We start from the raw sequence: 71461 nt of genomic DNA, 5'->3' as shown, positions 1-71461 counted from the left end.
CATCCCTTAGTAGGCACATCAGATCTCACGCTGGACACAAACCATATGAGTACCAGGAATATGGAGAAAAACCATATAAATGTAAGCAATGTGGGAAAGCCTTCAGTTCTTGTCAGTCTTTTCGAAGACATGAAAGAACTCACACCGGTGAGAAACCCTATGAATGTAAGGAATGTGGAAAAGCCTTCATCTCTATTCCAAGTGTTCGGAGACACATGATTAGGCACACTGGAGAGGGACCTTATAAATGTCAGGAATGTGGGAAAGCCTTTGATCGTCCCAGTTTATTTCAAATACATGAAAGAACTCACACTGGAGAGAAACCTTATGAATGTAAGGAATGTGGGAAAGCCTTTATTTCTCTCCCAAGTTTTCAAAGACACATGATTAGGCACACTGGAGATGGACCTTATAAATGCCAGCAATGTGGGAAGGCCTTCGACCGTCCCAGTTTATTTAGAATACATGAAAGAACTCACACTGGAGAGAAACCCCATGAATGTACGCAATGTGGGAAAGCGTTCATTTCTCTCACAAATTTTCAAAGTCACATGATTAGGCACACTGGAGATGGACCTTATAAATGTAAGGTATGTGGGAGAGCCTTCATTTTTCCCAGTTATGTTCGAAAACATGAAAGAACTCATACTGGGGAGAAACCCTATGAATGTAATAAATGTGGCAAAACCTTCAGTTCTTCCAGTAATGTTCGAACACATGAAAGGACTCACACTGGTGAGAAACCCTATGAATGTAAGGAATGTGGAAAGGCCTTCATTTCTCTCCCAAGTGTCCGAAGACATATGATTAGCCATACTGGAGATGGACCTTATAAGTGTACGATATGTGGTAGAGCCTTTGACTGTCCTAGTTCATTTCAAATACATGAAAGAACTCACACTGGAGAGAAACCCTACGTTTGTAAGGAATGTGGAAAAGCCTTCATTTCTCTCAAAAGGATTCGAAAGCATATGATACTGCACACTGGAGATGGACCTTATAAGTGTACGGTATGTGGTAAAGCCTTTGACTGTCCTAGTTCTGTTCGAACACATGAAAGAACTCATACTGGAGAGAAACCGTATGTGTGTAAAGAATGTGGGAAAGCATTCAATTATGCCAGTTCCATTCGAATACATGAAAGAACTCATACTGGAGAAAAGCCCTATGAATGTAAGAAATGTGGGAAAACATTCAGTTACTCCAGTTCCTTTCAAAGACACGAAAGAGGTCATAGTGAAGATAAACCTTATGTTAGGCATGTGGGAAATCTTTCATTTGTCACACAACCATCAAGTACACATGAGAATACATAGTGAAAGAGAACTACAAGTGTAAAAAATATGGAAAGTTTTCAGTTTACCTTCTGGGTTTCAGTCTTGCTTGGGAGTTCACCCCTTCTTCCTGTCTTGTTCTCCCTTTTGGAATGGGAACATCTATCTTATGCCTGTGTCTCTATTGTACTTTGGAAGTACACAACTAGTTCAGTTTCACAGGTTTGCAGCTGAAGAATTTTGCCTCAGCGTGAATCAGGTCTCGCCCATATCTGATTTATATGATATTCAGATGATCCTTTGGAGTTTAGATGTTAGAATTCCTGCTGGAATTAATTAAGACTTTTGAGGCCTTTGGGATGGGATGAATGTGTTTTAAATGTGAGAAGGACATAAATTTTGGGGGGCCAGAGGTTGAATGTTGGAACTGAGTGTACATGTCTCCCCCAAGTTTATATGCCCCCCATTATGTGATTGTATTCAGAGGAAATGTCTCTGATGGTTGTTAGAACTAGATGAGATCGTAAGGGTGGAGGCCTCATAAATGGGGTTAGTCTCCTGATAGGAATCCCTAGAGAGTTAATTTTGCTCTCCACCATGAGAGGACACGGTGAGAAGATAGCCTTCTTTTGAAATAGGAGACAGGCCTTCACCAGACACCGAATCTGCCAGTGCCTTGATGTTGGACTTCCTGGCCTCTCAAACTGTGAGAAATAAATGTTTGTTACTCAAGCCATCTAGTGTATGGTATTTTGTTTTAGCAGCCCACCTGAAGACTCAACCCAATTTTAAAATGAGGAAAGGACTTATATGGACATTTCTCCAAATATGTACAAATGGCTAATAAGCACATAGCTCAACATTGTTAGTCATTAGGGAAATGAAAATCAAACCCGTGACATATCGCTTTACACCCATTAGGATCAGTACTACCAAGAAACAAGAAATGCTGACAAGGATACGGAATGATTGAAACCCTTGTGCACTGTTAGTGGCAATGTAAAATGGTACAAGCACTGTTGAAAACAGTATGGTAGGCTGTCAGAAAAATTAACGTAGGAATAGCATTAAGTTTTTCTACTTCTGGGAAAATAAGAAGATTGAAAGTGAGGTCTCAAATAGGTATTTGTATACCCATGTCTGTAACAGCATCATTCACAACAGGTAAAATGTGGAAGCTACTCAAGTGTTTTATGAAAGATGAATGAATAAACAAAAGGTTTTTTATTTATCTATACACACATACAATGGAGTATTACTAAGCCCTAAAAAGGAAGGAAATTTTCACATATGCTGGAACATGCATGAACCTTAAGAACATTATGGTAAGTGAAACAGGCCTTTCATATAAAGACATGCTATGTAATTCTACTCAAATCAGGTACCTAGAGTCGTTATATTCAGTAGTGCTATTCAGTGTCATTTGCCAGGGGATAAGGAAATTGGGCAATGGGTAGTTATTTAATGGGTGTAAAATTTCAATTTTGCAAGATGAAAAAGGGTTCTAGAGATCAGTGGTGATGGCTGCACACCTGTATGAATGTTCATAATGTCACATCTTTATACTTAAAATTTGTTAAGCTGGTAAATTTTTTTTTTTTTTGAGACAGAGTCTCACTTTGTTGCCCAGGCTAGAGTGAGTGCCGTGGCGTCAGCCTAGCTCACAGCAACCTCAAACTCCTGGGCTCAAGCGATCCTCCTGCCTCAGCCTCCCGAGTAGCTAGGACCATGTGCCACCATGCCTGGCTAATTTTTTGTATATATATTTTTAGTTGGCCAGATAATTTCTTTCTATTTTTAGTAGAGATGGGGTCTCGCTCAGGCTGGTCTCAAACTCCTGACCTCCTGCGATCCACCCACCTCGGCCTCCCAAGGTTGGTAAATTTTATGTGTATTTTTTACTACAAAGGAAATGGGGGACAAAGGCTACACAATACTGCACAGATCCCATGGGACCCTCAACAGACCAAGATACCGTAGGTCTCTTTCCTACTTGTTCTCAGCATTATTTGTTTTTTTTTTCCCCCTATATCCAAGAAGGATCTGATCTCACAGAGTTCATTTATGTACACATTTACATTTGATTCCCAAGTGTGGCTCAACCTTCCTCAGCAATTCACTACAGACCTGGACCCTATTCCCAGAGCCAGGGCCTTTGCTAACCCCATCCTATTATCTATTGAGAAGGGATAATTTTAATTTCCTCTATATATAATTCATAGAATGCATATCGATAATTTGAGCAAATAGAACATTTTGCTTATGAACAAATCTTTCAGAATATGAGAAGAAATTAAGTAGAATATAGTACCAAAAAATAAGAGAGACCTTAACTATGGAAAGTTCATGCAATGTAATAGGTAATTTGTAATTATCTACCACAATTCTGTATCTGGGCTAAAGGGATAGTTCAAGAAATAAGAGAAAAAGAGGTCCCTCCGTGCACTACAAGAGAAGAAATGCCCGATGTTAATAGTAGTTTCAGTGTTGGTGGTTAAATATGTGATAAAACATGAAAGTTTCCAGGACAGATTTATGAGGGGAAACTTGCCCTCCCATTATTATAGAATGTATGAGAGTCAATTTTTAATTGAAGGTCAGTAAATTCTTTTCACCCAACTTTTATTTGCAAATTAGGATGACTTATTTTCCTTTTGCTTGTTAATGATTGCTCTAGTGTTCATCATTGAAGTCATAACACAATCAGTATAGTATTCTGTCAGATGCAAGCTATAAGGCTACAAGGCCCACTTGGGCATCTCACAGGGCCAACAGTACGTGTCACTTGTCAGTATGATGCAACTTGGCCCAGAGATTTCCAGTAGACAAGGCCACGTCAGCACAGATGCAACTTTCATAAACCTTAAAACAAACCTTACCCTTACAAGAATAGCTTAAACACCCTTTATGAAGGAAATACATGGTGACTGACCCAGACTGAATACAGGTAAGAAAGGGAGAAGACTCCCAGAAACTCAGAATGGTCTTTGGACAGAGATTCTCTCTGTAGTTGGTCATCTGACCCCTGACTGTGTCTTGCCTGTGACATGGATCTGTTCCCACTATCTGTCTTGTAATAGCCCTGCCAGAATGAATGTGAGCCATCAGTGTGTGAGGCTCATCTTTGACATGAATTGCACAGAAGGGGAGAAGTTCCTTCTGTGGAAGGTGTTTAACTAGGACCACATGAAACCCCTGAACATGAGAGTCAGCCTCAGATGTCCAGTGATACATGGCTTATTTCCAGAGATATATGAAAATACTAATTTTCCTGTGATTCCTCTAAATTAGGAGTCAGCTTAGATTCCAGCTGTCCCTTATACTTGGCACACAATTATGTTCATATAGTTCGACCTATCACATCACCCTTGCATTTGGATTGAGTAACATGGCAAATCAAGCAGTACAGGGGCTTTTAGTTTCCTGGGACAGACAGTGGCAGCAGCAGTGGCAGTGCCTTTTTGCAGTGGACAGTTTATTTCCTGTCTCTGTTCGATGGCATGAGTTTCTGTGGCATTCATTGGGCATCTTCCACACTGGTTCTTTCCTTATCTTTGCAGTTCTGAAATGTGATGGTTTGGGCATTTTTTTTTTTTTTAGATGTTTGGCCCTCAAAAATTTTCTGAGTTACCCAATATCCCTATAATAATAGATATGTTTTTTGTGCCTTGTATTCCTCTGTGCATTTCAGCAGCTGAGCAACTCCTAGTCCTAAGTCATTACCTTTTCAAGGCAGCTAGTTTTTAACATAAGATCAAAGATATATCCTACATAGCCACCTCTCAGTGGGGCTTTAGGCAGGCAGTTGGTGTGTACAAGGTCTTGAGTGTTAAAATGGGCTCATTGAATGTACTTTGCCCAGGAGTGGCAGAATGGTAACTGCCTGAGGGATCTGACCTCGTGAGTTCCTGATCTTTTGCCAAGTGAAAGACATGTAATTGGAGGGATGTTCCTATTGCTGTTCACCTGTCTGATTGAAAGTCTCTGCACGTGAGCAAGTGATTCTATAAAAGCACCAAGCAAGATTTTGCTTCTTAGGGGTTTTCTTTTTTGTTTTTTTAAGGGATGAGGGGTTGTGAGGAGGGGTGCTCAGTTTCATTGTTTTTTGTTGTTGAGACAGAGTCTCCCTATGTTGCCCAGGGTAGAGTGCAGTGGCATCATCATAGCCCACTGCAACCTCAAACTCTTGGGCTCAAGTGATCCTCCTACCTCAGGCCCCCCCAAGTAGCTGGGACTACAGGCATACACCACAATGCCTGGCTGATTCTTTTTTTATTTCTTTTTGGTAGAGACAGGGTCTCACTCTTGATCAGGCTAGTCTCAAACTCCTAAGCTCAAGCAATTCTCCCACCTCAGCCTCCCAGAGTGCTAGAATTATAGGCCCGAGCCACTGCGCCCAGCCCAGACTTTTTTGAATCTAGAATCACAGTTCTCACTGCACATCCAGCATGGTGTCTGATCATAAAATCAAGAAGGAAATTTTCTCAACATGTGCATCATGCACAGAAAGTTACCCACATATAGATTGGAAGGTTAATACTATTGGGTTTTTATGTCCCATGGAAAATGTCAACTACCAACTTTTTCCCACTGGTGGGATATCATGCTGTGTGATCCTGATCCACACCTTTATTGTGATTACATTATTTCAACTTTCTGAGGCTTATCAGAGAAAGGATGTCTATATAAATGGTAATCACACTGGCAGGTGAATCAATGACAGGAGAGGAAAGTTTATTCTGAAAATGATTGGAATCACTCCCTGGCAGGCATCCTCTTTGTAAAGTATGCACAGATACCATTTCTGATCACTTCCTCTCTCAATTCCCAGAGGAACTGCTCATCTTTAATATCATGAGACAAATAGCCCCACCTTAATCCACTCAAAATGCAGCAATAACTCCACCACACGCAGGGGCAGAGAAGTATCTCTAGAGCCCATCTGATACAGAGATGGAAACTGAGGGAAGATCCAGTCGAGTGATCTGAGTGGAAAGAGAAAGGGAGGGCCCAATGTGTGACTAATACGGGAAAAAACACTGCTGGCAGTAGCATCCTCAATCAATAATACCCCACACACTATAGGAAGAAAAATTCTCTGGAGGTTCAGCAACAAGAATAAAGAGATGGAGAAAATGTTTACATTTTATTATCTGTGTTTCCTCTTCTGTTTAAGAAGTATCTGCAAAACTATAGTTTAGAGGCAGGTTTACTTGAAAACATTGTGATTTCTTAAAGTCAGTATTGCTTTTCTCTTTGTGCTTTATCTCCTAACTGCTCATCTCTACTCAAATAAAGAAACCAACAGACAAAAAATGTCTGTCCACTGGGGAAGATACATTAAGCCTGGTTGTCCTTTTTCACGCTGTTGAGATACAAGAACATGTTCCTAAGGAAACATTTTTTCCCTTCCATTTCCCATCCTGCTTTCAACTGCCCCTGTAGGTATTTGTTCAGTTTGAGTAGTGCCTGCATCTGGGCAGAAAATGCTGATGTAGTTTCTGCAGTGTTGGCGGTGGAATAGTTCTGCTTCTGCCAGGTGAACTTAGGAACATCTTTGCCCTGTCATGACAGTCTCATCGTGGTGATTTCAGTGTTCTGTGATCACTGTTGTAGGCATTGCAGATGTGAAAGTTTAAGGTTGTGCTGAGTAACATGAGAGAATTTCTGTTGATTTTCTTGAAAGCAGACATACCAGCCATCATGTATTTAGAGTCTTGTTGCATTCACCTGTACCATGAGAATCACATTAAAACTCTGGACTTACCCTGATCCACTGGATAGTCTTCTAAGCCAAACAAAGGGCTCTATTTAAGGAACTCATGGAATTCTTGGTTATTGGAGGGGGGTATACTTTCCCTATAAACATGGAATGTGACCCTAAATGAAAATGAGATAACCAAGGTTCAAGAAGCTCTGCATGGAAATAAAGGAACAAGTGATTCCTCTTGGGGTGGATTTCACAAAGTACCTTTACAGAACAGAACATCAAGGTTTTTTTTTGTTTGTTTTTTTTTATTTTTTTATTTTTCAGACAGTATCACTCTGTTGCCCGGGCTAGAGTGCCATGGCGTCAGCCCAGCTCACAGCAACCTCAAACTCCTGGGCTCAAGGGATCCTCCTGCCTCAGCCTCCCGGGTAGCTGGGACTACAGGCATGTGCCACCATGCCCAGCTAATTTTTTCTATATATATTTTTAGTTGGCCAGATAATTTCTTTCTATTTTTTTTAGTAGAGACGGAGTCTCACTCTTGCTCAGGCTGGTCTCGAACTCCTGACCTTGAGCGATCCACCCAGCCTCCCAGAGTGCTAGGATTACAGGTGTGAGCCACCGCGCCCAGTCTGGCTAATTTCTTTCTATTTTTAGTAGAGGCAGTGTCTCACTCTTGCTCAGGCTGGTCTCAAACTCCTGAGCTCAAGCAATCCTCCCGCCTCAGCTTCCCAGAGGGCTAGGATTACAGGCGTGAGCCACCGTGCCCGGCCAGAACATCAAGTTATATGTTAACATTTTCAAAAATATTTTTCTTCATGTACTAACTGAGATAGTGACATGGTATTGGAGATAGGATTGGAAGGTAGAATAATAAACCAAATTGTTCTAATTAGGAAGGCATGAATCACCTAAAATTTATATGCACAGAATTTACTTACTAAGGATTTCAGAGTATGGAAAAATAAGCAACCATAGAAGAGATCAGTATAGTTGTCGCAGAACTAAATTGCAAGCATTAGTTCTCAGTAGCTTTTCAGGCTAGTTTTGCTTTTACTGTCAAGGAACAATTACATCTGCAGTGCAAATTGTTGTGGATAACATTGAGAAGTTTTGCTTTCTATTTCTTCATGAAGATGACAATGACAATACAGCAATATGGACACTAAAAATAAAAACACTTGAGGCAGAATTACTACCGCATTTAGCACTTTTTGGCCTGTCTACTGCCCTTGTTTGGCCACAGCCTGAACTGCAGCACCGTCCTGTAGACCCTGGTTCCTTTTTGGTGAACAAACAAATGCTCCTTCCAGTCCCCTTGGCCTGTGTAGGCAGGATGTGGAGGATGACGAAGTGGATCCAGCCAGAGACTGCCCCAGAGAAATGCCTAGAGGGTGAGATGAGTGAGATATTCTGGGATTGAGATTTTTTTTTTTTTTTTTTTTTTGTGAGACAGAGTCTCGCTCTGTCACCCCAGGTAGAGTGCAGTGGCATCATCATAGCTCACTGCAATCTCAAACTCCTGGGCTCAAGCAATCCTCCTTCCTTATCCTCCCAAGTAGCTGGGACTACAGGTGCACGCTATGATGCCTGGCTAATTTTTCCATTTTATTTTATTTTTTTTAGTAGAGACGGGCGGGGGGGCAGGTCTCACTCTTTCTGAGGCTGGTCTCGAACTCCTGATCTCAAGCAATCCTCCCGCCTTGGCCTCCCAGTGTGCTAGGATTACAGGCGTGAGTCACCATGTCCAGCCGAGATGTTTGATACAATCCCATTTGTCTATTTTTGCCTTTTTTTTTTTTTTGAGACAGCGTCTCACTCTGTTGCGGGGCTAGAGTGCTGTGGTGTCAGCCTAGCTCACAGCAACCTCAAACTCCTGGGCTCAAGCAGTGCTACTGCCTCAGCCTCCCAGGTAGCTGGGACTACAGGCATGCACCACCATGCCCTGCTAGTTTTTTCTATATATATATTTTTAGTTGTTCAGCTAATTTCTTTCTATTTTTTTAGTAGAGACAGGGGTCTCGCTCTTGCTCAGGCTGGTCTCGAACTACTGATCTCAAGCAATCCTCCCGCCTTGGCCTCCCAGAGTGCTAGGATTACAGGCGTGAGCCACTGTGCCTGGCCCTATCTATTTTTGCTTTTAAGTGCTTTGAGTTCTTATCCAAAAATCTTTGCTCAGATCAATGATTTTCTCATGTTTTTTTCTAGTAGTTCCATAATTAAGTCATTAATCCATTTTCAGTTAGTTTTTGTGTATGGTGAGAGATAGGGGTCTAGTTTCAATTATTAATATCTACATGTGGATATCCAGTTTTCCCAGCACCATTTATTAAAGAGATTGTCCTCTCCCCTGTGTGTGTTTTTGGGGACTTTGTCAAAAATCAATTGATTTTAAGTTTTTTCTATTTCTGTGAAGAATGTCATTGGTATTTTGATAGGGATTACATTGAATTTATAGATTGCTTTGGGCAGTATGGACATTTTAACAATATTAATTCTTCCAATCCATGAACACAGAACATCTTCCCATTTATTTGTGTCCTCTTCAATTTATTTCACCGATGTTTTATAGTTTTCATTGGAGAGATCTTTCACCTTTTTGGTCAAATTTATTCCTAAGTATTTTATTTTCTTTTTTGGTAGCTATTGTAGATAGAATTGCTTTTTTGATTACTTTTTCAAGATAGTTTGCTATTGGCAAATAGAAACACTACTGATTTTTGTATGTTGATTTTGTATCCTGCAACTTCACTGAATTTGTTTGTTACTTCTAAGAGTTTTTTTGGTGGAGTCTTTCTATATATATGATCATGTTATCTGCAAAAACAGACAACAGATAACTTCTATGCAATTTGGATGCCTTTATCTAGCTATCTATCTTTTTCCCACCTAATAGCTCTGATTAGGACTTCCAGTTCTACATTGAATAAAAGTGAAACTGGGAATTCTTGTCTTGTTCCAGACCTTAGAAAAAAACCTTTAAAATTTTCCCTGTTCAGTATATTTTCTGTGAGTTTGTCATATATGGCTTTTATTGTGTTGAGTTATGCTCCTTTTATACCTAATTTGTTGTGAATTTTTATCGTGAAGTTATATTGAGTTTTATCAAATCTATTTCTCCATCTATTGAAATGATCATAGTTTTTCCTTGATTGTGTTAATGTGATGTATCATGTTTATTGATTTGCATATATTGAACCATCACTGCATCTCTGGGATGAATCTTACCTGGTCAGGGGAATGATCTTTTTAATGTGCTATTGAATTCAATTTGCATGTATTTCGATGAGGATTTTTGCAACTATGTTCATCAGAGATATTGCCCTGTTGTTTCCTTTTTTTTGTTGTGACCTTGTTGGGTTTTGGTATCAGGGTGATGCTGGCCTTGTAGAATGTGTTAAGATGAATTCCGTGCTCTTCAACTTTTTGGAATAGTTTGAAAAGTATTAGTTTTAGTTCTTCTTTAGAATTCAGCAGTGAAGCCATCAAGTTCTGGGCTTTTCTTTGATGGGAAACTTTTTATTAATGATTCAATCTCATTACTTGTTATTAGCCTGTTCAGATTTTCTATTTTTTCATGATTCAATTTTATAGGTTGTATGTGTCTAGGAATTTATCCAGTTCTTCTAGGTTTTCCAGTATGTTGGTGTACAGCTGTTCATAATAGTCTCTTATAATCCTTCATATTTCTGTGGTATCAGTTGTAATGTCTCCTTTTCATCTGTGATTTTATGTATTTGAATCTTCTGTTTCATCTAGTGAGTCTAGCTCAAGGTTTATTGATTGCATTTATCTTTTAAGCATAACTGACTCTTCATTTCATTGATATTTTATTTATTAATATTTACCTCTTTAGAGATACGGTCTTGCTCAGTTGCTCAGGCTGGAGTGCAGTGATATGATCATAGATCACTGCAGCCCTAAACTCCTGGGTTCAAGTGATCCTTCTGCCTCCACCTCCCAAAGTGTGGGGATTATAGGCATGAGCCACCATGTCCAGCTACATTGGTCTTTTGTATTGTTTTAGTTTCTATTTCATTTATTACAGCAAATAGTACTGCCTCACCATTGTGGTTGCCCAGACTGTTTCAGATATTAATAAGCTATAACAGCTGAAAGATATCTTGTGCTAATCATGAGAGGTATTCTTCTTCCTACTGACTGTACCAATTTTTAATTTTCTGATCTTTAAAATAGATAGCACCCCTTCAATGACTAAGACGGACACAAGATGGAAATAAAGATTTTATTACTTACAAGTCCTGAGAGGTACACAGCACATGCGGAGGCCACATATATGTAGGTCAGGGATCCCACAGAGAGAGAGCAAGATGAACACATGGGTCAATGCCTTTATTAGTCTCCAGGGTTTTATCCAGGGAGATTTCCCTCAGGCAATTTTAATTGGTGGGTTTAAAGCAAGCAGGCATGAGTTCCAGGAAGTCATGCTGTAACTGAGAGGTGGTCACTGTGTTATTCATTTTTATGGAGTCCAAATTTTATATAGGTATATATATGTATGTATACACATATATATTTATATATATATGCACATATATACACTCTTAGCAGTTTTTGCTTTTTGCTGTCATATGTAAAATCCAAGATTATCAGTATCCCCTCTTTTTCTAAAAGTATTATAGTTTACCTTCTTCCGTTTTCGTCTGTGATCAATTTTGGTAAATTACTGTATTTGGGGCGATGTAAGAGTCCAACTTCATTCTTTTGCGTGTGCCTATCTAGCTGTCTCAACACCAACTTATGAAAAGAATATTCTTTTCCCATTCTTGGCACATTTTTTGAAATAAGCCAGTCCAATAATAACTGTATATTCCACTTATATGAAGTACCTAGAGTAGTCAGATTCATAGAGGCAGAAAGTAGAACGATGGGTGCCAGGGACTGAGGGGAGGAGGTATAGTGGAGTTGTTGTTTAACGGGAAGAGAGTCTTAGTTTTGCAAGATAAAACAGTTCTTGGAGATTAGCTTCACAATGTCAATGTTCTAAACACTACTGAACTATACTTTTTTAATTTAATTTTTTAAAATTTCAGGATATTACAGGGGTACAAATGTTTAGGTTACATATATTTCCTTTGCCCCACCAGAGTCAGAGCTTCAAGTGTGTCCATTCCCCAGATAGTGTGCTGAACTGTACGTTTAAAAATGGTTAAGATGTAAATTTTATGGTATGTATCTATTGACACCATTAGAGTAAAAAGTTTTAAAGCAAGAGAGTGAAAACACAAACCACAGAATGCAAGAAAATTTTGCAAATCATATATCTGATAAAGAACTTGTATTGAGAATACAAGTTATATAAAGAAACTTTATGACTCAATAATAAAAAGATAACCCAATTTAAAAATGGCAAAGGTTATTATATGTAATGTGGTGGGGAAAAAAAGGCAAATGATCTAAATAGATATTTTTTCCAAGAAAGAAAGATGTACAAATGGCAAAAAGCACATGGAAAAATGCTGGACATCATTAGTCATCAAGGAAATGGAAATGAAAACCACAATTTGATACCACTTCACACCCACTAGTGGGGCTAGAATCAAAAAGTGAAATAATAAATGTTGTCAAGGATATGGAGAAATTGGAACTTTCCTGTGCCGCTGGTAGAAATATAAATGGTGCAGCCACCTTGGAAACCAGTCTGGCAGTTCCTCAAATATTAAACAAAGAATTACCATGTGATCCATCAATTCAACTCCTAGGTATGTGCCCAAGAGAAATTAAATCATGTGTCTACAGAAAAACTTCTACACGAATGTTTATAACAACCTTATTAATAAGAGTTAAAAGGTGGAAAAACCCCAAATGTCCATTAATGGATGAATGGATAAACAAAATGTGCTATGTCCATACCGTGAAATATTGTTCTGCTGTAAAAACAAATGAAGTACTGATGCATACTCCAACATGAATGTCCTTGAAGCAATTATGCTAAGTGAATGAAGTTAATCACAACACATATTGTATGATTCCATTCCAGGTCCCGAATGGAAAACCTATATAGCAACAGAAAGTAAATTAGTGTTTGCCTAGGGTTAGCACTTGCAGGAGGAAGATGAGAAGATAGGGGAGCGATAGCTAAGGGGTACAGGGGTTTCTTTTTTGAGGTAATGAAATGTTCTAAAAGTAATTGTGATGATGTTTTCAGGTTTTCTGTGACTATACTGAAAACCATTGAATTCTACAGTTTAAAGGGATGCATGGCATAGTATATGCATATCTCAATAAAGCCATTTAAATAAACAAATGCATTAGGAGGTTTTTATTTATCTATGTATTTGTAGAAACGGGAATCTCACTATGTTGTCTAGGCTGGTCTCTCTCCAACTCCTGACCTCAAGTGATCCTCCCACCTGGGCCTCCCAAAGTGCTGGGATTACAGGTGTGAGCCACTGCGCTTGGGCGCATTAGCAGTTTTGATGCAAATTCTTAAATATATTAAGTTTCCATGAACATTCCAAATTTACATAACCTTTTATTGTTTTTTTGTAAAGTCACTGAAAATAGGAATTAATTGCTTGATGGACAATATAGCTGCTTACATTTCCAAGTTCTCCAGGAACACAGTCAAAAATTGATCCAAAATAAATATCTTTCCAGTGTAAAATGTACACCTCACAGTTTTACTGAACACATCTCATGGCTTGAGGTTGGACTGAGAGCTCCTCTGCTCAGGCTAGGACTATGGGATTCAAACTTCCCACTAGAGGCTGGGCGCTGTGGCTCATGCCTGTAATTGCAGTCCAGGTGGGAGGATGGCTTGAAACCAGGAGTTGGAGACCAGGTTGGGCAATACAGTGAGACTCCGGTCTCTACAAAAAATAAAGAAAATTACCCGAGGGCTACGGATACCCGTAGTCCCAGCTACTTGGAAGGCTGAGGCAGGAGGATCGCTTGAGCCCAGGAGCTCCGGGCTGCAGTGAGCTATGATTTGGCCACTACACTCCAGTCTGGGCGACAGAGCGAGACCCTGCCCCTAAAATAAAACAAAACAAAACAAAAAACAAACAAAAAACCCAACTTCCTACTAGAGCTAAGTGCTAAGGAGTTCTAAGGATTCCTTTTCTAAAGTGCCAGACGTGCTGGGGGTAAAGAAGGGATGGGTGTAAGCCTCAACCCTGTCAACTGTCAAAGATCAAAATGTAGCCAGATTCTTTGTTACAGATGATGAGGTTACTTTTAAGTGTCTGCATTTGTAAACAAGGGCCACAACTCCATGAAGGGCCTCACAGCCTTATGCTAACCTTGGGAAGGCATCTGACCCTGCCGTTCCAGTCTGGCGTGACCTTCCCTCCATCTCCCCCCAGCTCTGGACAAAAGGCCTCGCTTGATCTGGAAACTGAGTCTAGAATATCCTGCGCATGCTTGTGTCTCCGCGCTCAGAAGCGGCTGCGGACAGATACCAGTGTGAGAGCTGGTCTGGAACAAGTTCTGCGTAAATGGAAATATCCTTGGCAGGACAGACGCCTGGCGCCGGGCGAACGCAGGGTGGGCTCAGCTACGCGACTTCCGGCCCGGCTGTCAATCAGGCAAAAGAGACGGGTCCTTGCGCTCTGACTGTTCAATCAGAGGCGCCGCCGGGAAGGCGCGGCGGGAGGTCGGGGGTGGCGACGCTGCGCTCACGGCGAGGACGTAGCCAGCGCCTTGGGCTGCGCTCGGCCTCGGGTCTCCCAGCCCCGGCAGGGCCTCGGGTGGCGCTGGGACCTGTACGGGCCGCGTGGGCCGTGGGGAAGACGCCGGGACCCCCCGGGAGCCGGGAAATGGTGAGTGTGCGGGGCCAGGGGTCCCCCAGACCGCGAGGAGGAGCTGGTTGGAACCAGCTGTGGCGGGACCCGGGCCTCCCCGCGGTCCGCTCCCGAGTCTGCGGACCCGAGTCGCCGCTGGCGCAGCTCGGCCCTCGGTCCCTCCGGCCCGCGGGCTGGGGCTGGGCCGGCAGCCGGGCCCCCGGGCGTCCTGTCGCGTCCGTGCGCGGCGACCTCGGCCCGGCGCCCTCTCTGGGCAGCTCCGCGGCCTCAGCCCCGCGTGTCCCAGATTGTGCGGTGACGACGGGAGGGTCATCGGGGAGGGGGGCCCGATTCCGTGTGTGGGGGTCGTGCGTGGGCGGGGCTGCGGTCTGCAGGGTCCCCAGTCCCTTCTGTCTCCCGGAGGAAGACTTATTTACTCGTGAGTTTTCCAGGTGTACTGGAAGCAAGCTCTCAGATCCGTGCCCGTGCCCCCGAGCCTGGCTCTTTTTAGGGCTGACCATAAATCCCTAAATTTCCAGGTCCCTCCCGAATTCCCAAATGCCAGCTTCTTCTCTCCAGTTCACAACGTCATTATCAACTGTATGTCCTCCGTGTGCATTTCAGCCAGCGCCGTATTTTAATTATCATTTGACACAGAGGAATGAATGGTATTTTTTTCAAAAAAAGATTTAATTGATGTTTTTGGATATTTGCATGAAAACAACGTAGAATATAAGCACCTGGAGCTACATTGTATGAAATACTTATGCTTCTCCACCCGGCATCTCTCCTGGGACCTGACATCCTATGGGAACTCCTTTGGCTTGAGGTTCCTTTGTAGAAATTTTCCTGGGTGATCTAGCCTTTCAGCACAGGTTCCAGGTCAGCACGGCCCCTCACTGGGTTTGTCACTTTGAAAAGATTTATGCACTTATCTGGGTCTCATTTTACTTTTTTTAATTTTTTTTAAATTTTTTGAGACAGAATCTCGCTCTGTTGCCCGGGCTGGAGTGAGTACCGTGGCATCAGCCTAGCTCACAGCAACCTCAAACTCCTGGGCTTAAGCGATCCTACTCCCTCAGCCTCCCCAGTAGCTGGAACTACAGGCACCTGCCACTGTACCTGGCTAATTTTTTCTATTGTTTTCTTTTAGTAGAGATGGGGTCTAGCTCTTGCTTAGGCTGGTTTCGAACTCCTGAGCTCAAGCAATCCTCCTGCCTTGGTGTCCCAGAGTGCTAGGATTACAGGCATGAGCCACCACAAAGGAACAGATACTTGTGTGTTTTCTTGTTTAGCTAGAAAAAGTGTCTTACAACTTTCTTCCCTTTTTTATAGGTATATAATGGGTTTGAGTGATTTTGCTGATTTCTTCAAACACTATTTTTGTTTGATTTAAATGTCAGTACTTAAGGATCGTTTGAGGTCAGGAGTTCAAGACTTACCTGGGCAACATAGCTAGACCCCCATCTCTACAAAAAATTAAAAAGAAAAAAATTAACCGAATATAGCGTCAGACACCTCTGGTCTCAGCTACTCTGGAGGCTGAGGTGTAAGGATGTGAGGATGGTTTAAGCCTAGGAGTGTTTTTTGTTTGTTTGTTTGTTTTTTTGAGACAGACGTCTTGCTGTGTTGACCAGGCTGTCCTCAAGAGATCCTCCCACCTCAGCCTCCCAAAATTCTGGGATTACGTGAGCCATTGTGCCCAGCAGAGCACAGGAGTTTGAAGCTGCTGTGAGTTATGAGTCACACCACTGCACTTCAGTCTGGGTGACAGAGCAAGACCCTGTCTCTAAATAAATGAACAAATGAATGAACGAATGAATGAATGAATGAACATATGTGTATCACTGTTGGTCCAGGCCACTAGACTGGTTAACAGACGCTGAGGCCAGTGACTCTAAGCTAAAGCCACCCTTGAGCCTACAAAGGGAGGTTATTGAAGGCCCGGTTGGGTTTTCTTGGGGAGCCTCCCCCAGCAGGTGTCCCAGCTGCTCACACTCACCATGGAAGGAGCCTTTTGAACTGAGAGAAGCTGCACAGCACAAGTGACAGAAGCTGAAGAACCACATGCACTGTGAGGGGTTGGGTTGGGGGAGGGATGCCCTTTCTGAGGTTGTAATTGTGGTTTCCTTGGGCCTATTTTTAGACATACAGGTTTGAGTTTTGCAACTGTTGTGTAGTTGCACTCAGTGTAGTTTTTCCATATTGAGAAATTTGTAAAGGTCGGGAGTTCTGTCTCCTGGATTCAGTGTTAATGAATCCGGGAGTTCATTTGGGTCAGAAATTTAATCTGAACCCAGCTGAGACTTTCCTTGCTTATGAGACTTGAAGGGACAATTTCCCTGTCACCAGGGGAGAGGAGGGCATGTGGGGCTCCCAGAGTTCATTCCTGTGGCTGCCTAGGTGTCCCTGTCCTCCTTCTCCAGGGACTGACCCTCTCTAGGGGTTATACCCCAACAGGGAGAGTGTGGACCCCAAGCTTGTGTATGTGTTTAACGTTCTAAATGTAGTTTGTCCTTCTGAACTGTGGGGAAGCAGGCTGCTTATCTGAAGCGATCAGAGTATTTGTGGGGTTTTTTCCCTTTTGGATTCCTTTATCCATTGAATATTGTAACACTTTAATTCTAACTTCTGTTAAAACTTTGTAATTTTACTCCCTGTGTGAACGTGTAAGCTTTTTAGCTTCACGGGCTTGAAATGTAAGTTGATTGAAAGACATGATGCAACTAAGGCAAGAAAATTCTGGAGCCAAACAGAGTATTTGTTCCTTTGGGCAAGAGAACTTCAAGATAAGAGATGGGTGTATTTATGTTCTCAGGTACATTTTTCATTTTTAATTCAGTTTTTATATGTGCATGTCCTTGAGTACTTTGAAATTTAAAAGGCTGTACTATTCCTATTGCAAGTGGGTTCCCATTTTTACTGGTAAGAGGAAAATGCAATTGAATTTCATTTTTATTTGGTATAGGAAAACTACTCAAAGCTTATACATATCTTTGAAAACCCTAATATATTTAAGAAATTAGGCCCAAACCCTAATACATTATAACATATTACTCATTCCTGATAATACCTCCCAGAGTGACATGGTGGAAGGATACACTATGTTGCAGCTTGTCATAAGAAAGACATTTGAAAGTTTTCATTTTTATGGTTTGCACTTGGGTAACTGTTAATATTTAAATGATTAAGTCTCAGAATGGTTTTCTATGTAGAAAATTTTAAGTTTAAAAAAGCAAAAGTAAGTTAATGAAAAATAAAGAATATTAAGTAGTAAAATATGATTTATGTAAACTGATCTGTTTATTTTCAAGAATTAATGTATGCAGAGGTTCAAAAAAGTCCACAGTAGTAAAGTCTAATTTGAGAAGACTCAGTGCCAACATATCATGGTCCACTCCAGTGCTCTTGCTCCAGCCATGCCCAAATACCCACTTCTGGCAATTTTTTGAGCATTCTATCAGTGTTTCTTTTTATAAAAACAAGCACTTGCAAATGCATGTTTTTCTTACTCGTGTTAGTTTTCATAATGGGTAATCAGGTCCACATTTTTTGATTTTGGCCATGGACATCATAAGCCTCACACTTCTGCCTTCTTGTGCTGCACACCTGGACAAGCTGTGTCAACATTGGAACCACACCTCTGCTGGTCACCATAGGAATTGGTGCTGTGAGCATATTGTCCAGACCTTGACCACCACTGCGTGGGCCTGTGTTCTCTTGTTCTGACTTGCCAACCTGCTCTGCTGCCAATGGCTGGCATGCAGTTTGAGCTGCTGCTTTGAGCTCTGTTTCTGCATGTTGCATATTGAGCCTTACGAAGTCTAGGTTCTATGTTCAGCTGACTGGAGTCAGCAGTTTTCATAGTTTCTTGGCATTTAGGAACAGGAAGATAGGATTGGGACCCTTCGTACTGTGGACCTGGGTGGTGTGTCTTGGCCTGGACCTATCTGTGTGTTTTAGAGTGAAGCTGTGACTACCTATGTGCTCAGCCCTGGTATACCAGGTACTCACGGGAAGACTACTGCAAGAGCAGTCATTTTTTTAAAAACAGAGAAAGAAACGAGAGAGGGAAAAGCAGCCATTAGATGGTGGGCTGAGTCCACACTCCTAACAACACAGGGCTCATCAGGATGCTTAAGTGCTGCTGCTATTGCTGCCCTGCCTCTATTGCAGCGGGAATGCTGACCCTCAGGATTATAGGGGACAATACCCATGGTTCCCCTGCAGTACTGCAAAGGGTTTATTCAAACCCAACTGAAGCCCAGAGTCCTTAAACCCTATAAAGCAACCATCTTAATGAGGGAAGCCCCTAAGCCTGATAATAGTGATTTGTGGCTCTCTAGAGGGAAAAATTTATAAATATCAGAGTAGAGAGGACACTTTCTCTCCTGAAATATATCCAGAGACAAAACAAACAAACAAACAAAATCCAAGGGAGGAAGGAAGAGAGGAAGGGAACAAAAGAAAAAATGCTGAAACGGAGGTTCACAAATTTGACCCAGTTGGAAATCTGAAATATTCTAAAGGAATTTACATAACAAAAAATATAACAAGGGTTTCTACATCATAGGGTCTGTCTTAATTTTAACATCTTTCATAATGCACTAATTGACAAAGCTTTATATAGGGTAAACCAATACTAGGGCTCAAATTATAGTTGTGCCCAGGAGACCTGCCAAATTTAAGCAACGTATCTCCTGATAATCTTAGGGGAGTTTCTGAATACAAAATAGAGGACAATTAGGTGTGTCTCACCTTAACCATCATCTGTTGTCTTGCCTGAATTCCTCATGGTCATGGCACCCATTATCCTAAATATCTCATAGCAGTTAAGCTCTGAACCAGTGAGTGAGTCATAAATGAAATTTAAAGTAAGTCTTTGCACTTACAAATTGGTTTGACACAATGGGACCCCACAGACCTTACTCCCCAGGTAAGTTAGTTACTATGGGCCAATATCAATTGAACAGTGCCTTGAAACATTGAAACCTATTTAGTGAGGGGGTAATTATTCCCAGTGCTTTTTTTAAAAGCGCAGTTTGGCCTGTTCTCTTTCTTTCTTTCTTTTCTCTTCTTCTTCTTCTTCTTCTTCTTCTTCTTTTTTTTTTGAGACAGTATCTTGCTCTGTTGCTCGGGCCAGAGTGCAGTGGCATCATCATGACTCACTGCAACCTCAGACTCCCAGGTTCAAGTGATCCTCCTGCCTCAGCCTCCCAAGTATCTGGGACTATAGGTGTGCACTACCACGGCTGGCTAATTTTTTTTTTTTTTGTAGAGACAGGGTCTCGCTCTTCTTGTTCAGGCTGGTCTCGAACTCCTGATCTCAAGCAGTCCTTCCACCTTGGCCTCCCAGAGTGCTAGGTTTACCGGCAGACATTTTCTAATTAAACAATGATGTCATAGGCAATTAAGACAGTTATATTTCTTGCTTCCCATTCTATATATCTTTTATTTCCTTTTCTTGTTTTATTGCCTTAATTATACTTTGAGTATAACATTGAATAGGAGTGGTAAGAGGTGACACTTTTGCCTAGTTCATTTTACCAGGATAGCATCTTAGTTTCTTACTATTAAGCATGATGTTGCTGGGTGCCGTGGCTCACCCTGTAATCTCAGTACTTTGAGAGGCTGAGATGGGAGGGTTGCTTGAGGCCAGGAGTTCAAGACCAGCCTGGGCAACACAGCAACACCCCATCTCTACAAAAAAATTTTTTTTTCTTTTTAAAAAGTGTGATGTTAGCTGCAGGTTTCTTATAGATGTTGCTTTTCAAAAGAGAAGGGTCTCTTTATTCCCAGTTTCTGATCATAAATGTATGTTGGATTTTATCTATAGCTTTTTCATTTTTATTTTCCCCACTTTCATTTGTGATTATCAGTAATTTCTGTTCTTTTTTTTAGTTAGCTTGAATATACGTTTATCAAATATATTGATCTTTTCAAAGAACCAACTTTTGGTTTTGCTTAATTTCTCTTTTTATTATTTCTTTTGTTGTGTATACTTTGGGTTTAATTTGCTCTTTAATTTTTCATTGCTCTTGAAATTTTTCCTTTGAGCCATGTGTCATTTAGAAAAATGTTAGTTTAATCTCCAAGCATTTGTTGGGAGGTCTTTCCAACTATCTGTTATTGATATCTAGATTAATGCCATTGTGGTCTGAGGCATATTGTGTATGATTTCTGTTCTCTCTGTTTTGTTGTGTTTTTTTTCCCCACAGTGTAATTGTCTTGCTAAATGTTCCTTGTAAACTTGAGAAGAATATGCTACTATAGTTGGATGAAGTATTCCATGGATTTCAATGAAACCCATTTGTTTGATGGTGCTGTTCAATTCAGCCTTGTCCTTCCTGATTTTCTGCCTACTGGGTCTCTTAATTCCTGATAGAAGGGTGTTGAAGTTTCCAGCTATACTAGTGGATTCATGTAATTCTCTTTGCATGTATTTCTCTATCAATTTTTGCCTTGTGCATTTTGCCACTCTGTTATTATGCACACATACAATAAAGATTGGTACATCTTAGAGAAGTGACCCCTTTATCATTATGTAATGCCCCTTTTTATCTCTGTGAGTTTTTCCTGGTCTGAAGTCTGCCTTGTCTGAATTTAATAAAGCTATGCCAGGATTTTCTTGATTAATGTTAGCATGGTATATCTTTCTCTATCCTTTCAGTTTTAATCTATGCTTTATTTTAAAATTATGTTTCTTAGAGGATACAAATAATGAGGTGTAATTTATAAATTCACTATGACAGTTTTTTCTATTGTTGTATTTAGACCATTGATGTTTAAGTGATTATTGATATAATTAGATTAATATCTGCCATATTTCTTCTTGATTGCTATCTGTTGCCCTTATTCTTTGTTTCTTTTTTGTCCTTGACCTTTTTTCTGACTTCTTTGGCCTTAATTGAGCATTTTACCTGAGTCCATTTTTTTACTCTCTTTGCATATCAAAAATATGTACTTTTTCTTTTTTTCTATTCTTTTCTTTTCTTTTCTTTTCTTTTTTTTCTTTTTTCTTTTTTCTTTTTTTTACCAATTTTAGTGGTTTCCTTTAACAATATACCTGTACAACTAACCCAAGTCCTCTTTCAATTAACACTATGTAAGTTTATTTCCTGTGCAAGTAGTTCACAACAGAGTATTTTGGATTCCTTCCTCTCTGTTCCTTATAATGTTGCTGTCATTCATGTATGTATCCATAAGCTATAATTATTGTATACATTATTGCTATTACTATTTTAAACAAACTCTTATCTGTCAGATTAATTTAAAAATGGCCACGTGGGGTGGCTCACACTTCTAATCCCAGCACGTTGGGAGGCCCTAGGCAGGAGGATTGCTTGAGGCCAGGAATTTGAGACCAGTGTGGAAGACATAGGAAGACCCTGTCTCTGCAAAAAGTTTTTTAAAAAAATTCACTTGGCATGGTGGTGCACACCTGTAGTCCTAGCTACTTAGGAGGCTAAGGTGGGAGGATCTCTTGGGCCCAGGAATTTGAGGCTGCAGTGAGCTATGCTTGTGCTACTGCACTCCAGCCTGGGCAACAGAGTGAGACCTTGTCCCTAAAACAATAACAGCAACAACAACAACAACAAAAACAAAAACAAAAAAGGAAAGAAAAGAAAACCAAGTACCAAATGATTTCATTTTACTTTCATCTTTTCTTTCTCAAACTCTCTATATTTCTTTATCATTTATCTTCTTGTAATGAATTAATTTTAACATTTTTTGCAAAGCAAGTGTACTGGGGACAAATTCCCTCAATTTTTGTTTGTCTAAGAAAATCCTTCTTCCTTATTTTTGAAGGATAATTTGGTTGGTGTAGAATTCTGAAAGGCAGTTTTCTGTCTTTAAATACTTTAAATATTTCACTCTACTCTCTTCCTGTTTCCATGGTTTCTGAAAAGAAGTCTGATTTAAATTTATCTTTGTTCCTTATAACTATGGTTTTTTTTTTTTAATCTACTGGCTTCTTTCAATATTTTCCTTTTGTGTTAGGTTTTCTATATTTTCAAATGATGTGCATAGGTGTACATTTTTTGGTAATTATGCTGCTTAGTGTTCTCTGAGCTTCCTGGATCTGTGATTTGGTGTCTGTCATTAATTTTGGGAAAACCTCAGTCATTGTTTCAATTATTCTGTTTTCTTTCTTTCTCTCTTTTTTCTCCTTTACATAGTCTTGTGTATATGTTACACTTTTGTAATTGTCCCATGGATCTTTGATATTCTGTTCTGTATTTTTTGTTTTTTCTCTTTGCATTTCAGTTTAGGAAGGTTCTATTTACTTTTCTTTTTTCTTTTCTTTTTTTTTTTAAGACAGAGTCTCACTCTGTCGTCTGGGCTAGAGTGCTGTGGCGTCAGCCTAGATCACAGCAACCTCAAACTCCCGGGCTCAAGCGATCCTCCTGCCTCAGCCTCCCAAGTAGCTGGGACTACAGGCCTGTGCCACCATGCCCGGCTAATTTTTTTTCTATATATTTTTAGTTGTCCGGTTAATTTCTTTCTATTTTTTTTAGTAAAGACGGGGTCTCGCTGTTGCTCAGGCTGGTCTCGAACTCCTGATCTTGAGTGATCCTCCCACCTCGGCCTCCCAGAGTGCTAGGATTACAGGCGTGAGCCACCGCGCCCGGCCCTATTTACTTTTCTTTAGGATCCCTGATTTTTTTTTTCCTCAGACATGTCCACTGCATTAATGATTCCTAAAAGGCATTCTTCATTTCTATTGAAGTGTTTTTTTTATTCCTAGCATTCCCTTGTGGTTCTTTTTTAGTGGTTTCATCTTCTGCTTACGTTACCTACCTGCTGTTCCATGTTTTGTCCACTATTTCCATTAGAGCCTTTATTAATCATGGTTGCTAGACATTTCTGTCTGGTAATTCTAACATCTCTGCTGTATCTGAATCTGGTTCTTTTGCTTTCCCTGTCTCTTCAAACTGCGTTTTTAAAGTCTTTTAGTATGCCTTGTAATTTTTTGTTGCAAGATGGACTAGAAAAAAAGGAACTGAGATAAATAAGTCTTTAGTGTGAGGTTTTAGGTTTATCCTTCTAGTATTTAGGTAAATAGTAAATTATGTTTACTATTTACTTTCGGTGTAGGTGTCAAAGGCTAAAATATCCTCTGGTATTTTTGCTTGTCTTCCCTGTTATCTCCAAGGTTCTCTAAAGACTTCTTAAATAAGGTCTTAAATGTGCAGTTCTTTCAGTGTATTCCACTGTTATTTATTTATTTATTTTTTGAGACAGAGTCTCACTTTGTTGCCCGGGCTAGAGTGAGTGCCGTGGCGTCAGCCTAGCTCACAGCAACCACAAACTCCTGGGCTTAAGCGATCCTACTGCCTCAGCCTCCCGAGTAGCTGGGACTACAGGCATGCGCCACCATGCCCTGCTAATTTTTTCTATATATATTTTAGTTGACCAGATAATTTATTTCTATTTTTAGTAGAGACGGGGTCTTGCTCAGGCTGGTCTCGAACTCCTGACCTCGAGCGATCCACCCACCTCGGCCTCCCAGAGGGCTAGGATTACAGGCGTGAGCCACCTCGCCTGGCCTTATTCCACTGTTATTAAGCAGAGATGCCTGAGAGGCCTGCCCAGCCCTCCTCAGAGACCTCGCTTAAGGAACCCACTCATACTTTCTTGGCATGAATGTGGTATCATCATGCTAGACATCTGAACCACACCCTGGGTGCAGGTCAACTAACCTCTGCCAGTGATGATAAGAATTACAGAAAGGTCAGGTGCATATATTATAACAGTGGTCTCTAACCTTTTTGGCGCCAGGGACTGGTTTCATGGAAGACAATTTTTCCACGGGCTGGGGGGCTGGGAGGTGGAGCTTAGGCGGTGATGTGAGCAATGGGCAGCAGCTGTAAATACAGATGAAGCTTCACTTCCTTGCCCGCTGCTCACCTCCTGCTATGGGGCCCAGTTCCTAAGTTTCATGGAAGACAATTTTTCCATGGACCAGGGAGGGCTGGGAGAGTGTGTGGGGGGGTAGGTGGAGCTCAGGTGGTGACATGCAGCCTGGTTCCTAACAGCCTAAGGTCTGGTACTGGGCCACATACCTGGAGTTGGGGACTGCAGTATTATAATACCCTTACTTCGGGCTCAACCAATCCTCCCATCTCAGCTTCCTCAGTACCTAGTACTGTAGGTATGCATCACCATGCCAGCTTATTTTTCCTATTTTTGTAGAGATAAGATCTTGCTATGTTGTCCAGCGTGGTCTCCAATTACTGGCCTCAAGTGATCTCTCTGCTTGGCTTCCAAAAGTCCTGGGATTACAGGCATGAGCCTCTGCACCTGGCCTCTTCTTTAGGCTTAGTTATATTTTTTTCTGGAGGAAAGGAGGGCAAACTACCAGATGTTCTCTTCTAATATAATCATGTGGAATGGGCTCAATTCCCCAAGCAGCAAGTATGACAATATGTTATATATCATCCACCAGGGAAGATCATTATTGACTCAGTGCTCAGAGTGCTTTTTGGGGGCTGATCAAATAGGAAACCTCTGGCATGTAAAAAAATCCGTATTATAAGAAGGAAAACAGGTTTTCAGTACATCCTATATTGTTTATGTAAATAGCTTAAACACCTTAAGCCACTCCTATCACTTAAGTTGGTGATGTCCCTCCTAAATTCTCACTTCCCAGATACCAGTTAAGGACAAACTTTGTGATTGGGCATTACTAAGGGTAAGAAGTCTCAGGCCTACAAATGTTAAACTCTCTTCTGCACACTGGGTAGTAGGACTTTCTTTGAGTAAGTGACACAGATCAGCTGTACAAGGAATAATTAGGGCTAACTGAGAAGCTCATTATACTTCCTGAACCCATCAACAAGAGAAGTGTGGATATTCTGCTTTTACTTTACTGAATAAGTAAATTCTAATATCAGAATTGCTGTTCAGAAGCTTATTCTCTGTCCCCTGTACATGGACATCAGTAGGTTAGTGATCTTCTTTGGAGACCATCATATAGAGGAATTATGCATCTGAAGGATTCCTATACTCAGGTGTTGGGATCTCCTGCTGCTGTGAACCTTGTGGAGTTCAAAATGAGAGACACTGGAAGGACAGCCTCTAGAGTGGCTGGTTGGGAATCACTTCTTTCTGAAACTGGAGAAAGGGGATTTCTTTTGGAGGACAGCACTGCTGAACCCTTTATGTATTTGTGATCATGGACAAAAATCATCATGAAGTCATCATGGACTTCAGTGAACTCCCTTGCAAATTATAACTCTTAACCTGTTCCTCAAGGTCAGCAAGGCTCAGGGTACACTGTTATGGTTCTGAGGGAAAGAGCTGTTCTGGCATCTTATCAGCTCAATCCTTTTTTTATTTTTATTTTTGTTCATTTTTCTTTTTATTTATTTTCTTTTTTATGTTTTTATTTTTGCACATCTATGGTTGTAAAGTTCAATCATATGAGTGCTAAAAATTGTTAAGAATCCGCCTTGAGGTTTGTGAGCATAGGAATTTGTGAAGATCTAAGTTGCCGTGCCTTCTTCCTTCTGCCTATGCTTTTACATTCCAGTAACCTCCTAGCCCCATCAAATGGGACAGGGAGAAAAAGGAAGCACTGAGTCTGTGGTAAATATTACACAAATAAGTTAAAATTAATACTTCTCTAAAAGAATATTTTCATTCTGTCAGTTGCATCTGGCTACTCCTAATGACCCGCAATACTTCAGTACAACGTTGCCAGTTGGATGTTGATACAAACAAGGTGGATTTCCACAGGCCTCCTGGTCTCTCATGGGTAATCATAGGAAATAGAAGAAAAAAATTACAGTTCTTCAGTATGTATTTATTCATTAAAACTTCATACAGATTTGACTGTATTTCATTGGATGCTGAGTAATACGGTGCATTACGAGGCAGGAGATAAAAGCATTTTTCTTACAAGGAATTGCTGGTCTTAAAATGGAAATATTTGTATCATTCATATAGCATTTCTCCAAGGTGCTGTGTATCCTGTCACTGGAGATCAATAAAACTTGAAGTGATCATAGTAAAAATGTAGAAATAATTTCCACATATTCACGGTGTGTTAAATTTATGAGGAAGTGAGTGTGGACAGAGATTCAGAGTACCAACGACCACGATATAGAATAAACGTTTGGACACCACAGAATCGTATGTGAACTTTTTATAAATAGGTTATATATCCCCGGTGCTGTCAGTCTCACCCATTCTCCTGTACACATATGTGGGATGTTTTAGGACTTGGTGGCATTTGAGGATGTGGCTGTGAACTTCACCCAGGAGGAGTGGGCTCTGCTGGATCATTCTCAGAAGAAACTCTACAGAGATGTGATGCAGGAAACCTTCATTAACTTGGCCTCTATAGGTAAGAATGAAATTTTTCCCTCACTTAGTCAGTTAGAGAACAAGTAGTTCTTGCTCATCAACAAGGTTCCAAAATTTGGAATGTGGAAAGGGAATACTTTGGTAAATAAATCAGGCAGAATAGCAGCTCAGCTTGGACCTAGCATTTAATAATTTTTCTGTGATTTCTAATAATTTACAATAATTTTTCTGGGTCTGCATTTTAGGGAAAAAATGGGAGGACCAGAACATTGAGGATCAGTATAAAAACCAGGGGAGAAATCTAAGGTGAGTTGTACTCACAAAAAAAGTACTGTCCCATGAGAGAATTTTAGTGTATCATTAAAATTTAAAAACAAGTAAGCAAACAAATAAGTGCACTTTTATATTTGTTTATTTTTAGAAAATTTTCACCAAGAAAGTTTATTTAAACATGGCATAGATGTTCAACATTTGAATAATAGTTCACCTGAAAACAATATTAAGAAACTCTGCCTGGTCCGAAGGTAGTCAGTTATCTCACTTGATTGTTCACAGTCAGTTACAGATTGAACTTCTGTTCTATTACTTTCCCCACTCCTCACTACTGCACTTGACTAGTCAAAAAAAAATAAAAAAAATAAAAAAAAAACCCAGAAACTCCATATTATGAGTTTCACTGTTTTAGTAATCACTATGGTCCTCTTCCAGAGCATTTGTTACATACACTTTCCCATAAAATAGTAAAAGATATAGTTACTACTTATTAATGATTGTGAAATCTTTAATATTCATTAATTATAAAATCATTAATAAAAATGTAATCATGTGCTTATTTTTTACAGAAGTCATACAGCAGAGAGACTTTGTGAAAGAAAAGAAGATAGTCAGTTTGAAGAAACCTTCAGTCAAACTCCGAATCTTAAACTGAAAAAGAAAACTCTTACTGGAGTAAAACCATATGAATGCAATGTGTGTGGAAAAGTGTATATGTGCCATTCATCTCTTAAGAGGCACATGAGATCTCATACTGAACACAGACCATATGGATATCACAAATATGGAGAGAAGTCATATGAATGTAAGGAATGTGGGAAAAGATTCAACTTTCGAAGCTCATTTCGAATACATGAACGAACTCACACTGGAGAGAAACCCTATAAATGTAAACAATGTGGTAAAGCTTTCAGTTGGCCCAGTTCCTTTCAGATACATGAAAGAACTCATACTGGAGAGAAACCCTATGAATGTAAGGAATGTGGAAAAGCCTTCATTTATCATACAACTTTTCGAGGACACATGAGGATGCACACAGGAGAGAAACCTTATAAATGTAAAGAATGTGGGAAAACCTTCAGTCATCCCAGTTCATTTCGAAACCATGAAAGAACTCACTCTGGAGAGAAACCCTATGAATGTAAACAATGTGGGAAAGCTTTCAGATATTACCAAACTTTTCAAATACATGAAAGGACACACACTGGAGAAAAACCCTATCAATGTAAGCAGTGTGGTAAAGCTCTCAGTTGTCCCACATCCTTTCGAAGTCATGAAAGGATTCACACTGGAGAAAAACCGTATAAATGTAAAAAATGTGGAAAAGCCTTTAGTTTTCCCAGTTCCTTTCGAAAACATGAGAGAATTCATACAGGAGAGAAACCCTATGATTGTAAGGAATGTGGGAAAGCATTCATTTCTCTTCCTAGCTTTCGAAGACACATGATAATGCACACTGGAAACGGACCTTATAAATGTAAGGAATGTGGGAAAGCCTTTGATTGTCCAAGTTCTTTTCAAATTCATGAAAGAACTCACACGGGGGAGAAACCCTATGAATGTAAACAGTGTGGTAAAGCCTTCAGTTGTTCTAGTTCCTTTAGAATGCATGAAAGGACCCACACTGGAGAGAAACCCCATGAATGTAAACAATGTGGTAAAGCCTTCAGTTGTTCCAGTTCTGTTCGAATACATGAAAGGACTCACACTGGGGAGAAGCCCTATGAGTGTAAGCAATGTGGCAAAGCTTTCAGTTGTTCCAGTTCCTTTCGAATGCATGAAAGAATTCACACAGGGGAGAAGCCCTATGAGTGTAAACAGTGTGGTAAGGCTTTCAGTTTTTCCAGTTCTTTTCGAATGCATGAAAGGACTCACACAGGAGAGAAACCCTATGAATGTAAGCAATGTGGTAAGGCCTTCAGTTGTTCTAGTTCCTTTAGAATGCATGAAAGGACTCACACAGGAGAGAAACCCTATGAATGTAAACAATGTGGTAAGGCCTTCAGTTGTTCCAGTTCCATTCGAATACATGAAAGGACTCACACTGGAGAGAAACCTTATGAATGTAAACAATGTGGTAAAGCCTTTAGTTGTTCCAGTTCCGTTCGAATGCATGAAAGGACTCATAGTGGAGAGAAGCCCTATGAATGTAAACAGTGTGATAAAGCCTTCAGTTGCTCCCGCTCCTTTCGAATCCATGAAAGGACTCACACTGGAGAGAAACCCTATGAATGTCAGCAATGCGGGAAAGCCTTTAAGTGTTCCCGTTCCTTTCGGATACACGAAAGAACTCATACTGGAGAGTAACACTACCGGTGTAAACAATGTGGGAAAGCTTTAAATTGTGCCGTTATGTTTTGAAGACATGAAAGGACTCATGCCACAAAGAAACCCTGTGAATATAAAATGTGAGAAACCTTCAACTCTCTAGGTGTAAATACCAGAAAGAACTCACAGTGGACAGAAAACTTACAAATGTAAGCAATAGGGGAGAGCCTTCAGTGGTCACCTAACCTTTCAAGGACCATGAGAAGGCACACTGGAGATAAACCCTATACATGTAAAGAATGTGGAAAAACCTTTAGTCGTCTCAGTTTATTTGGAAATGACGAACAGACTCACACTAGAGAGCAACTTCTTGAATATAGGCAATGTGAGAAAATCTTCGGTTGGTCCACATCCTTACAAAATTGTGAGAATGCACACTGGATGGAAATCCTATAAAAGTGAGAAATAACGGAATGTTCTCAATTTTAACAAATGCTCATAAGATACCCCCTATTGTATGAAACTTCAAACTCGTGAAAACTCCCCCTAGGGAGGGATCCTATAAATGTAGATAATATGGGAAAGCATGATGCAAATTAATTCATGTATGTTCCAGAAAATTCACAATATGAAAAAAATTATAAAACTTATAAAGATATTGTCTTTATCAGTTGCTCATTCTTAAAGGGTATCTCTGGACTATGGATTTCTATTTATTACTTTTAATGATGAACACTGAAGTGAGAGAATTCTTTATGCTTTTGTTAAGCAAGATTACTCAAGTTTAATTGGTAGTGTTTTTTCATTAAATCAGTTACTGAAACTTTGTCTTTCTATTTTGAAGTCTGTTGGATTCATGAGTAAATTGAAGTACATTTTTAGTATGGAAGTAGTTTTAATTTTTTAAATTGTTCTATGAGTAAAGGACCATTGAAAAGTGACAATTTGGAAATTGTTAGGCTTTTCCTACTGGCCTGGTGTGGCAGGTACTAGACATCCCTTACCCATTATATATATTTCATCTTTCTTTCTGACTGAAAGAAGTTTTTAGGGGAGAGGGCCAGGAGCCTTATTCTGACCTCCATGCTAAAAATTGGTTGTAATAACTTTGTGAGTGTGCAAAGCTTGTCATACAATATACTCTCCATTTGACTTATTATTTTCGTTTTTTGCTTTCTGTTATTTGACATTCCTTCTGACTGTGATTTGGATAATAGACTTTACATTAAGAAGAGAGACCTTTGATAGAACAATATAATCTATTGATGGAAATAGCTTTCTTGGATTTTGTTAAGTTAACATGTATATTGTGACCTATATTTTCTACAATCTATCCTTCTGTGGTTCCATGTTATAATTTGCCAATAGCCTATTTATAGGAGAAATGGAAGGCAGAAGTAACGAAGGCATTTGCCAGGTTTTGTATCCACAGATGGATGCATAGGGGCTTCAGGGACACCTGGTTCCTTCCAGTTTTCCTGATGCTTTGCCCTGCCGATCAAGAGTATTCTTAGAACCACCACTAACTGCTTTCTTGCCATGTTTTCAGAGATGTAGTTTTTCACAGATTAGGTTCCACTCAAAGATCCACTGCAGTTTGGATTTTCCTACAAACTCTAATGTGTCTACCAGACAACTAATTTAGATTCTCAAGATTGGGAATATTCTCTGATGCTGTGACCCACCTCATCTCTAGATTGAATTTATCTAAGGTCTTAATTTATGTAGTAAACACATGTTTTTGTAATACTGCCAGTGACTATGTGTTTCTGATTCCAAGATGACAGCTACAGTGTCAAGTCTAAAAGCACTACCTGGGAGCTTGTTTCTGTACTGTGTTGTGCAGTGAATGCACTGACTCAGTCCTACAATGTAAGAATGAGCACCTTCCTCATATCAAGCAGATTGTCAGTGTTTCCTATTACAGTTTAACATAATTTCTCAGTATGTTTTAAGTTCTGTTTCATTGTATGTGATTAAAAATGATGTGCATGTTTTTGTTAAAAGCTTCTGTAGATGTTTCTTAGAAATATTTTATTAACTGCTTTTAAATAATGTGTATATTATCAATTATTGTCTTTTTCCTTTCCTGTGAGGGTATATTAAAATATTATAATTATGGATTTTCAAATTAAGTTTGTAATTTTGTCAGTCATTATTCTGAGTCAGTATTAGCTTGTGCATACAAGATCAAGTATTCTCCCTCCCCCCTCAGGAGAATTTTAAATTTTTATTAATATAGCAATGATTTTTTTCATAAAACCATTTTCTCATGCCCTCATAACACCAAAAATGTAAATCATGATTGTCTCATTGACTTCTTGCTGAAGACCACAGAAACACACTTGTAGTCAAGAGAGGGGTGTTATGAATTGTAGTAATGGAATGACCACAAACCATAAATGACTTGGGAATATCAGTAAGGGGGTACTCAAAAGGATTTATTTTGGGATTTGGGCTTCTGTAAGGTGACTTTATCTGGTGTTTTTACTCAATAAAAGTTAGGGAAAACCTTAATGTTTTCAATTTTAAAATACAATCTCTGTCTTTGGATTGGAGAGCATAATCCATTTACGTTTAATGTAATTACTGGTAAGGAGAGACTTCAGGTCCCCCTCTTTTCCTGCATTATTGTTGTCTTTTGTGTTTAGTTGATTTTTTTTTTTTTTTTTGAGACAGAGTCTCACTTTGTTGTCCGGGCTAGAGTGAGTGCCGTGGCGTCAGCCTAGCTCACAGCAACCTCAAACTCCTGGGCTTAAGCGATCCTACTGCCTCAGCCTCCTGAGTAGCTGGGACTACAGGCATGCGCCACCATGCCCGGCTAATTTTTTCTATACATATTTTTAGTTGGCCAGATAATTTATTTCTATTTTAGTAGAGACGGGGTCTCGCTCAGGCTGGTCTTGAACTCCTGACCTCGAGCGATCCACCCGCCTCGGCCTCCCAGAGGGCTAGGATTACAGGCGTGAGCCACTGCACCTGGCCAGTTGATTTTTTATATTGAAAAGTTTACATACATTTCTCATTTCCTTTTGTGTGTATTCTATAGCTATTTACATTGTGACTACCACGGGGATTATACTTACCATCCTAAAATTATTACAGTAATTGGAATTGATGTCAGCTTAGTTTTCATGACATATAAATACTCTGTTCCTTTATTTGTCTATCCCAATCCAATTAGCTATTATGTCAAAAGTTACATTTTTATACATTGTGGGTCCAAAAACATAAACTAATAATGCATTAGTCTCTAAAATCATAAAACAAAATTAGAGTCTCAAACAAAAGTTACAGTAATACTAGCTTTTAGATAATTGATTTTTAAAAATGTTTTAGTCTTTTAAATCACATAGAAAACAAAGATAGTTTCACTTTGAGTTTCTTTGAGTTCATCCTCATTGGACTTTGTTCAGTTTCTTGAATGTTTATATTCAGGTCTTTGTTTTCAAATTTGGGGAGTTTTCAGACATTATTTCTTCAAATATTCTTCCTCTTTCTCTCTCTCCTCCTGCTGAGAGTTCCAAAATGAATATGTTGGCCTGACTGATGGTATCCACAGGTCCCTTAAGCTCTGTTCACTTTCTTCAATCTTTTTTCCTTCTATTGGTTAGACATAGTAATTTCAATTTTTCTGTGGTCAAGTGACTGACTCTTTTTTGCTTGCTTAAGTGTACCTTTGTGTCCCTCTAGTGAATTTGTCTTTCCAGTTATTATATTTATCAATCACAGAATTCTTTTTGGTTTCTTTTTACGTTATCTATCTGTAATGATTTTTAATTTTGTTCATACATCTTTTCCTTCACTTTCTTCCCATCTTCCTTTAATTATTTGAACATGTGTAGGACAGTTGTTTAAGTCTTTGTTTAGTAGAGCCTCCATCAAATCTTTTCCACATATTGTTTTTTGTTGTTTTTTTCCCTTTAAATGGACCATACTTCCCTGTTTCATTGTAAGCCTTGTGATTTTTTTTGTTAAAAACTGGATGTTGTAATCTAGTATTTTGGCATCTCTGGAAATCATATTGTCCCCATTCCCCAAGGTTTACTGTTTTTTTTTTTCCTTTTTAATCATTGTTTGTTGTTTCTGTGCTGAGGATCACTCTGAGCTGTAAACTTACGGGCTTTTCAGGTCTTTTCTGAGCCTGTACCTTTCCCTGGGCATGTTTAGTGATATTTTAACGTCCTCTGTATATGTGTTTGGTTTTAAACCTAGTCTTCAATGTCTGGCTCCCCATGGAGAGGGGATGGGAAGAAAAATGAACAGGAAGAAAAGGCACCAGTCTTTTAAATGTACTGGAATAACTTCAGCTGAAGCTAAGGGGCTTGCAACAATGAGGGGTAGATATAACGAGTGCCATTCACCCTTTTGGGCTATATTTCTGTAATCAGAAGGAGCAATTAGCAAGCTGAGCACGAACCCCCAATATATGGAAAGTGGTCCGTTTTGCCCACTGTGGCTCTCATAAGCTGCATGAACTGCCTGCCTCAACCTGGGGGTAAGGAATGGGTAGCTGATATTGTGTTAAGAGCTGATATTGACTGCAGTTAACTATAATTCTTCCTCTAATTCTTTCCCTGGAAGTTGCAAATCCTTCAATACACTCCAGAGTTTCAAAATACCTACATAAGAGAGATTCTACCAGTTGTGTAGTTGGGGAGACATTCCTCATGCTTCTGTCTTGCCATATTCCCATAATTCTCTGCCCTGACTTTTTATACTAATACATTATTTTAGGTCTCAGCCAAATGTCACCTCCTCATCAAGTGTCCTTCCTCTCATCTTTGTTACCCCTACTTCTTTCCATGTGTAGATTTTTTCACTGCACTTTTCAGAATTTGGGAAATCCAGTTAAGGCTCACAGAGTTTATTGCTTTCTCAACAACCTATGAAAAGTTAAACCTTGTAAGTGAAACCAAATTGAACAATGTTACCTTTACTTTTATCAAATACATTCCCTGACAAAAGTCCTTCAGGAAATTGCTTTAAGTTATTTTCCAGAAAGGGGAAGTCAGTTGAAGCTCACTCTTGTGTTGAGGGTAGTGTTAGCATCCACATATCCTCTCTACATTGTGGCTTTTTCAGGGTTGCGACTTTCAGGGTTTACAGCAGGTGATGGTCAGTTTAAAATATGTTGTGTGTACTCTCAAGGAACAGGTGACAATTTAAACAGAACAGAAACAAATAAAATGGATGAGGTACTTACCCAAGATATCACTGCCGGCCCTGAAAGACAATTTCAAATGAATAATTTAAGTTGAGGGACATGAGAGAGCCACAGGTGGATTTAACCTGGTCCCAGTTAGACTCCTCGAAAGGGAAAGCTATTTACACAATCTTAAGATTTAGCTGCAGAAATGATTGGGTGCCTCAGTGGTGGTGAGGTGGGATTGAGAGAGAGTTTCAGATGGGTCAATAGGACATGTAAATCCCCAGGCACAGAGAACCTGGTGACAAACAAACCGATAAAAGCTGAAGAGACACTGAAACAGAAGAAAAAAGAAAACGTTCAAATTTGATGATTTGTTTTACATAATAATTTAATAGGAAAATAACAGTTTGGTGGCATTTTTTTCTCACAGGAATAAATTATTTGCCAGGTTTTTAATTCATATAAAGTATCTCAGCATTTTCTTCCTCTGATTTATATGTAAGCACAGAAGGAGAGCAAGGATGCTGCTGGTTTCTTATTTAAACAATAGGATTGAGGGTCTTTGACTCATTTAATTTCTTGATGTTGGTGTGAGGCAAGGGAATAACCTGGAGATTTGTGGACAGTGGCTCCAGGCTAAGGCTGGTCTGGAGGCTGCAAAGGGAGAGAAATGGGGCTCCCCTGAGGCTTCCCAGGCAGCCTGGCCTCCCCCTAGGTGGCCTCCAACTGCTCAGGACAGACACAGCAGCAGTGTGGACTCTGAGAAGCCCCAGAGCACTGGAGACTAGGGGACCCATGTGAGGTGCAGTTGGGGGCTTCTGTGCTTTCTGAGGTTATACCTTTGGTTCCTGGGGCCATTTTCTGGACAGTGTTTTGGTTTTGGCATACGTAAGGTTGCTGAAATCACACTGTAATTTGTATATATGAAGGAAATCTGTGAAGCTTAGGCTCAGAAAGGCTCATTTGGGTTGTCTCCTGGAGAAAGGTTTTATGAATTTGACAGTTTATTTAGGCCAGCAGCTTAAACTGACTCCAAGGGAGAGTTTCTTGCTGGTGAAAATGAAGGTTTTGGAGGAGGGAGGGTTTCCACCCTGTGAGGAGGGAAGAGGAAGGCATTTTTTTTTTTTTTTTGGAGACAGAATCTCACTCTGTTGCCTGGGCTAGAGTGCCGTGGCGTCAGCCTAGCTCACAGAAACCTCAAACTCCTGGGCTCAAGCAATCCTGCTGCCTCAGCCTCCTGAATAGCTGGGACTACAGGCATGCGCCACCACACCCAGCTAATGTTTTCTATATATATTTTTAGTTGTCCAGCTAATTTCTTTCTAATTTTAGTAGACACGAGGTCTCGCTCTTTCTCAGGCCGGTCTCGAACTACTGAGCTCAAGGGATCCACCCGCCTAGGCCTCCCAGAGCGCTAGGGTTACAGATGTGAGCCATGGCGCCTGGCTCAGAAGAGCATGTTGAGCTCCCAGAGTTAAATCCTTAGGTTGTCCGTCCTGTCAGATCAACTAGGACTGATCAATTTTGGGGCTCCATTTCAGCAGTCAGAATCTGACTTCTAAGCTTGGGAATATGTTTAACCACTGAATGAGGGTTTTCTTTATAAACTGTGGGTGCAGCAAGCTGCTTAAGTGAACTAGTTTAGATGTTTTCCTTTTCTTTCTGATTCCTTTGTAGAATATTCATGCCATATAAGTCCAGTTTTTTTCCATATATTTAATAATTGTATTCCCTTGTTGGTGTTTTTATTTTCTTGCCTGAAAATGAATAGACTTGAGAGATAAAGTGTGAGAAAACCTTGGCCATGTTGCCAACAGCCTCATTCCAAATCCTCGACCTCAGGAGTACATCAGGCCCTCTGTCTTGTTCCAGTCTTGCCTGGCCTGGTCTGGGCTCCCCTCCTGCTCTGAGGCAAGGTGATCGCTCCACTGGACACTGAGTCTGGAATTCCCTTGTGTCCAGGAGGAAGAAGGAAATGCCTATTAGTACAGGAAGACGCCAGGGCCCACTCTGGAAAGCCAAGAGCAAGTTCTTCTTAAATGCCAGTGTCCCCTGGCAAGGCCACGTCATGGAGAGGGAAAGATGCCCAAGCTGGCAAAGCAATCGGCGAGAACCTGTCATTGTGACTCCACTGGTGCACGTGTTTGAACGCTTCTGTTGTTACTGAGGCCCTCATGGGGCGGGGCTTGGGACACTATCCAATCAGGGGCACTGGGGCGGGGCCTAGCCAGCTGTCCAATCAGCGTGCTGTCGGGGATTGGGTCGGGAGGGCGCTCTAAGCGCTCCTGCGGTCGTCTTTTTGCGCCTTTTTTGAGGTCGAGTCTGGTGTCTGCTTCTCCGTGAGGCTTCAGGTGTTTCCGCCACTACTTGTGTGGTGTGAGAGACACGGCAAGGACATCGGGACACCCCGGGAGCCGAGAAACAGTGTGTGTGGGGCCGGGCGTACCCTGACCGTGAGGAGGAGCTGGTTGGAACCGGCCAGAACCGGCTGTGGCGGGACCTGGGCCTCCCCGCGGTCCGCCCTGGAGTCTGCCGACCCTGGTCGCCGCTGGCGCAGCTCGGCCCTCGGTCCCTCCGGCCAGCGGGGTGAGGCTGGGCCGGCAGCCGGGCCCCACCCCGGGCGTTCTGTCCTGTCCCTGCGCGGCGACCTCGGCCCCGGCACCCTCTCTGGGCGGCTTGGCGACCGCAGCCTCGTGTGTCCCCAGATTGTGCGGTGGCGGCGGGAGGGTCATTGGGGGAGGGTCCTGACTCGGTATGTGGGAGTCGTGCGTGGGAAGGGCTGCCGTCTGGGGTCTCGGGTCCCTCCCTGGACCAGTTTTCTCCTGAGTTCTCCACATGTATAGGAAGCAAGGTCTCAAATCCATGACCTAAGGACGACGTTAAGTGAAGGCTTACTGTATTTTACTTGTTTAGTTTTTTAGTTTTTAAAATTTTATTTATTTGGTTTTTTTTTTGTTGTTGTTGTTGTTGTTTTGAGACAGAGTCTCACTCTGTTGCCCGGGCTAGAGTGAGTGCCGTGGCATCAGCCCAGCTCACAGCAACTTCAAACTCCTGGGCTTAAGCGATCCTCCTGCCTCAGCCTCCCGAGTAGCTGGGACTACAGGCATGCGCCACCATGCCCGGCTAATTTTTTTCTATATATGTATATTTTAGTTGTCCATATAATTTCTTTCTATTTTTCGTAGAGACGGGGTCTCACTCTTGCTCAGGCTGGTCTTGAACTCCTGACCTCGAGCGATCCACCCGCCTCGGCCTCCCAGAGTGCTAGGATTACAGGCGTGAGCCACCACGCCCGGCCTATTTGTTTGTTTTTTAAAATGAGACGGGGTCTCACTCTTGCTCAGGCTGGTCTGGAACTACTGAGCTCAAGCGATCCTCCTGCCTCGGCCTCCCAGAGTGCTAGGATTACAGACGTGAGCGACTGAACCCATCTGTATCTTAATTGTTTATTTTACACACAGCCAGGGATGAGTCTTTTAGATTTATTTTTTTGCTTGTTTGTTTATGGGCGTTTTACATGAGAGGAAAGCAGAAAATAACAAGCTGGGAGTGTGTTGTATAAAACGGTTCTGTGGCCCCTCCCAGTATGTTTCCCGGGCACAGACGTCCTATGGAATAAGGTTCCTCTTTGGAAACTTTCTAAAGTGAGCTTTCAGCAATGTTGCAGGTCAGCATTACCCCTCCCTGACTTTGTCACCTTGAAACTATTTATTCACTTTTTTGTGTCTCAGTATTTTAATAAATGTACCGTGTATTCAATGGACAGAGCTCAAAAGACAGTACAGATTATTTCCAAAAAGGCAAGAAAGATGAATTTCAGAAAAAATAAAGTATTCCAGTATTACCTTCCATTTGTTAAATATTCTTTTTACAGCTTTTTCTTCTCCTAAGTTTCTGAGGCTTTTTTCTTTTGGGTGATTTCAAAAGGAATTCCATGGCTTAGACTTGCAACTCCTAAATGTGTTAAAATATGGTTAATTGTTTATAAAACCATTTCTTGCTGTGGACATAATAATTAACTGGCATCATCTTCATTTTCTGAAAGGAATAGGTATTTGTGGGTTTTGTTGTGAAACTAGAAAAAGTTCCTTACAATTTGTTTACATTCTTGACACATAAATATTTGGTTTGGCCGGCTGCGGTGGCTCACGCCTGTAATCCTAGCACTCTGGGAGGCCGAGGCGGGTGGATCGCTCAAGACCAGCCTGAGCAAGAGTGAGACCCCGTCTCTACCAAAAATAGAAAGAAATGATTTGGACAGCTAAAAATCTATATAGAAAAAAAAAAATTAGCCGGGCATGGTGGCTCATGCCTGTAGTCCCAGCTACTCGGGAGGCTGAGGCAGGAGGATCACTTAAGCCCAGGAGTTTGAGGTTGCTGTGAGCTAGGCTGATGCCACGGCACTCACTCTAGCCTGGGCAACAGAGCAAGACTCTGTCTCAAAAGAAAAAAAAGAAAAAAAGGATATTTGGTTTGAGTGGTTTTGCTGGATTCTTCGAACACTAGCTTTGTCCCATTTAATATACGGTATTCCAAAGCCATGTGAATGGTGAGCAGAGGCCTGAGGTAGTCACTTAAAGCTAAGGACACCCTTTAGCTTGCCAAGGGCAGTAGTGGAGGACACAGTTGGTTCTTCCTGGAGAGCCTTCCTGGAAGGTGTCCCAGCTGCTCACTCTGACCTTGGGAGGAGTCCTTTGTAGTGAGAGAAGCTTGAAGCACTGGAGACCTGGGGACCCACTTGCACCTTAGGGATTTAGGTAGGGAGAGTGATGCCCTTTCTGACGTTGTAATTGTCATTTCCTGGGCTTTTTTTTAGATATTAGGTTTGAGTTTTGGATCCGCAATGTCTCCGCATTCAGAGTGTAACTTTTACATATTGAGAAATTCTATTAAGGTCAGGACTTCTGTCTACTGGATACAGGGTTAATGAGTTTGGGAGTTCCTTTTGGTCAGAACCTTAAGCTGTACCTAGGCATTGTACCTCAATGGTGAGAGTGTGGCTCCCAAGCTTGTTAAGTTGTTTAACCTTCTGAATGTGGTTTTTTCTTCTGAATTGTGAGGAAGCAGGCTGCTTATCTGCACTGATGAGAATATTTGTGTTTCTTTCCTTTGGATTCCATTGTGTGTTGATTATAGTGGCCCTTCAACTCTAGTTTCTGTTGATATTTTGTAATTTTATTACCTGTGTGAGTGTGTAAGATTTTAGTTTCTTCAGCTTTGGAAATGGAATTTGTGAGATATGATGTAAGGTAAGAGAATTCTAGAGCCAAACAAAATTTGTGTTCCCTTTGTGCAAGAGAATCTCAAGATGCAAGATGGATGCATTCAAATTCCCAGGTAGATTTTTCATTTTTAGTTCAGTTTTTATATGCATGTCACTAGAGAACTTTGACCATATAAAAGGTTTTACTCTTCCTAAGACAAATGAATTTGTATTTTGCTGGGCGCAGTGGCTCACGCCTGTAATCCTAGCCCTCTGGGAGGCCAAGGTGGGTGGATCGCTCGAGGTCAGGAGTTCGAGACCAGCCTGAGCGAGACCCCGTCTCTACTAAAAATAGAAATAAAAAATTATCTGGCCAACTAAAAATATATATACAAAAAATTAGCTGCGCATGGTGGTGCATGCCTGTAGTCCCAGCTACTCGGGAGGCTGAGGCAGTAGGATCGCTTAAGCCCAGGAGTTTGAGGTTGCTGTGAGCTAGGCTGCTGCCATGGCACTCACTGTAGCCCGGGCAACAAAGTGAGACTCTGTCTCAAAAAAAAAAAAAAAAAAAAAAAAGACAAATGAATTTGTATTTTAATTGATAATATGAAAATTCAATTGAATTCCTATTTTAATTGATATGTGGAAAATGACTCAAAGCTTATATAACCTTTGAGAATCGTTTATATTTAAGAAGTTAGGTTTAAATCCCTGATGCATTGTAATAGGGTACTTATTCCTGAAAGCAACACCCAGTGTGGGATATAGTGGAAAGACAAACTATGATGCAGCTTGTCATTTAGTTAGAGATTTTTATTTTGTTTACACTTTTATAGCCATTAGTGTTTTAAGGATGAGATCTTAGTTAATTTTGAAAAGCTAAAATTAGGCTGGGCACGGTGGCTCATGCCTGTAATCCTAGCACTCTGGGAGGCCAAGGTGGGAGAATGGCTTGAGGTCCACTCCCTCTTTGGGCCAGGCCACTGGATAACCTCCATGTATTGATTTACAATTTTGCCTGCCTGAAATGTATCCCTGGCTTTAAAAACCCTGGCATGTAAGCCATTGAGGCATTCAGTTTTAAGTGTTAGCTACTTGTATTCCTTACATGGTGCCCTGCAATAAAGCTTCTTTCTTCCACTGCAGCTTCAGTGTCTGGCTTTACTGCACTGGGTGAGCAAACCCCAGTTTGATTTGGTAGCAATTTATTGGCACCCCAGATGGGACAAAATTCCCAAGTGGCTGTATTGCTCCTGGCACATTGGCCCCTGGCCACAGCCACCTGCAGGACGTGTCCAGCAGCTGCCTGAGCAATTTTTACTCAGGGATAGATCCAAGTGTTTGGCAACTGACTAGGTATCATTGGCCCATGGTGTTTTCATCTCACAACCTCAGAAACAGGCACTTGGCTTAAAAGATATCCTAGGTAAATAATGGATTTGTGTGTGACAATATCAAGGTATTATCCCTTTAGAACCTTCATTCTGCCTCAACACGACATTTAGGTCTGCTTTGCCAAGGCACTTGACTCTCCTTCTGCTTCTTCAGAACACCTGGTTTGGTAGGGGATAGCCACTAAAGGGATTATGACCTTGAACAACTGCATTTGATTTGGGTAAAACTTTGTTTTTGGTTTTAAAATTCTGATTTGAGAGGACTTGTGTCCATATTTGTCTTGTGATAGCTGTGTGAGGAACCCTGAAAAAATTGCTGGCAGAAGCTTAGTGGGCCTCACTCTCGGGTTGAAGGGGAACCATTTTGTCTGTTTTGTCAGGTTAAAATTCAGATACTGAGCAGAGTAACTGGCATTTTTATGTCTTTTCTTACATGTTTATTGTAATTTTGTCTTGGCTGATACAGTTTTTTTTTAAGTTTCCTTTTATAAGCAGTGAGCAGAGTGATCAAAGGCTCTGTCCTTCTAGAAGCCACAGTAAAGAAAACCCAGGAACCTGATCTTCTGACAAAGGATGAGAATTTCTTACCAGCCGGGCTCCCAGCCTCTTTCTTTTTCTGTGAAATCTGGTTGAGCAGATGATAAAAATCACTATGTGTCTGCACAATCCCCTTCCTCCCAGAAATTGTCTTTTTCTTTGCTTTGTCTGTGTGGCCCTATCATAAAGAGGGATACCAGATAAAATCCCCAGCCATCTTGCTTTATGTTCTTGAGAGCTTGACTTGTGACTAAGTGGGAATGCTCTCTTGGGCTCCACCATCTAGCATGGTGGTGGTGGGGGTGGTGCTGTGATTTTTTTGGGTCATGTCAGGTGAACAGTCTGAAAATGACTGGGAACCTCAGATTGTTTTTTTCCAAGTATATCAAGCTCTTGAGGGTATTTGTCATTAAAAAGTACTGTTCACAGGGGGCTTTTGTTGTCTCATCCCTTGTTGTCTGGTTAATGTAGTGGCAACAAGAGTCTTTTGCTATCTTAGCCTATTTCCGGGAGTGTGAGAATATCTTTGAAATCGCTCCTTGTAGGCCCTAAAATTACTTTTTTCTTTTTTTCAAAGTAGAGACGGGGTCTTGGATCAGGCCTTTTAATTTGATATTTGTATGACTTTTGCCATTTATTAATTCAAAAACTTCCATTGACAGTTTTTGATTTCATGTATTCTTCCACTTGTGGGACATGGGGGCTTTTGGGCCTTTGTATATAGACGGTTAGCTAAGAAGCTGAGACCCAAAGAAATATGGCTGGATAGACATATGAGTTGTACTCTATTTGTGACTAGCAAAACTTTCTTTTCTTTGAGATTTCTTTGGGGTAGTTCTAGATCTTGTGAAGACTACCTTACACATCTTTAAATATGTCCTTGATTAAGTTATAACCATGGTTAAGACTTAGTTTCACTTAAGAAGGTAGCTTTGACAAAGATTAACTTTCACTTAAGAGAGTACCTATTATAAAACTAATTCAAAACCTACAAATATCATCAGTTTGTCCTGGCTAAAATCTGAATAATTAGAGATTTTAAACAATTAAAAAAATATCTCTGGTTGGAAGTCAGCTTAATTAAAGACTGATATCCAACCTGTACTATTAAAAACAAAAACAAAAACCTCTTATGTGTGTGATGGCCAGTGGGACACTGGCTGGGGACAGATGTTTACAGTACATAGTTTACTATAAGGGTTGCTCTTTGTGGATTTAGATAAGGGGCACAGTGTAAATACTTAGAAAAATGTCTTTATAACAAAGTGCACTGTAAAAACATTGCATGGCCCAGTCCCTTGGTGTCTCCCTTTTGGGTACATGAGATTCAGTGTGAGCTCCACCCTGAGCTTGTTGGGTCAGTTTAAAAACACACTAAATTTAAAAACCACCTACCTAGCTAGACTGGCCTCCAAAATATAACATTCTGACATTTAGCAGGTTATTTATTAAAATTTCTAAATTTCTTGTAGACTCATCTGTGTGTCTCCTTATAAAATTCTATGGTAAATTCCTAAGATTTTGTGTTACTTTGACATCCGTTTTAGATCTTCCTCTGACACACCCAAACCAACCAACCCTTCCTTCCTTTCTTCCTTCTTATCTATCTGTCTATCTACCTACCTACCTATCTATCTATCTATCTATCTATCTATCTATCTATCTATCTATCTATCTATTTATTTATGAGATGGGGTCTTGCTCTGTCATATAGGCTAGAGTGCCACGGCATCAGCCTAGCTCACAGCAACCTCAAACTCCTGGGCTCAAGTGATTCTCCTGCCTCAGTCTCCCAAGTAGCTGGGATTATAGGTGCATGCCACTACGCCCAGCTAATTTTTCTATTTTTAGTAGAGACGGGGTCTCACTCTTGGTCAGGCTGGTCTTAAACTCCTGACCTCGAGCAGTCCTCCCGCCTCGACCTCCCAGAATGCTAGCATTACAGGTGTGAGCCTTCTTGCCCAGCCCAAACCTTTTCTTAAAAAAAAAAAGGTTAAATTTTCTCTCTCTACATTGAAATATAAATTTTGTACCTTGTTTCGCCTGAGTCATTTCTTTAAAAATGCAAATTTAGATTTGTCTGGCAACAATTATTTAGGAAAGTGGAACAGATGATCAAGAGATTGATAGTTGAAAGGAGAGAACAACTATTTGAAAACTGGCAAATAAAAAATCTTATAGATCTATAAAATCTGCTTCTGCCTGTGTGTCTGTATATCTTTATGTTTTTATGTGTCATGTCTTCTGTGAGTTTTTGAATAATTGTTTGACTTGTCTGTGAACTTATGTCTTAGAGTCACTAGATTCTAGGCTCTAAACAAATGGCCATGGTAAGACCTGGGGACATAATGTAAAATTCTCCTTGGCCCAGCTGTGCCTCCTAGATATGCTGGGAAGAGTCAGGCATTGTCTTCACAGCTTTGTCCTTTGTCCTGAACTGTCATTCATTTTACTTATTCATAAGCTTTCCTTACCAAATATATTGTAGTTATTATTATTGTGAACAAACTGTTATCTACCGCATTAATTAAGAATTATTTTACGTTCATTTATGCCTTCTCAAATATGGTATCTTTCCTTGTCATTTACTATCTTTCTTATGAATCGTGTGTAACATTTCTTGCATAGCATGTATATGGTGACAAATTCCCTCAAGTTTTGTCTTTAGAAAGTATAATGCACTCATTTGAGGGATAATTTTGCTTTATTTAGATTTCTAAGTGGGTGTTTTTTTCTTTCAAAACTTTACATATATCACTCTAGTCTCTCCTTGTTTGCATGGTTTCTGAATAGAAGTCCAGTTTAATTCTTATCCTTGTTTTCTAAAGTGGTTGGTTGGGAATCACTTCTTTCTGAAATGAAGAAAGGTGTTTTATATTCTTTTGGGAGAAACCTCTGCTGAGAACCTTTTATACATTTTATAATCATGGGTAAATCATATCATTGTGGACCTTAATGAATTCCCATGTAAGCTTGGAAGTCTTAACCTGTTCCTTAAGGTCAGCAAGGCCCAGGGTACAGTGTAATGGTTCTGCTGGAAAGAGCTCTTCTGGCATGTTATCATCTGAGGATGTACACTAAAAATTAGTCGGGACCGGGCGCAGTGGCTCACATCTGTAATCCTAGAACTCTGGAAGGCCGAGGTGGGAGGATCACTGGAGGTCAGGAGTTCAAGTCCAGCCTGAGAAAGAGCGAGATCCCATCTCTACAAAAAATAGAAAACTTAGCTGGGTGTGGTGGTGCACACCTGTAATCCAAGCTACTTGGGAGGCTGAGGCAGTAGGATTGCTTGAGTCCAGGAGTTTGAGGTGGAAGTGAGGTTGATGAGGATGCCACTGCACTAGAGCTGGGGGGGGACAGAGCCAGACTCTTGTCTCAAAAAAAAAAAAAGTGGGATGTAGCCCTGAGGTGCAGAAATAGAGGGATTTTTAAAATTTAAGCTGTCATGCCTTTTTCCTCATGCCTAACCTCTAACTTCCCAGTAACTTAATAGCTCCATGAAATAGAACAGAAAGAAAAAGGAAGAACTGAGTCTTATAAATATTATATGAACAAGTTAAAATGAATACTTCTTCAAAAGAAATACTTTGATTCAACTAGCTGGATCTGACTGCCTCTCATATCCTAGAGTATTTCAGGACAGTATGGTCAGCTGAATTTTGTTACAAGTTTGATTTCCCCTTGTCTCCTGGCCTCATGTTTGGTGATGGGAATAGTAGGAAAAAGCTTCCAGTTCTTTAGTGTGGTTTTATTCATTTAAATGTTATCCAGATTTGATATCTCATGGAATGTTGTATCTCATAATCTGTTGAGTGATATAATGCATAAGGAAGAAGATGAAAGAGTTTTTCTGACAAGGAATTGATGGTATTAAAATGGATTTTTTTTTTTTTTGGCATAGCATTTCTCTTCTCCAAAGTGCTGTGGATCCTGCCATTGGAGAGCAATAAGACTTGGGGTGATCACAGTGAAGATGTAGAATTAATTGCCTTGTTCTTATAGTTCTGAGGAATCGAGTGTGGCCAAAGAGTTAGAGTTCTTACAAGTAATTCATAGAATAAATCTTTGGAGATCACAGAATCATAGGTGAACATTTTATGAATGGAGTATAGATCCTCAGTGCTGACAGTCTCACTCATCTTCCTTTATACACGTGGGATGTTTCAGGACTCAGTCTCCTTTGAGGATGTGGCTGTGAACTTCACGCTGGAGGAGTGGGCTTTGCTGGATCCTTCACAGAAAAAACTCTACAGAGATGTTATGTGGGAAACTTTCAGGAACCTGCAATCAATAGGTAAGAATGATGTCATTCCATCATGTTCTCTATTGAATTAGAGAACAACTTTTTCTTGGTCATCATTGCTGTTCCAAGATTTGGAATGTGAAGAAGCAATATTTTTGTAAATAAATCACAGCTCATCATGGACATAGAATCGAATAGTTTTTCTATAATTTCTAATAACTTGTGATTTTTCTGGTTCTGCATTTCAGGAAAAAAACAGAAAGACCAGAGCATTGAAGATCAGTACCAAAAACAGGGGAGAAATCTCAGGTAAGTCACATTGACAAGAGAAAACATATCCCAGGAGAAAATCTTAGTATGTCCTGAAATTTTATAAATAAGGATACAAAACAAGTAAGCCTAGCCTCAAATTTATCTAAGAAAACATTAACCAAGAGCGTTTTTTGTTTTTTGAGAAAGATTTCTTGTTCTGTTTTCCTGGATAGAGTGCAGTGGCATCATTGTAGCTCACTGTAACCTCAAACTCCTGGGCTCAAGCCATCCTTTTGTCTCAGCCTCCTGAGTAGCTGGGACTATGGGTGTGTGCGACCACACCTGGTTAATTTTTCTATTTTTAGTAGAGACAGGGTCTTGCTTTTGCTCAGGCTGATCTTGAGCTCCTGAGCTCAGGGGATCCTCCTACCTTGGCCTCCCAGAGTGCTAGGATTACAGGTATGAGCCACCGTATCCGGCCTCCAAAGTGTTTTTTTTAAATATGACATAGATGTTCAGTGTTTGAAAAATAGTTTACTTGGAAATAGTATTCAGAAATGTATATATGGATATTACTGTTTTCATGATAGCTATGGTTGAGCCCTCATTCACCTTACAAGCATTTTAGGATGAAAAATCTACACTTTCCCAGAATGTGAAAAAAAGTCATTGTAGTATTAATTAATAAATAGAAAACCTTTAATAAACACAAAGCACTTCTCATTTTTTACAGAAGTCATATGATAGAGAAACTCTATGAAAGTAAAGAAAGTAGTCATTGTGAAGAAAGTTTCAGCCTGATTCCAAATCTCAGTCTGAACAAGAAAACTCATATGGGAGTAAAGTCATATAAATGCAGTGTGTGTGGAAAAGACTTCATTTGTAATTCATCCCTTAATAGGCACATTAGATCTCACAGCAGACATAAACCATATAAATGTCAAGAATATGGAGAGAAGCCATATAAATGTAAGGAATGTGGGAAAGGCTTTAGTTATCTGCAGTCTTTTAAAAAACATAAAAGAACTCATAGTGCAGAGATATCCTACAAATGTAAGGACTGTGGGAAAGCCTTCAATTGTAGATATTCTTTACAAATACATGGAAGAACTCATATTGGAGGGAAACCCTATGAATGTAAAAAATGTGGAAAAGCATTCAGACATCACCAGTCCGCTCAAGTACATGAGAAGTCTCATACTGGAGAGAAACCGTACAAGTGTAAAGAATGTGGAAAAACCTTCAGTTATCGCCATAGTGTTCGAAAACATGAAAGGAATCACACTTCACCAAAATGTTATGAATGTAAACAATGTGGGAAAACCTACATGTCTTCTCTAGGTTTTCGAGCACATGAAAGAACCCACACTGGAGAGAAACCCTATGAATGTAAAAAATGTGGAAAAGCATTCATGTATCACTACTCTGCTCAAAGACATGAAAAGACTCACACTGGAGAGAAACCCTACAAATGTAAGGAATGTGGGAAAGCCTTCAGTTATCACCATACTGCTCAAAAACATGAAAGGAATCACACTGATCAGAAACGCTATGAATGTGAACAGTGTGGAAAAACTTACATGACTCCTCTAGGCTTTCGTGCACATGTAAGTACCCACACTGGAGAGAAACTCTATGAGTGCAAAAAATGTGGAAAAGTGTTCAAATATAGCCAGTCTATGAAAACACATGAAAGGACTCATACTGGAGATAAACCCTACAAATGTAAGGAATGTGGAGAAGCCTTCAGTTGTCACTATTATGCTCAAAAACATGAAAGGACTCACACTGCAGAGAAAGAGTATGAATGTAAAACATGTGGGAAAACCTACATTTCTCCTCTAGGTTTCCGAACACACGAAAGAACTCACACTGGAGAGAAACCCTATAAGTGTAAGGAATGCGGGAAAGCCTTTATGTACGTTACAAGTGTTCGAATACACATGATATCACATACAGGAGATGGGCCTTATAAATGTAAGGAATGTGGGAAAGCATTCAGTTGTTGCAGTTCCTTTCAAAAGCATGAAAGAACTCACACTGGGGAAAAACCCTATGAATGTAAACAATGTGGTAAAGCCTTCAGTCATTCTAGTTATATTCACATGCATGAAAGAATTCATACTGGAGAGAAACCCTATGAATGTAGGGAATGTAGAAAATCCTTCAGCTTTCTTACAGCCTTTCAAGTACATATGAGAATGCATAATAGAAGTGAACCTTATAAATGTCAGGAATGTGGCAAAACCTTCCGTTGGCGTGCATCCTTACAAAAACATGCGAGAAGAGTGCACACTGAATAGAAACGCTACAATGTAATAAATACAGAAAGTTTCTCAATTTTAACTATTTTCAAAGTCACGTGAAAACTAACATTGGAGAGAACTTGTATGAATGTAAGTAATATGGGAAGTCCTGATACAAAATAATTCATGTATAGTGCTCTAGAATATTCATGCCATGAAAGAAATGTAAAATTATAAATGTATTATCTTCATCAATGTCACGGTCTTTTTTGTTTGCCTGTTTTTGAGATGAGGTCTTACTGTGTTGCCCAGGCTAGCCTCCTGAGCTCACGAGATCCTCCTGCCTCAGCCTCCTGAATAGTTGGGACTGTAAGCATGCATGCTGCCATGTCTGCCTTATCAGTGCTGCAGTTTTAAAGTGGATCTCTGGACTATGGATTTCTACTTTCATTAAAAAAAAAAAACACTGAGATTATTCTGTTAGTACTCTTTAAGCAATAGTGCAGAAGTATTATAGATAGTGTTTTTTCCTCAAATCAGTTAATAAAAATTTTCTCTTAATAGCTATGTAAGGAAGAGGCCATTGAAAAATGACAATTTGGTATTGGGAGTTTTCTACTGGCATCGTATGCCAACTATTGGATATCCCTTATTTTTTATATATATTGCACATTTTTATGAGAAAATCTTTCTTCTTTTTGTCCAGAAGAGCCTTATTTCACTTTCTTTGCTAATAAATGGTTGGTATAAATTCATAAACATGTCAAGGTTGTCTTGCCCTTTGCTCTTTTTATTTCTTTCTGGCTGGGTTGGGGATGATAGACTTTGAATTAAGAAGTAACATCTTTGATAGGATAATAAAATCTAGACTAGAGATGGCCCTCTTGGATTGTATTATGTCAATTTGGATAGTGTTGTGAACTCAATTCTCTAGAATCTATTCTATTTTTGTTTCCTTGTTACAATTCACCATAGCCTAACTTATATCAAAATTGGAAGGCAGAACTGAAGAAGGCATGCATCAGGTTTTGGATTCATCATACAGGAGACAGACAGATGTATAGAGACTGCATGGACACCTGCTTCCTGTCTGTTTTCTTGATAGGTTGCCCTGTCAATCAAGAGTTTCTTTAGAACATCCCATCTACTTGATTTCTCTTTTCTCAAAGGGGTAGGATTCCACAGATGTCTCCAGAAGCTCCACGTCAAAAGATCCTTTTGCAATTTGGATTTCCTGCAAGCCCTCATTTGTCTACCAGGCAACTGATTCAAACTCATGGTTGGGGGTATTGTCTTTCGCTCTGACTCACCTCTTCTCTACATTGTATTCCTGTATGGTCTAATTTGTGTAGTAAACACCTTGTCCTGTTAATACTGATAATGACTGTTTTCCTGATCCTACTAATACAGCTACAATGGTGCAGTCACAAAGAGCCACATGGGTGGTTGTTCCTGTGCTGCATTGTGTGGTGACTGCTCTGAGTCTTTCCATGTGAGACCAAGGATCAGACAGATAGTGAGTTTCCAGTTAGTCACAGATGAATGTAATCTCACAGTACATTCTCAGTTATGTTTGTATATAATAAAAACAATGTGCATTTTTTTTGTCAAACAAAAGATTGTGCAGGTATTTCTTAGAAATATTTTATTAGCTCTTTTCTAACAACTTGTATGCTAACAAATAGTATTGTATTTCCCATTACTTGAGAAGATATGTTAAAATATCCCATTGTAATTATTATTTTATTTTGAAATGGTCATAATTTGTGTTGTGAAACTAATTTCTTGTTTTTTAACAATACCAAAAAAAAGATGATTCATGTTTTTGTCAGTGCCACCTTGCCAAAGATTTTCCAAGATCACACCTATAGTCAGAGTGGAGTGTAATGGGTTGTAATACAAATGAACACAAAGCATAAATGGCTGTGGGTTATCAAGAAGAGGGTGCTCAAAAGGACTTATTACAGGACTTGTGTTTGTTTTAGGTGATTTCATTGCTAATGAACAAAGTGATATGTATTGGATGTTATTAGGTGAACTTAATTCTATCCTTGGAAATCCTAATGGCTCTTATCTAGGAGGCAGAAAGAATAAAGTGGAGCTAAACCTTATTCATAAGAAGCATCAGTTATATTAGAGGAGGATGGTTTTGGTCATTTTTGGGTCTGTTTTCTTTTAGATTTTTAGAGACATGACTTTGCTTTTGTTTTGATCTATCATGGTCACCTAGTAACTTTGAGGATGGAAGTGTGTTTTATTTTCTTCAACAGGATAAGACTTGGCCTGTTGGTGAGTGGGTGGGAGACCACCTGTCAGTCTTTTGGAATGGCTTTTTCTTTTTTTTTTTCTTGTTTTTTTTTTTGTTTGTTTGTTTGTTTGCATGTGTTTTAAGACAGTCTAAGTCTCAGACAGACAGTCTGTCATCCTGGGTAGAGTGCAGTGGCACCATCATAGGTCACTGCAACCTCCAACTCCTGGACTCAAGTGATCCTCCCACCTCAAAGAGAGGCACCTAAAAGAGATATCTGCCACCCCTGTGTTCACTGCAGCATTATTCACAATAGGCAAGATATAGAAACAACCTAAGTGTCCATCAATGGATAAATAAAGACAATGTGTATATTTAAACAACAGAATATTATTCAGCTATAAAAAAGGAAATCCTGCCATTTGTGACAACATAGATGAGCCTGGTAGACAAGATTATAAGTGAAATAAGACAGACACAGAAAGACAAATACTGCATAGTCTCTCTTATATGTGGAGTCTGAAACAATGGAATTCAGTAACAGTGAGCTATGATGGTGCCACTGGACTCCAACCTCAGGGAGAGAGTGATACTCTGTCTCTAAAAAAAAAGTTGAACTCATAGATGCAGAGTTCAGAAAAGTGGTTACCAGGGGCCAGAGAGTGGCGGAAATGGGAAGATGTTAGTCAAAGGGTAAAAACAGTTGTAAGATGAAAAGTTCTGGGGATTTAATGTATAGCATAGGTGGTCATTAATGGTCATTAATGTGTTAATATGCAATGTAATCATACAATGTATATAAACCTTGAATCACATTGTATACCTTGAGCTCATACAATGTATATAAACCTTGAATCACATTGTACACCTTGAGCATTATAGACAGTCTTTTTCAGCTAAGTATTTTAAAATAAAAAGCAATATGTTTATTGACTTTATGCCTGTTGAACTTTTCAATTATAGAGAAAGAAGAGTTGAAGTCTTGACTTACAATTGTGGATTTGTCTGTCATCTTGCACGTCCATGTTTTTGCATCATATATTTTGACAATCTGTTAGGTAAATATAGTAATATTTAAAATTGTTATGTCTTTTCTGTTGCTAAGTCTTAAGTTTCATTCATCTTTTTTCCTGCAATATCTGATCTTTTTTTCCCACCCAGTATATTTTTTTATACCAGACGTTTTCAGCTCTAGTAGCTCAAATTATGTTTTTTCTCTAGTTTTTAATTTTTTTGAAGTAAAATATACTAACATAAAGTTTACCATTTTAACTATTTTTAAGTGTGGCATTCAGTAGCATTAAATACATTTATAGTGTGTTGTCATTATCACAGCTATCTTCTGAATTTTTCGTCAACCCCAAAAGAAACTCAGTACTTATTAAACAAGTCCTCACTCTTCCCCTCTGCAGCCCCTATTAATCTCTATTCTACTGTCTCTATGAATTTGCCTGTTCTAGGTATGTGTCCCATAAGTGGAAGCATACAATGTTTGTCCTGTGTCTGGCTTATTTCACTTAGCATTATATTTTCAAGGTTCATCCATATGTTAGCATGTATCAGTAATTCTTTGCTTTTTGTTTGGTTTTGGAGACAGAGTCTTGCTGTGTTGCCCTGGCTAGAGTGCAGTGGCATCATCATAGCTCACTGCAACCTCAAACTCCTGAGCTCAAGCAATCTTCTTCCCTCAGCCTCCTGAGTAGCTGGAACTGCAGGCATGCAACATGACATCTAGCTAATTTTTCCATTTTTTGTAGAGATGGCATCTCACCCTTGCTTAGGCTGGTCTTAAACTTCTGAGCTCAAGCAGTTCTCCTGCCTCATCCTCCCAGAGTGCTAGGATTACAGGCATGAGCCACTCTGCCCCACCAGTAATTTGTTGTTTTAATGCCTAAGTAATATTTCATTGTATGGATAAACCATACTTTGTCCATTCATATGTTGATGAGCACTTGTGTTGTTTCCATAAAAATCTTCTGACTCCTGTGAATAATGCTGCTGTAAAATTGGTGTTTATATGCCAATGTGAGTCCCTGCTTTGCTTAACATTCTTTTGGATATATACCTAGGAGTGGAATTGCTGGGTCACAGGATAATTCTATGCTCAACTTTTTCAGGAATAGCCATCCTGTTTTTCACAGTAGTACATTCTTCCTAGCAACACACAAGGATTTAGATTTCTCTGATCCTCACCAACACTGGTTATGTTCTGTTTTCTTTTTTTTTTTTTTTTTTACACAGGGTCTTACTCTGTCAACCAGTGACATAATCATTGCTTACTATAAACTCAAACTCCTGTGCTCAAGCAATGCTCCCACCTTTGGGGTGTGCATTACCCATACCCAGCAAATTTTTTTCTTTTTACAAAAAGGGTCTCATTTTGTTGCCCAGGCTGGTCTGTAACTCCTGGCCTCAAGCAATTTTCCCACCTCAGTCTCCCAAAGTGTTGGGATTATAGGCATAAGCCATAGGGACCAGCTTTTTTTTTTTTCCTTAAATAATAATCACTCTAGTGGGTGTGAACTGGTATCTCACTATGGTTTTGATTTGTATTTCCCTAATGACCAATAGTGAGCATCATTTCATGTGCTTATTTGCCATTTATATATTTTATATAACTGTGTTTTCAAGTCCTTTGCTCAGTTTTCAGTTGGGTCTTTTTGTTGTTGATTTGTAGGAGTTTTTTTTTTTTTTTTTTTTTTTTTTTTTTTTGAGACAGGATCTTGCTGTGTCTACTGGGCTAGAGTACAGTGGTGTCATCATGGCTCACTGCAATCTCAAACTCCTGAGCCCAAGCAAGCCTTCTGTAGCTGGGACTACAGGTGTGTGCCACTACACGTGGCTAATTTTTGTGTTTTTTGTAGAGACAGGGTCTCTTGCTCAGGCTGCTCTCAAACTTCTGGCCTCAAGCAATCCTCCCTCTTTGGTCTCCCAAAAATGCTAGGATTATAGGCATGATTATAGGCTAGGATTATATTCCTACCATGCCCAGCCTGTAGGAATTCCTTATACTATCTGGATATAAATCCCTTGTGAAATATGTGATCTGCAAATATATTCTCTTATTCTGTATGTTGTCTTTTCATTCACTTGAGAGTGTCCTTTGGTGCAGAAAAGTTTTAAATTTTTTTATAAAAAGCTCATTTTATCTATTTTTCTTTGGTTGCCTGTATTTTAGATGTCATATCCAAGAAATCATTAACAAACCTAATGTCATGAAATTTCCCCCTATGTTTTTTAATAAGTCTTTTATAGTTTTGCTTTGTTTTTTTTTTTAAGACAGAGTCTCGCTCTGTTGCCCAGGCTAGAGTGAGTGCCGTGGCGTCAGCCTAGCTCACAGCAACCTCAAGCTCCTGGGCTCAAGCAATCCTACTGCCTCAGCCTCCCAAGTAGCTGGGACTACAGGCATGCGCCACCATTGCCGGCTAATTTTTTCTATGTATATATATTTTTAGTAGTCCAGCTAATTTCATTCTATTTTTTCAGTAGAGATGGGGTCTTGCTGTTGCTCAGGCTGGTCTCCAACTCCTGAGCTCAAACGATCCACCCACCTTGGCCTCCCAGAGTGCTAGGATTACAGGCGTGAGCCACCACACCTGGCCTATAGTTTTAGTTTTTAAGTTTAGGCCTTTGATCCAATATAAGTTAAATTTTGTATATGATGTAAGGTAAGGGTACAATCTCATTCTTTTGAATCTAGATATCCAGTTTCCCAACAACATACGTTGAAAGACTGCCCTTTCTCCATTGAATGATCACAGCACTGTTGTCAAAAATTATTTGACCATACATGTGAGCACTTCTTTCTAGGCTCTCTATTCTATTCCATTGGGCTATATGGCCACTGTTCTTATGACAGTACCATGTGTTTTTTATTACCATAGTTTTATAGTATTAAGATCAGGCAGTATGAGTCTTCCAACTTTGTTCTTTTTCAAAATTGTTTTGATATTAGAGTAGATTTCACATGAATTTTAGGATCATTTTTCTATTCCTGTAAAAAAAAGACCATTAGTATATTGACAGAAATTGCACTGTCTGTGCAGATTGATTTGTGTGGTTATCGTCTCTTAACAATAGTTAAGTCTTAGCAATTCAAGGACATGGGATGTCTTGCCATTTATTTACATGTTCATTAGTTTGTTTCAGCAATATTTTGTAGTTTTCAGTGTATAAACTGTAGGCCTCTAGGTTAAACTTATTACTATGTTTTATACTTTCATCTGATGCTTTTGTAAATGAAATTGTTTCATTAATTTGCTTTTCAGATTGTCTGTTGTTAGTATATAAAAATGCAACTGATTTTTGTGTGTTGATTTTGTATCCAGCAACATTGCTGAATCCATTTATTACCTCTAGGTTTTTCTTTTTCCCATGTGGCGTCTTTAGGGTTTTCTATATTTAATATCATACAATCTATAAAAGAGATAATTTTTCTTCCTTCTTTCCAATTTTGGTGACTTTTATTTATTTTTCTTGCCTAATTTGTCTGCACCTCTGTAATCAGAGGCAGCAATTAGTATGCAGACCACAGACCCACAATGTATAGAGTATAGGGTCCCTTTTGCTAACTCTGCCTCCCACAAGCTGCATGTAGGCTCTTGCTGGTACTAATGCACACCTGCCTGCCATGGAGCTGGGAGTGAAGGATGGGTAGCTGCTACTGTGCTGATAGTTGAATTTGACTGAAATTAACCACAATTTACCATCTAATCCTTTACTTGGAAATTGCAAGGTTTTGGTAGACTCCAGAGTTCCAAAATAACTACATCAGACAGACTCTGCCGGTGCAGTTATTGTCTAGGCAGGGAGACAGATTTCTCATGCTTCCTACTCTGCCATCTTGCCTGAATCCTCTGCTATGACATTTTATGCTAATACATTACTTTGGGTCTCATCCCACATATCACCTCCTCAGCAAGTCCCCTTCTTTTCACCTCAGTTATTCCTATTTATTTCCAAGTGTAGATTTTTTCAGTGACCTTTTCAGAATCAGGGAAATCCAATCAAAGTTTACTAACTTTATTGCTTTCTTAACAACCTATGAAAAGCCAAATCATACAAATGAAACCAAATTGCTGTTGCTTTTACTTTTATCCAGTGTTATCCCCTATATTTAAAAAAAGTCCTCCAGAAAACTGCTGTGAGCCCTTTTCCAGAAAACGGAAGTCTGTGTAGCTCCCTCCTATGGTGAGGATGGCATTAACATCCACACACCCTCTCTGGGTTGTGAATGTCTGAGTTGTGCAGAGACCTCCAGTATTTACAGGTGACGGGTCAGTTTAGAATTTTACTTGTGTGCCCTCAATGAGAAGGTGGTGACATAAAGAGAACAGAAGCAAATAAAATGGACGTGGTCCTCAAGATATCACAGTCTATCCAGGAAGATGGCTTCAAATGATTAAATGGAGGGACATGAGAGAGCCATGGGTGGATTCATCCTGGGACCCTTTAGATTGCTTTACACAATGCTTAGGGATGATTGGGTGGGGCAGTCGTGGTGAGGTGGGGTTGAGAGATATTCAGATAGGTCAATAGGAGATGTACATCCCCAGGCACAGAGTGCCTGGTGACGACTGTCTAAGGATAAAATTACAACAAATTTAGTTTAAAGATCTCAATTGGCTTTATTTGCCAATTTATTTTCTCAAAGGAATAATTATTTGCCTTTTAATCTATACAAATTATTTGGAAATGTCTTCATTTACTTTATGCAATACAAAGGAGGAAAGCAGGGGCTCTGCTGGTGTTATTCAGACACTGAGATTGCAGGTATCTTTCCCATTTAACTGATCAATGTTGGTGAGAAGCAGGTGAATACCTTGCAGTGGGCAGCAGAGCCTGAGGCCAGTGGCTCCACACTGAGTCCAATCTAGAGCCTGCAAACGGAGGGCATGGGGCTCTCTTCGGGAATCCCAGGCAGCCTTTCCTTTTCGCAGGGACCTCCAGCTGGGGGACCCCAGGGGCCTCAGGAGAGACACAGCAGAAGTGTGGACTTTGAGACACTGAAGAGCACTGGACAGCAGGGGACCCACGTGCAGATGCGGTTGTGGGGGGAATTCTGTGCTTCCTGAGGTTGTACTCTGGTGTTTTGGGCCATATTCTGTACAGTGTCTAGGTTTAGGCATGCATAGTGTCACTGCAGTCAGACTAATTTGCATAAATTAAGACAGTCTGAAAGTCAGGCTCAGAGAAAAAAATGTTTGACTTATTTCCTTCAGAAAGGGTTTATGAATTTGACAGTTTATTTAGGTCAAAACCTTAAATGGAGGCCGGGCGCGGTGGCTCATGCCTGTAATCCTAGCACTCTGGGAGGCCGAGGCGGGTGGATTGCTCGAGGTCAGGAATTTGAGACCAGCCTCAGCAAGAGCGAGACCCCATCTCTACTAAAAAAATAGAAAGAAATTACCTGGCCAACTAAAATATATATACAGAAAAAAACTAGCCAGGCATGGTGGCGCATGCCTGTAGTCCCAGCTACTGGGGAGGCTGAGGCAGTAGGATCGCTTAAGCCCAGGAGTTTGAGGTTGCTGTGAGCTAGGCTGATGCCACGGCACTCACTCCAGCCTGGGCAACAGAGCGAGACTCTGTCTCAAAAACAAAACAAACAAACAAACAAAAACCTTAAACTGATTCTAGGTGGGAGGTCTCGAAGGAGGGAGCGTTTCCTCACTGTGCAGAGGGGACAGGTGGGTACGTTGAGCTCCCAGTGTTAAATCTTTAGGTTTCCCTGCCTCATCACGAGGGACTTATCTACTCTGGGGCTCCATTTCAGCAGTCAGAGTCTGGCTGCCAAGCTTGGAATGTGTTTAAGCTTGTGAATGGGGGTTTCTTGCTGAAGCAGTTTGCTTATCTTAGTTCAAATGTTTGCTGTTCTTCCCTTTTGATTTCTTTATAGAATATGGCTGCTATATAACTCTCCATGCACTTAATGATTTCTGTTCCCTTCTTGGCGTGTTTTTATTTCTTGGCTGAAAAATGAATAGTCTGAACAGTAAGGTGTCAGAAAGCCTTGCTAAGGCCGCCAACATCCTATCCCAAATTCCTGAGCCCTTGAAGACATGGAGCCCTCCCTCCTGTTCCACTGTGGCCTGATGTAGCTAGCCTGGGCACCCTTCCGGCTCTAAGGCAAGGGGATTGTTCCATGGAACACCTAATGTGGAATTCTTTACACACACCTGTAACCCCTTGTCCAGGAGGAAGAAACAGGAAGGGCCCACTGAGTGTAGGAAGACGCCAGGGCCAGTTATGGAAAACCAGGAGAAAAGTACTGCTTTAAATTCAAATGTCCCCAGTTGGGGTCAGGACCAAGTGCCAGGAGGAAGCCTGGCCTCAGAGGGGCTGAGGCTGAAAGCTGTCAGTCTAGTTCCATACAGGCACCTTTTCCATCAATCCTCCTGTCCTTCCGGGCCTCGGGGGCGGGGCCTAGGGCACTATCCAATCGGAGCGACGGGGCGGGCGCTCAAACTGTCCAATGAGTTGCGTCCTTGGGAAAAGCAGGCGAAGCTCCACAATCTGCGGCCTTTGACTCTCCTGCGCGCTGCGGTCAGCTTCCAGTCTCTGCTGCTGTGACGGGCGACGTGGCTCCACCTTGGCTTCTGGCTGCGGAAGCCGCAGGGAGGACACCGGGTCACCCTGGAGGCTGAGAAATGGTGAGTGTGCGGGACTAGTTTTCCGAGACGTGGGAGGAGGGGCTGGTTGAAACGGGCTGTGGCGGGACCCCGGGCTCCCCGCGGTCCGCTCTCGCGTTGCCGCTGGCGCAGCTTGGCCTTCGGTCCCTCCGGCCCGCGGGGTGGGGCTGGGCGGGTAGCCGGGCCCTGGCGTCCTGTCTGGTCCCTGCGTGGCGACCTCGGCTCCGAAGCCCTCTCTGGGCAGCCCCGTGGCCGCAGCCCTGCGTGTCCCCGGATTGTGCGGTGAGGGCGAGAGGGTCATCGGGGGAGGGTCCCAACTCGGTGTGTGGGAGTCGTGCGTGGACGGGGCTGCAATCTGTGGGGGGCCCCAGTCCCTACCTGTACCCATTTTCCCCTGATTTTTCCACATCATGGCAAGAAAGGTCTCAAATCCATGACCCTGCGTCCCCCAGCCTAGCTCTTCCTGGGGCTGAGCATAAATCTCTAAATTTCCAGATCCCTCCCGCATTCCCAAATGCCAGCTTCCTCTCTCCAGTTCACACCGTCGCTATCAATTGTTTGTCCTCCGTGTGTGCATTTCAGCCAGCGCAGTATTTTAATTATTTTCCGGCTGGGTGTGTGGGATTCGTGCAGTGGGAGGGGCTGTGGTGTGTGGGGGTTCCTCATCCCTTCTTTCTCATGTAAAAATTAAACTGATGCACCGTTAAAATTTTAAAGAGTGATTTTGTTCTTCCACAAACATCGATTCTTGAATGGGGAATAACCCAGCCATGGTTTGTGGTTTGAGGGCCCATGAGTAGGGCTTGTGTTAGAGCCGGTTCCCCTCGGCCCCAGGAACAGAGAGGCAGAGTCATCGAGGCTGCAAAAGGCAAAGGAGTTTATTGACTAGCTCGAGCTAGGGCCCAAGTCCCAGAGCACCAACACAGTGGCCTCTCCACGAACCAGGACCCCGCCCTAGGGTAAGAACTAAGCTTTTATACTTTTCAGCAGGTTACATGCACTGGGCATACCATCCCCCCTCCCTCCCTTAGTTCATTTGCTCCTTCAAAAGTGGCTGATCGTCTTGGCTCCTGATTGGTTGGTTTCCAAGTCGCGGGACTGGCTTCTGATTGGTTGGTTTCCAAGTCGCAGGACTGGCTTCTGATTGGTTGGTTTCCAAGTCGCGGGACTGGCTTCTGATTGGTTGGTTTCCAAGTCATGGGACTTTTAGTTGTTATCAGTGGCATTCCGGGGAAGGGGAGGACCCGCGTCCAGGAAACCAAAACTTAGGCCTATTCTAGGAGGTCAGTCTGTCATGGAGTCACTCCTGCTCTCCTTCCTGTTCTACATTCGAAGGAAAGATTTTTAGATTCATTTATTCTGAGACAGGATCTCGCTCTGTCGCCCAGGCTGGAGTGCAGTGGAGTCATCATAGCTCACTGCAGCCTCCATCTGCCAGGCTCAAACAATCCTCCTGCCTCAGCCTCCCAAGTAGCTGGGACTACACGTGCGCACCACCGCGCCAGCTAATTTTTTTTGTAGAGATGGCATCTCATCATGTTGCTTAGGCTGGTCTCCAACTCCTTGCCTCAAGTGATCCTCCACCTCAGCTTCCCAAAGTTCTTGCATTACAGGCGTGAGCCACAGTGCCTGCTGGAAAGGCTTTTTTATAAGGTGCATGAGGACACAAACCAAGTTAAATATTTGGTTAGTTAGTTATTATTGCGAACAAATTTGGTCTGTGGACTGCAAGGCTAAAATAACAGCCATTATAAACTTAAAGAAATTTAAAGTTAATTGTATTCCCAGTCAAATGTGAGGACTATAGCCCAGGGACATAGACTCAGCGCTAACCGAGAATGAGTCCCAAAGTGGACTTCATGAGCCGGGCACCCTATTTATACGTCTTGTTACATAGAAAAATGGGAGGAGAGAGAAGGGGGCAGTGAAGCAAAGGTGACAGACATTCTTGTAACTCTGGTGCTTAGTGACATTATGCATAAGATAAAGCAAATACCTGTATGGTTAACATGGGGTAAATGGTGAATGAGTACGGGGTTGTCTTAGGGTTTGGAGAGGGATGATTGATTTTAAAACTGTGCTTCATCTGATAGGTGAGGTTGAAATCAGTCCATGTCAGTGAAATATATCTGACAAACTCCAGCCTTGTTGCAGGCTGTGAGTTCAGCTTTAGTGGTTTTTGTTAGGTAGAGAGAGAGAGACGAAGCCTCATGTGTAGCAAAATGCTGTTTATATTTTGAGCATCTGGGTGTGGATGGGTGGGAGCTGAAAAAGCGTCCACGAGAGAAAAGGGGAGAGCCTTGGGTTTTATAGAGGGTTTCTCTCAGGGGAGGGGAGACTAAATAAGTGGAACAGAATAGATGCTTGTAATACATTCTTTTTCAAACAACCAGCTCCTAGGATCCCTGTCCCAGTCACATCCATCCCTCAGCTCCCAGTAGTCCTCATCAGGAGACGGAGGGAGGGATACACTTCAGTCTCTATCAGGGAGGGAAAGGAATGCTGGCTGCAGCTAGCTGTCTGTTAGATTTACAATGTCTGGGGATTCTGAAGACTCTTGTGGCTATTGTTTTATACTTTTTGGGTTCCCACCTGGAATAAACCTAACAGTTTTTTTGTTTTGTTTTGTTTTTGAGACATAGCCTCGCTCTGTTGCCCAGGCTGGAGTACAGTGACATCATCATAGCTCACTGCAGCCTCCAACTCCTGGGCTCAAGCGATCTTCCTGCCTCAGCTTCCCCAGTAGCTGTGACTACAGGCGTTCGCCGTAACACCCGGCTATTTTTTTCTAGTTTTTGTAGAGACAGGGGTTTGCTCTTGCTTGAGCTGGTCTTGAACTCCTGACCTCAAGTGATCCTCCCAGCTTGGCCTCCCAGGTGCTAGGATTACAGGCATGAGCCATCGCCCCAGCCTAGCTTTAGTTCTTAAGCCTAGTGTCTGTTATCTATATGTCCAGCCTGCAGCCATCTTAGGCCACTTTTAAATAAAAATTCAGTTTTTCCATTTTCTGATAGGTCTCTCCAGGTGGAAATTTCCTGGTTATGTAGTCAGAGGCTAATTGGCATTTTGTAGTCGGTTAAGCCTAAGTGTCATTTTCTTCTAAATTAGTAATTTACAAGAGATATATTTAATTAGATTTTGGTTTCCTTGGGTAGGAACTCAGGGCACTACAGCCACTTCAGTCTAATTGCCTCCTATTTAATTATTTTAACAATTCCCAGGGCTACTGGTTTCCTTTGCATTTTCCAAATATATGGGAATCAGGGTCTCAAATCCAGGACTCTGTTCCCCCAGCCAAACTATTCCAGGGCTTGCAGTAGAATCTTAAATTTCCAGTACCTCCTATACATTCCCAAGCACCAAATTTACGTCTCCAGTTCACAACATTATTAACTATTTGTCCTTTACTGTTCATTACAAACAGAGGCAGTATTTTAATTATCATTTTTTCACAGAGCAACAGATGGCTCTTTTAAAAATATTTGTTCTCTGTTTCTGAACATTTCACATGAGGAAAGCAGAGAATAAGTGCCTGAAACACTGCAGGAAAAAACCTTTGTGCTGCTTTTATCTTTCCTTGGCATAGACATCTTATCAGAATGTCTTTGGGTTGAGGTTTCCCTTTGGAAACTTTACAGGATGATGTGTCCTTATCCCATCCTCTATCATTTCCAGAACTGTCTGGGGCTGACCCAAGATGACCACAACTATCAAGCTTCTTGCAGGGTTTAGTGAATGAATATCAGCCCCTGGGTCACTCCTCCAACAGGACAGCCTGAGGTGTCGGGGTGGGATCTCCCAGGGGAGCAGCTGGATGCCCTGGGGCTGGGAAGAATCTCCTAGTATACCCTTTATCTAAAATGCTAATCCCTCGGGACTTTAAGACTTTCTTCCCCAACCCATTTCCATTCTTGGTGACACACTGGTGGTCAGCCAGTTATGCTGGTGTTGAGGGGACAAGACAATGATTTTTGCCCTCTGGATTTTCTTGTAATCAACCTTGCAAAATGACTCCCTCCCTAAGTTATTATGTTTTTGGTTCCTCAGACTTTACCAGACAAGCCTAACAACCAGACTTAACTAGCCTTTCCACAGGACTAACTATTCATCACCAATAGCGGATTCTTGAATCAGACCACCTGAAGACGCCATGACTTCAAACCCCACGCAACCTGACCTGCATTCTACAACCCATTATAAAAGCCCTTGCCCTTAGTCAGTCAGTGACATGGACTGCAGACTATTTCTCCCATTCTCCTGACACATCTTTGGCATTAAGATTCCTTTCTTTCTTGGCAATCCTCATTGTCTCAATAATTGGCTCTTTGTGTGGTGAGGGACAGGACCCAGCTGGACCCCTTTGGCAACACTCAAATTAGTGAAGGTAGAAAAACCATCCCAATGCGGTGGTGCCAGAACCTAAAACATGCACTTTGGGCAGACAGTAGTGCATAATCCTGTATTTCTGGGGAGTGTGGTCAAGTACTTCAGTGAGCAGGATGGCGGTGGGAAGGTGTCCCAGGTGACTGGATGACATGATTTGATACTCGAGTCAGATGTGTCTGTGTTCCAGTTAGCACCAACCCTCCCTGGGTTTGTCACCTTGAGAAGATTTATTTACTCAAGGCTGTTTTTTATTAAATATAAAGTGTATTTTATCAATAGAGCTTGAAAGATGAAATATTTCCAAAGAGGCAAAGAAGATTATTTGTAAAATTAAGTATCTAGTTTCAGATTCCATTTGATAAAAATTCTTATTTAACTTTTTTCTTCCCCTGAGCATGTAGAGCAAGTTTCTCAGGACTTTTTTTTTTTTTTTCTTTTGGGTTATTTCAAATGGAATTCCATGGCTTAGTCTCAAAAATACTACCAGGGAAAATCTCTCTTTCATTATGGCTGCAGAAAATGAGTACATTTCCACAAAGAGTGGTGGATAAATTGGTGAATTACAAAGATTCACTAAAACATCAATTACTTTGCAGTGTGGGGAATTTGTGACAGTGGATAACTCTGTTTTCTGGACTTGGTAGAATAATGCTAAATCCTAAGTGATTTATTATCATAGAAATAATAATTAAATGACATCTCAAAGTGGTACTTGTCTGTTTTCATGAGCCTACTAATCGCATTCATGGGAGCTCCCTTGTGATCTCAGCTAATCCTAATTACCTCCCAGAGATGCCACCTCCTAATACCATCACATTGAGGGTTAGGATTTCAACGTATGAATTTTGGAGGGTGCATAAACATTCAGGCTGTAACACTTTAACAGTGTTCTGTACATCTTGGCTATTTTTAGACATTTGTCTTCTATTTCAGTTTTTCAAGGTAGTTTTTCTGAAATTCACCAAACCCCTGCCCCCCCCCCCAAAAAACCTGGTTGTGAATTTCATGGATTTTAATAAAACACTAGATCTGTTTGACAGAGAGTACATCATGGCAATGTTCAGTCTTTATCATTCATTAGACATACTTTAGAACTTCACAGAAATTAATTTTAATAGGCTGTGTTATCTCTTAAAAAGCTACATTCAATGGCTTGTTGCTAGCAATTTAGAATGCACTGAGATTTGCATTCGGGAAAGTTACAACAAATATTACATAGGCAGAACATACAGAAAACAACTGCAGTCAATGAGACACTGTAAAGGGAACATCCTCATAATGATAACCAGGTGAAGACTTGGAGGAAGGCTTCACATGACACCCCCACTTGAAATGATCACTAAAGGCCAAATCATGCCATTTCTCTCCAAATTGAGCCAGTGTTGTGAATTATAAGATAATCTCCTTGCTTTTTTAAATAGTTTTATAACATATGTATGTGTCCCTATGTCAGCATACTTTACTTTTATATGTTTTTAATAAAAATATTATTCTTTATGTAATAATTGGTCCCCCCCCACAGCTATGAATCTTCTATACGATGATATTAATAGTTTATTTGGTTTTTTATTTAATAGACATTTTTCAGAGCAGTTTTAGGTTTCCAGAAAAATTGACCAGATAGCATAGAGTTCCCATATACGTCTTATCCCCAGCTTATAGTTTCCACTGTTTTTAACATTTGTGTAGTATATTTGTTAACATTCAGGAACCAGTATATTCCACTATATAATAGTGAGGATTGATGAAGCAATATATTATTATTAAGTCCATACTTTACATTAGGGATCACTCTTTGTGTTGTACAGTTACAGGGGTTTTGATAAATGCATGTGCCATGTGTCCACCATTCCTAAAATGGATATGTTTTGTCTTAGACTGTCTCTTTTCATTCTCTTAAGAGTGTCTTTTGCAAAACTGAAAATCCTGGATTCAAGCTATCCTCTTGCCTCAGGATTTCAAATACTGTGTTGAAGAAAGTGGTTAAAGCAGGTATCCTGTTTTGTTCCTGATCTTGTCAGAAAAGCTTTTTGCATTTTACTATACAATTGTTTCTGTGAGGTTTGTACATATGGCCTGTATTATACTGAGGTAGTTTCCTTCTGGTCCTAGTTCTGTGTTTTTGTCACAAATCAGTCTTGTATTTGTCAAATGCTTTTTCTATGTCAGTTGAGATGGTTGTGGTGTTTCAGTCATTTTGATAATGTGGTATATTACACTAATGTTCATATGTTGAACCATCCTTGCATTTTGTGGATAAATCCCACTTGGTCATGGTGTATAATCTTTTTAATATGCAAATCTTTATAATAACAGCAAAATGCAGTTTTATTTGAGGAGTTTTGCATCAATATTCATAAAGGACATCTGTCTGCAGTTTTCTTTCTTGTGGTGTGTGTGTCTTTAGTGTCAGGGTAATTTTAACTTCATAGAATGAGTTTGGAAGTGTTCCCTCCTCTTCAGTTTTTTGGAAGAGTTTGAGGGAGATTGGTATTAATGCTTCTTAAATTGTTTGGTAGATGGCTGGGCGCAGTGGCTCATGCCCGTAATCCTAGCACTCTGGGAGGCTGAGGCAGGAGGATCGTTTGAGCTCAGGAGTTTGAGACCAACCTGAGCAAGAGCAAGACCCCATCTCTACTAAAAAAATAGAAAGAAATTAGCTGGACAACTAAAAATATATATAAAAAATTAGCCAGGCATGGTAGCGCATGCCTGTAGTCCCAGCTACTCAGAAGGCTGAGGCAGTAGGATTGCTTGAGCCCAGGAGTTTGAGGTTGCTGTGAGCTAGGCTGATGCCACAGCACTCTAGCCCAGCCAACAGAGTGAGACTCTGTCTCAAAAAAAAAAAAAAAAAACAACAACAAAAGTTTAGTAGATTTCAGCAGTGAAACTGTTTGGTCCTGGGTTTTTATTTATTGGCGGGTTTTTGATTATTATACTTATCTCCTAAAACTGTAGAGCTATTCAATATTTCGGTTTCTTCATGACTCAGTCTCGGTACTTTGTGTTTCTAAACATTCATCTACTTCATCAAAGTTTTCCAATTTGTTGGCATCTTTGACTTCTTAGAATAGGTCTGAGGCATACAGTTATGTTCTGCTATTATTATGATATATATAGATTCTGCTACTGATGTGATTAGGGGTAGGGCTAGGGGAAGCATTCCATTGACCTATGATTTGACCTCATTTTTAGGGAGTGTGTGTCCCTGAGTTGTGACTTGTATAAGCACCTCTCATCCTCACTCCTCCCTAGTTGAGGCAGAAAGGTTAGAGGGGGTATATCCTTTATCCCAGGAGTTTTGACTCTAATAAAATCTGTTATACTTTTGATAGTTTCTTTTGAAGGTGGGACTTCTTAAGAAGAAAAGAATTGTCTGGGCATATTTGAAAATAGCTACTTTTCCCTGTTGTTAAGGAAGCAATTTTTCTGTAATCTTCACTGTGAAAACCCGGCAGTGTTTCTGGAGGTAAAATTCACAAATCTATGGGGACTTCTAAGACTGGGCACCCTGGAGATTTTAAATCCCAAATGCAGCAACTCACCAATTACAGTTTAGGTGTTTCTCTACTTGTACTGCTGCCCTCAGAGGTTTCTTATGATTTTTTGGTCTGGTAAGTTATCATTCTCTTGATGTGCTACTCTCTCTCCCTCTCCAGTTTGGGACAGTTTTTCTTCCCAGCCTAATCTGTGAATTAAAACTCAGATTTCCATGTTATGGAGTATGCTGGTATCTGAGGTGTGGGCCACCCAATTTGCTAATCCATTCCACTTACAGGATTTAGATTGTTTTGATTTTGTTTTGTTCTTATGGAAAATGCTGCTCAAATCATACTTTAAGTTTATAAGTGCCTATGCAAAATAAATTCTCCACACATTAGAGAAAGCTTGCTGGGTTGTAGATTTTGAGCAACTTCAGGCTTACCAGAAATTCCCAATGGAATGTGTGAATTCACCCTCCCACCATCCTTACATGTGTGTTTAGTTATCGCCATGACTGGCAGCATTGGAATTACCTAATTATTAATTTTTGTCTATCTAGTTTGAATGAAACGGGATCACCTTGTGATTTTATATTGGATTTTGCTAATCAACCTTGAGGTTCACCAATTTTCATATATGGTCTTTCAGCTATTTTCTGACTTTTAGTTCATTTGTTTATTGGCTTCATGGTTTCTTTATATAGCCTGGATATTCATGTGCAGGTTCAGTGTGGACATAAGTTTTCATCTTATCAGATTAAATACTGAGGAGTCTTACTGCTAGATCGTATTGTAAGAGACTGTTTGGTCTGTAACATTACCAACTGTCTTCCAAATTGGATGTACCAATTTGAATTCCCAATTTGAATTTGAAACAGTGTTTCTTTGCTCAACATCCTTGGAAGAATTTGGTGTTGTCAGTGTTTTGGAGTTTAGCCATTCCAATAGGTATGTAGTGATATTCATTCACCAAAATGTTGTAGAAATGATAAGGGTAAATGTGTTCTGAAGAACAACATGACACTTTGCCTAACAAACCTCAAAGATTTTATGCTACAGAAATTCAGACAGTCTAGCATTAGCAGAGAAATTTAAAAATAGACAAATAGGAAAGAAACCTGATGTATATGGAAATTTGATTAAGCAGGCATGGCAGAGTGGTGGCAGAAATGAGGTACACATTATTATGTGGGCAGTGACAAGTTATCTAAATGAGAAAAACACACTGTATTCCCATCTATGCCAAGGAAATAATTACATAAAAATACACAATATGCCTTTATTAGTCTCCCCATGGAGTATCTCAACATCATGGCAGGCCTTTGCACGTAATCATTACAGGCAACCTAATAACAGTATGCAGCTTGTTTTGGGAACTCAGGAATGGGCATATTGTTGAGAAACTCAAAGGATACAGAGTATAAAACACCCATCACAGAAGTTTCCATTTGGAGTTGACCCACTGTACTCTAGAAAATTCAGGGCCCTACTACTTAGGTAAAACTTCTGGGCATCATCTTAATGGTCAGCCTAGGGATGATTCATGTCTTATCTTTATTGTACTGGCATCAGCTATGTTACTTAAAGCAAGCCCAACATTTATTGGGCCTATTTGGATTCCTGAGGCAAAATATGCATCATGTATAAATTTTACTTACCATTTGTCCAAGCTCCTGAGCCTCCACTTCCCCCAGCAACTGATGTGCACCTGGTGAAGGGGACTGAAGTCTTCAGTCTTGATGGTAGGACTGCTGCTGGACTGATGGGAGGAGGTCTGGGGGCAGATGAGAACTCAGTGGAAGTGACAGCTACCAAGGAGAGCACAATAGAAGAAAGATATGGCTGCTAGGTGAGGAGACGCACACATCTGCTGTCCTCAATGAGCTCACAATGGAAAAGCAAAGTGACAAAGGGGTCACCTTATGAGGGAGGGCTTTCTGGAAGTGATTATAGCAGCATAAGGGGCCGGAGCATCATAACTCCAGCCATTTCAGAACCTGACTCAACTCTTCAGGCTCCCATTTTGTGTTTTCTGTAGAAATGGTCTTTCTCTAATGTACACTTTCTAATTTCTATACTTACGAAGTATGAAACCCCTTCCCTATTTGGATGAGCTGATGTCTCTGGGGATTGGTTTAGGGGCCAGGACACAGCCCTCTGCCACGAGGGATGGAGGTGAGAGCAATTCACTCTGTGAAGATGATGTGGGTCTATGATGTGATACTGAGGTTTCCTGTAGTTCCAAACCCTAATACCTTACTATGTAATGTGCCTGCTGGTTCAAAATAGTCCAAAATAATAGACCTTTGCTCAGCCTTCTTTAGCATTCTAGTCGAAAAATAGTCAATGTTTGCTTTTACTTGGAAAATTCAACAGTACACTAGACTGTAATGCCACAAGAGTTCACTAAAGCCCCTTATATTTCTGAGGTATTACATCAGACTTAATAGTGTGGTTTCCTTCTCAGTATGTAGGTGAACAGTTGCTATGCTCCACCACTAAAGAGTACTCTAATTGGCTCAATTTACCTTTTATAGCAACTTACCCATAAAAGTTATAAGACTTTAAGGGGGAAAGTTTTCAAGAGAAACAGTGCACTGGACATGATTTGACTATTACTGCTAAAGGAATTTTCCTCTAAGAGAATACTATTTAAAGTTTTTTCCAGCCTACCACCAAAGACAATTATGAGGTTTCCTTGGGCTAGCAGGATGTAACTGACCTAGTCTGTGGTGAATTTCCTTATTACTCTGTTCTGCCTCCCTGCTAGCTTGGATCTTGCTATTTGGCCTGGCTCAATCCTGCCTTCCTCGGAAGGTCCTCATAAGACTTCCCATAATCAAAGGCCAAAATGATCAACCCTGAAATTAGCACCAACCTTGAAATAGATGAAACTAAACTACCTTCCACTGAGGAAAGATTCCAGTGGGGTTACTGGGGGTTCACTCTTGATGGTTGTGGGGTGTGCCAATTTTATCAAATTTGAAATGAATCTGTAAATTGGGAAAAATCTTGGCTTTTGTGGCCAACCAGACCTCCCAGGAGTTCAGACAGGTAGAAGCCACACTCCAAAAGGTTGATGAGAACATAATGTGTTCAACAAAAGCACTTAATGGGACATCACATAGCTTTAGATCTTGTCTTTGCCCATGTTGGGAGTTTGTACATGGTGCTAAATGAAATGGAATGTTGTACTTAGCTTTCTCCTGATTTTGCTACTACAGAAAGCTGAATTTAAAAGGTGCCTGATACCACTGTGGCTTTAGACACTGGCACCAAGTACACCAAAGAAATTTGTCAAGAAAAGGAACACATGATATGTCCACAGAAGCAGCTAACAGTTGGCTTCTGGGAAATCTAAATGGTGGATGGTAAGCTTGGCTTTTCCAGGGTTTTCTAATCTTTATGTTTCTTCTAGTGGGTCACCAGATTACTATGACCCTCGTGTTACCAGGCTAAAAACAAAATGGATACCTCTTTAAATCACACCATTCTACAGTGAACCATGGTCCTTAATCGCCATCATGCCCTGAACAGAGACTATGACCACCTGGACTCAGATACTGTTGAACTGCCTACATTGCCTGGGCTTTGATTGCTTCGGTTCGGTGAGGCTCCTGTTAAAGAGTACATTTCCAACTCTTGGTATTGTCCTCCTGCTAGTCATCATAACAGTCTCCCTGGTGCCCTGTGTCCTCTCAAGAGTCTTAAATGTTTGTATGCAGCCAAACATCATGTGTCAAATAGTCTCACTTTGACTAGAACAGCAAAAACATCAAGACTCATTCAACTTACCTAACATTATGACATGTGAATTCCAGACCAAGACCAAACAAGTCCATTATGATGGAGACAGAGTGGTGTCAATGCCCAAGCTTTTGGCCACTCAAAATTGACAAGGCTGACCAAAAGGGGAGAATTGTTAAATAAACAGGAGACCATTGGCCTGATGCTGTCTCCAGACTTTTAGTTCCTGTGAAACAAACTGCAACCTAACATAGTATGTAAAAAAGCCCAAAACCTAATTTAGAAATGTTTTTATTGTAACGATAACTAGGTCTCGGCCAATCACAGGCAGCTTAAGGCAAACATGTATCTGTAACCTATCAAGCTATTTCTCTACTTAACTTCCATGTGTAGGCTATAAAAATTCACTGCCTATGTTGCTGGGTGGAGCTCTATAAACCTTTTTTGGTACTGAATGCTGCCTGATTCATGAATTACATTTTGTTCAAATAAACAAATTTAATTTGTCTAAAGTTTTTACATTTCTGAACTTGTTCTATGAGGCAAGAATGACTCTGACACCAAAGCCAGATCAAGACACCATAAGAAAACCTGCAGACAAATATCGCTTATGAATATTGATGTAAAAATCCTCAAATAAATTGAAAATCATATATGGCAGCATATTAAAAAGTAAATTATACACCAAGACCAAGTGAGATTTACCTCTGGAATGCTAGGGAAATTCAACCTATGAAAATCAGTCAGTATAATACACCACATTAGCAGAATGATGGGATGAACCACCATCATCTCAGTTGATGGAGAGAAAGCATTTGACAAAATTCAAGACCCATTCATGATAAAAACCCACAACAAACTAGGAATAGAAGGAAACTACCCAATATATTGTAATAAAGGCCATATGTGAAGAATGCATAGAACCATCATACTCAATAGTGAAGCACAAAAAGCTTTTCCTCAAAGTCAGAAACAAGACAGGATACCTGCTTTCACCAATTTCATTCAACACAGGAAGTACGGAAAGACTAGTCAGAGCAATTAGGCAAGAAAAATAAATAAAAGGCATCCAAATGGGCAAGGAAGAAATGAAATAATCTCTGTTTGCAGGTGACATGATCTTATGTGTAGAAAATCCTAAAGATTATACACACACACACACACACACACACACACACACAGAATGCATCAATGAATTCAGCAAAGTTGCAGGATACAAAATCAACATTTGAAAAGTTGCATATCAGTACACTAACAATGAATAATCTGAAAAGAAAATTAAGAAAACAATTACATTAACAACAACATCAAAATGAAGAAAATATTTAGCAATTAACCAAGAAGGCAAAAACATGTAC

The 71461-nt window shown here is 40.5% G+C and overlaps 3 protein-coding genes and 1 long non-coding RNA gene across 4 annotated transcripts in view; 3 read left to right on the top strand and 1 right to left on the bottom strand.

Moving 5' to 3' along the window:
• Positions 1–1994, top strand: part of ZNF564 (zinc finger protein 564) — a 24339-nt gene extending 22345 nt beyond the window's left edge. Inside the window, exon 4 of the mRNA XM_045549905.1 lies at positions 1–1994. This exon is cut by the window's left edge and continues 146 nt beyond it. Within this exon, the coding sequence (XP_045405861.1) occupies positions 1–1316 (1316 nt within the window). The 3' untranslated portion in view covers positions 1317–1994.
• A 12639-nt stretch (positions 1995–14633) lies between these two features.
• Positions 14634–31811, top strand: ZNF709 (zinc finger protein 709). The gene is made up of 4 exons (XM_045549780.1): positions 14634–14768; positions 26955–27081; positions 27287–27347; positions 27884–31811. Exons 1-4 carry the CDS (start codon positions 14766–14768, stop codon positions 29619–29621), a joined length of 1929 nt encoding a protein of 642 aa, XP_045405736.1. The 5' UTR covers positions 14634–14765; the 3' UTR covers positions 29622–31811.
• Positions 31812–45974: 14163 nt separating this feature from the next.
• On the top strand, positions 45975–49403 carry LOC123637015 (zinc finger protein 709-like). Its single transcript, XM_045549789.1, has 3 exons — positions 45975–46162; positions 46360–46420; positions 47097–49403. The coding sequence occupies exons 1-3, from the start codon at positions 46027–46029 to the stop codon at positions 48664–48666; spliced, it is 1767 nt and encodes a 588-aa protein (XP_045405745.1). The 5' UTR covers positions 45975–46026; the 3' UTR covers positions 48667–49403.
• A 10206-nt stretch (positions 49404–59609) lies between these two features.
• Positions 59610–71461, bottom strand: part of LOC123637063 — a 16844-nt gene continuing 4992 nt past the window's right edge. The window contains exons 2-3 of the long non-coding RNA XR_006734742.1: positions 68015–68130; positions 59610–59811 (exon numbers count right to left, since the gene is read on the bottom strand). This is a non-coding gene — a long non-coding RNA (uncharacterized LOC123637063). The remainder of the gene's footprint in view (positions 59812–68014; positions 68131–71461) is intronic.

The sequence above is a fragment of the Lemur catta genome, chromosome 1, assembly GCF_020740605.2.
Source record: "Lemur catta isolate mLemCat1 chromosome 1, mLemCat1.pri, whole genome shotgun sequence".
Taxonomy (NCBI): domain Eukaryota; kingdom Metazoa; phylum Chordata; class Mammalia; order Primates; family Lemuridae; genus Lemur; species Lemur catta.
The sequence above is the reverse complement of the archived record's forward strand: the minus strand, read 5'-3'. Positions and strand labels throughout refer to the sequence as shown.

What these genes read in the sequence shown, in the direction of transcription:
- ZNF709 (XM_045549780.1), top strand. An exon ending in CATTAACTTGGCCTCTATAG is followed by an intron (nt 27,082 to 27,286) that starts GTAAGAATGAAA and finishes TCTGCATTTTAG; the next exon opens with GGAAAAAATGGGAGGACCAG. An exon ending in AACCAGGGGAGAAATCTAAG is followed by an intron (nt 27,348 to 27,883) that starts GTGAGTTGTACT and finishes TATTTTTTACAG; the next exon opens with AAGTCATACAGCAGAGAGAC.
- LOC123637015 (XM_045549789.1), top strand. Translation starts at nt 46,027, where the DNA reads ATGTTTCAGGACTCAGTCTCCTTTGAGGATGTGGCTGTGAACTTCACG. An exon ending in CAGGAACCTGCAATCAATAG is followed by an intron (nt 46,163 to 46,359) that starts GTAAGAATGATG and finishes TCTGCATTTCAG; the next exon opens with GAAAAAAACAGAAAGACCAG. An exon ending in AAACAGGGGAGAAATCTCAG is followed by an intron (nt 46,421 to 47,096) that starts GTAAGTCACATT and finishes CATTTTTTACAG; the next exon opens with AAGTCATATGATAGAGAAAC.